General features: G+C 41.9%; 1 long non-coding RNA gene across 2 annotated transcripts; it reads right to left on the reverse strand.

Moving 5' to 3' along the window:
• Positions 1–41,604: 41,604 nt before the first annotated feature.
• Positions 41,605–48,068, reverse strand: LOC118561831. 2 transcript variants are annotated; one of them, XR_004930301.1, is made up of 3 exons: positions 47,835–48,068; positions 43,068–43,205; positions 41,605–42,487 (listed from the first exon to the last, which is right to left on the reverse strand). It is a non-coding gene; the product is annotated as an uncharacterized LOC118561831 (long non-coding RNA). The 2 variants fall into 2 exon arrangements; XR_004930302.1 differs by lacking the exon at positions 41,605–42,487 and adding an exon at positions 42,762–42,989.
• Positions 48,069–72,089: the final 24,021 nt, after the last annotated feature.

The following is a 72,089-nucleotide window of genomic DNA, read 5'->3' on the forward strand; positions in this document are numbered from 1 at the left end:
TTTATTGCTGTTAACATATTGGCCCAGGAACGGATGGTCTATTTTTTATTTATTTATTGTTTTTTTCTTCTTCATATATTACCCCATTTAAAAAGTCTGTCTCTGTCCGTTTATTTTAATTTGCAGTAACTCCTGCCACCAGTCATGCAAGAAGGCAACAGAAGAAGTCCAGTCTCATTAGCCTACGTTCATCATTCCTGAGATTCCAACGAGACATCGCCAGAATAATCACCAAAGCATGTGCTGCTAGACAAGGTTGAAGGTATATCTTAATTTCAAAGCTTTCAAAGAATTAGTTTGTGATTTAATAAATATTTTTTTATTCAATTCTGATTATATACATTAATAATCTAATTATTAATTTATATTATAAATATTTTGTTGTATTACAGAAACGTCGAAAGTTGTCGATCGAATTCCATTCTCAGTCCGCAGAGCAGCGTTCTACCGCCTGCAAGCTGTTCGACTTGTGAGATCCTGCCAGTTTCTAATGGACGAACTCTTCCAGCCATCGACACTACACTGACTGTTAACCAAGTAAATTGTGACCTCTGTAAAAATGAGCTGCCAGCAAATGAGAGATGCTTTAAATTAAATGTTAGGAGCTGTGAACGACCTTCAAAATATAGCTGTTCAGCATGGGGTGGGGATTGTGAATTTACATCAAGGAAATTCACCGGATAGACATCAGGGTCAGACGGACCTGGGTTCGAATTATGAGCGTTTATTATCACTAGAACAAGCCATCCTTTAATTAAACGCTTCATTCTCTCAACCACTCTTGCCTAAAAAATTATTCGTTACACTTTTAGCAGCAAGGGGGTCATTTAAATCAAAGTGTTGTAGAAAGCGGTAAACATAATCGGTGTGGTTCTTCGAATACTGTTTTGCAAAATCCCACATCCAGCTCGCGTCAACTCAGCAGACTGGTACACCATTCAGCGTGAACGTTTCAATGTTACAGAAATAAGACATCCTTTCAGCGTGATTCCCTCGTGACCCGGTAATATCCCTAACCCCGCCAAATTGTACACACAGGTTTATCATCTTCTCATCGAGCTTGCGGGGTCTGTTGCACGTTTAACGTCACGTAACAATATTATACAGTTAGAATTAGGCAGGGAAGGGTCTTCTCGTCATGCGATCGTTCAAGTGAATAATGAAGGTGATTAAATTCTGCCTGCATTTATAGAATTTTTTGGCGAGTTAACACAGTCTAAATGCCGAAATTCCAGGACCTGAAAACGTAGAAATAGTTCTTCAGGTTGTAAGAACCCCACGCGGGGTTGTTAGGCGTAAGGCCATTAAAACATTAGACTGTGAGCTGATTCATAAAAAGCGTCGACATTTGTACGTTGTGGCAAATAGTTCCAATCAGCTCTGTTTTTCAATCAGTCTAGCACATCTCTGTAACTCTGCTTTTACAGATGCTCAAGCATTACAACTTGCAATGCTTTGGCAACGCTCAGCAGGCCTCAGTAATCACACCCCTGTGACTTTCAGCGATGTGCAAAAATTTTAAAAGATAATGAACAGGAAAATCGTCGTTTTCTATAAAGACAGCAAGGAGGCACAGCTTCATAAATTCCAGACCGACTTTTCAGGTCATTCAAATCCTCTTTTTCTGTTTAAAAAAACATTACTATGGAATAAAATACTTTGCAGGTTTCACTGGTTCTAAGTACATTTGCAGCTACTGCTTTAACGGTTTCGGAGAGATCAACAGGCATAACTGTGAGGGTCGTTGTTCCGTTTGCCTCGATCCGAAGTGTACTCTACAGCAATACAGCTCTGCATATTGCAGATTGTAACCAAATCTGTTGTAATTCATTCTGTTTTGATAAGCACAAGCAGCCCAGGGTGAGACCTAAACTCGGGAAGCATGTAAGTAACTGTGAGACGACTAGATTCTGTCCTTTATGTAAAAAACTGGCAGCAGGCAGAGAGAGCAAGCCTCACGACTGTTCGATAAAATGCACAGTCTGTTGTGAGAAAGTGCCTCGCGGTGCTGATGTAACATAAAACGGCCATGGATGCTACATTTGACCCAGCATCAATGATCGTGGACTCGGCAATGAACTGTTTTTTTCCGAAACCTTTACAGATCAAACCGGTGTGCACATTCCATTTTTGGTATGCACAAAAACTTTGACAGGGGATGTTTGGCACTCTTACGGGCTGAACTGTGTGAGGGATCTTCTGCTCCATTTCAGGAAACCCTGTTACCGAGGTCGCACATTTTTAGCCCACAACAGTCACAGATTTGACTCTTACTTGGTTCTGAGTGTGATGGTTCAGCTGGATATTGAACCGTTCCTGGTCACACAGGAGAGTAAAATCCTGTTTTACTAAACCTGATTACGGTCTGAAATTCATTGACAGTCTTTCATTCCTTACTATAACACTCAGTCAAATGCCAAAAGCATTAGACTTTACTGGTCACTGTAAAGGGTTTCCCCCCCACTTGTTCTCCTCTGAGTACACTTTAAACTACGTGGGCCTGCTTGCTCCCCCCAGCTTCTAAGCGGTGGAGCACATGAATCCCGCCGAACAGGAACGGTTTTCCATTTGGTACAGGCTTGTAAGCAGCCCTTTGACTTTCAGAAAGAAGCTCTTTATTATTATCAAAATGATGTGGAGATTCTTTTCAGGGGTTGTGTGAAATTCAGAGAAGAGTTCTTTAAAGAGACAAACGTGGATCCTTTAAAGCAGGGGTTTTCAAATTCATTATATGTGAGCCTCCCCTTGGAATAGGTAAAGATAACCACGCTCCCCCCCAACCACAAACCTACCACACACAGGTTCCTGCAGTAAATGCATCTTTCTTTTGTGTTCCTAGTATGCTGTGTTTCAAAAACAACTAATAGCCCAACACATTTTTTAATTGTATTTCTTTTTATAAAGTACATTCATAAAAAAGGCCTATTCATAAAATATACATCCAAATATTTCCATCTTACATGCTACTTTTACTGAAACATCACGGACAGAGGAGCAAATTCATAAACAATTGTTTTCAACAGCAGACAAACTGAACTAAACAGATGCCAGTCAAACTGAACTCACGTCAACAGGAGACGTCAACTGAAATAATAATAAAAATGATAACCTGAATTTAACAGACGTCAACATATTCCATATTCCAATCTACTTTTTAGGCTAATTATACACAATTTAGACCTAGTGCTATTTTAACAAACAAGCATTTTATTAGATCTTATCTCTTATCTGATGTATTTCTGATGTTTGGCACTTTGTTTTACCTCGTGTTAAAATGCTCTTTAAATAATGACATTGATGATGATTATGATCAGAATAAACTTTTGCATCACCAACCATAAGCTGGAAAGTCTAAATACTTTAGCCTAAATATTTTAGGCTAAATTATGACACTTTTTATTTGTTTTTCTGCAATCCCTTGGTGATGTTTAGTAATTTCTACCAAAGGCTGCAGCATTTTGATTTAATTCATCTGAATGCAGTATTTGCAAGCCATACATTCCCCGCTGTCACCAGAGAACTTCTCCGGACAAGGTGACGCGCTCTCAGGAGGTGGAGTCTGGTCATGACTCTCAGCACTCTAAGCGGCGGGAGGCGGGGTACTAAGGTCTTGAGTGACAGGCGGAGTCATCGCGGAAGTGACTGCGTTCATCAGCTGGCTAAACTGAGCGGCTAATCTCTGAAGCTGTTCCTGTGTTGAATTTACAGCTAACCCAAGCGACTGCATCTGTTCCTGCTGTGCGGCAAGCTGCCGCCCGAACGTATCCGCTGGACTTTGGACGCCAGAGCCTTCTTCTGTCATGGTTTTCAGATGACGAGCCCACATGCAGATACGATCGGGAAGCAAAGCACAGTTTAAAGATGTTTATTTAGGAAACAGGCAGATCTAACGGACGGGACTACAGGCAACCCGGCAGGGTCAGAACGTCACGGCTGAAGAGACTGCAAAGAGAAGTAAAGTAAGTGACTCTGAAAGGTGAACCAGGAGAACTACTAGAAGTTGCGCTGCTTACCATAAAGCTGGGCGGACCTAACCGGGAAGAAGTAGCACCGAGGGAACTCTGTGATCCTACTCTGTTGGTGATGGGCGGCTAGTGGCTGAGGGCGGCAGATGTTACTGGTGAGGGATCCAGAGCGAGCCTCCTCGGCAGTGGTGACAGATGGATTGACCAGAGTGAGGGAAGAACCAGCAGAATCCGGGAGGGGGAATCTCAGGCCTTGCTGGGTAACATCCAGGAAGTATGAGGGGAGAGCCAGAGCAAAATCTGAGCAGACGGATTCTGCAGGTCTGTTTCTTCGGACAAGACGTCAAGTCAGGTGAGTGCATCCGAGCACCGAAACTGTGACAAAAACAGGTAGATCCAAAATTAGCCAAAGTCTAAAGACGAAAAAACTCACAAGCAGGTTTCCAAGAGTTGGGTCAGAGGCCACGTCGTACCACAACTGGTCTTCCATCTGTCAGCGCTCTGCTTAAGAAGCCAGAGGAAGCCGCCTGCAACGAGCTGCAGGTGTGGGCCACGCCCCCTCAGCCAACTAGACACACCTGAGGAGTAGAGTTAGAGCAGGAAAACACAGAGAACCCTGACAATACTCTGATCGGATGGGAAAAAAACTGTCTGTGATTGGCTTTAACAGCCGAGCGAGCGCACAGCTGGTGTTGACCGTGGAATGAGCAGGTGCGCGCAAGCAAAGTAGCGCGCGAGCAGAGATGGAACTCACCGCGAGGACAGTGGGTTGAGAAGAGTTTTTCAGACCGTGCCAGCCCAGTTTTGAGCGTTGAGAGTTGTCTCACTGCGCGAAAACCAGAAAAAGTTGTGATGAGGTTCAAAGGTATCAGTCAGACTCACAAATGTAGTGAGAGGGTGAATTTTGACAGCATGAAAGACCTGGTAGGTTATTTGCAAGGGTCTGCAGGGGATGTTATACAAGCTCTGAAACGTGCCATCAGGAGGGATAATAGAAGCTTCCAGCTTCAAAATGCCATATTTCGCAGAATACATACTGAAAAAGTTATCCGAAATTGGCAGGAGTTGGAGGTCCAAAGGCGAATTTGTTTACCGGGATCATGTGAAGGGAGGCTTACATTTGGTCGATTTGCTGAAAAACCTTCTGCTTCCGTTTAAGAGGAAAACACAGACCTAAGAATCTGTAGGTCGGAACCCATTCATGGCCACCCTGAAGGAGCTAAACATTCCTGTGTCGTCAGTCAGTAATCCGCAAGCCCGCGACCAATACAGACGCATGACAGAAACAAGAGTTTTGGAGAAGAATGATAAACCTCTCATGAAACAAAAAGGGGAAATTGTGTTGTCCCCTAAATTCCCAGGAATAGGGTTTGAGGATCCAAGCACCGACAATGGACGCGCCCGAAGCAAAAGACTCAAAAACCCCACATGGTTGAAATAGGCGGGGCCTCTGTACATGCATTTGAGTAGCGGCAGCTGATCGGATCCCCAAACGCCATAAAATAAGTCCCCCAACAGGTGATGCATCAGACTTTCGAGCTTGTGGTTATTCATGTCTTAATAAAAATCCACCAGGACCTGCCTTTTTGAGTCGATTTCCATATATGAGTTGTAACACGCTTACACAATCAGGGTGGTCGTGTGAGGCAAAGGAACTCTGAATCTCATTTCCAGTCTCAAATTTCCATTACACACTGGTGACAGAGCGTCAGCATCTTCGCTCGGATAGAGATTAAACACAAACAAGGAATAGCCATTGTTAAATTCCTCGCGAGCGATGCTTAAAGAAGGTCTTTTAAATGACGACCTGTAGTGGTGAACATATTGTAATATTCCCTGACGGAAATACCGTCATTGAATTGAGGTTGAAACGCTTTGGCAGGGACCTGTCTGCCGTCTTTGCAGTGTGCTAAATATTCCACATCCATTTGCTTAAAGTTGAAAGGTGGTTTACCATACCTAAAACAACATATTTAGGCATGGTTCTTCGATAGATAGTTGAGTCATGGGGACAGTGAACAGGTCGAGTTCAGCAAGGGTGCATTCTGATGATTTCTGATGTAAAAGAGCCATGATTGATTTTTAATGAAAAATACTAATTCAGCTAAATATATCCTTGCTCGCAGCAGACGTCCTCCTTCTAGCTTTGCTCCTGCTGACTGATTTCCCCTTTTTACATGGCATGAGTATTTGTGAATACCAAGCACGTTGCTCCGGAGGTCTCTCTCTAAACCACAACCCCGGACCCCTCCTGGTTATTAACACCCCGTGCGAGCCGGTTATTTTCGTCATAGCTTTACTTATGACGTCCGAGGCGACGTTTGTGGCTGCCTTTTTCAGATGCGGTTTTGCTATGGCGAAGCCAGATTTAACTAGGTGTGATACGAAACAAAATAATTTTGAAAATATGGATCCTATCCCCTGACCATATAGAACAGGTGCGCCATAGAAACCGGGTAAAGTGCCCCCACCTGGCTTTGGTAATAGGACACAAAACGGTGTGGGTCCTCTCTCAGGAAAACCATGTTTTCTTGATTCTTGCTACTTTTTTCTTCTTCTCATGTTTTAACACATAGCAACGTTGCTGGTGCGACTGGTTGGACAGCTATGAATGATTCCAGCCACAGTTGTGTGTTTTTATATGCACAATCTGTTTCACCACATTCGCTGTGAGGCCGCAGGTCTGAAATGCAGCTTCACGATGCACTTTCCGTATGTAAATTTCACCGGGGTGTTCTGACCCGTTTTTATTTCAACTTGTATATTTTCAATGTGTTCCTTGGCAACCGGGAGATAATAAGGGTTATGAAAGGTTTCCGTGATAATATCTCCAAACACATCCTTGACCTGAACCGTTCGCAATAGCGGTGCGTGAGTGTCGCCCACAATCTGTGAGGCATATGTCACATTCTGTTAAAATTAACACAATTTAGCCATGGTGTGATGGCAAAATCATTATGGGGTGGTGGCCTAGTGGTTAGAGCAGTGGGCTTGTGCTCTGAGAAGGTCCCCACAGTCTGCACTCTGTGTCCCTGATCAAGACCCTTAACCCCCCATTGCTCCCCAGGCGCTGCACAGTGGCAGCCCACTGCTCCCCAAGGGGATGGGTTAAGATGCAGAAGTGAAATTTCTCCTTTGTGAGATCAATAAAGTTCAATTATTATTATATATAATGTATTATTATACCACTTATATTTGTAATTTGTCTGTCCAAAGTGGCAAATGTCCATAGAAAAGTAAATTAGCAAAAGTAATCACGATATTTAAAAATGGTGATAGACATAGTTTTGACAATTATAGAACGATCTCTAGGCTCTCCCAATTTTCTAAAGTGCCTGAAAAATGGTTTGTTCAGAAATTGGATAACTACATTGAAAAAAATGTTGAGTAAGAGTCAGTTCAGATAACATAAATCTACATCCTTTGCATTACAACAGCAATAGAAAGGAAACAATATACGGTTGAGACATTTATCGATTTAAGAGAAGCATTTGATACTACTGACCACACATTACTACTTTCCAAATTACAGGATTACGGGATAAAAAGTATAGTTCATAACTGTCGTGGTTTTGAGGTGTTTAACCCACATGCAGAATACACTCAAGAGGCGCGGAGCAGTTTAAGATGTTTATTAAACACAAGGGTGTACGAGGTGATCATAGTTGAGCAACAATAACGAAGCCAGAGAGAGAACACAGGGCCAGGCCCGGGCGGTCTGCGGATAAGAGAGAGGGTGTTAGATTTCTTCACGGTGAATGGGGAAAGTGATGTTGTTAGACCCGTTTACCGCTGAGCACCGCGATCTAGCTGGGGGGAGTGGAGCGGAGAGACGGACCCGATCAGTGACCCTCTTAGATGGTAGCAGGTGGTGGAGTGACTGGTGGGCGGGCAGGAGGAATCCGTGAGGGGCCCGAGCAGCAGTGGAGTGGATGGGACACGGAGACAGCTGGAGGAACCAGGGCAGTTTAGTTGGAGTCCTCAGCCTGGCTTGGTAACACCAAGTGAGCATCAGCGAATGAGTTGAGCACGGAGGAACGTCAGAGCCCAGAGGAACACTCGAAATGAGAGGTGACCTGAGGAACAGGAGACAGGAATTAACGCAGGGAAAAAAAAGCTTGTTGACGAGACAGGGGCGGGCCACTGAGGCATACCAAACAAGGTTAACACTCTGGCATCCTCCAGCAGTCCGAGCACGGTCTTTATAGTGCAGCCACACACTGCTGAACAAGCCGCAGGTGTGTACCACGCCCACCTGTCAACTCCGGCCACCTGTGGAGAAAGCAGATCAGGCGGGGCCGGCAGAAAACTGCACGGCGCCACCTGCTGGGTCCTGACAATAACTGGTTAAATAATTCAATAGTTCATGCTAGAAACTAAGGTTTTTATTTTGGATATTAATGACATTTGTTCGCAGATGACACAAATTAATTTTCTTCTGTGAATGATTTAAAAAACATCATAGAACATATGGAATGTGAGATGTCCAGACTTAAAGGGTGGTTTAATTACAATACATTATCAATAAACTGGAATAAAACAAAATTAATTATTTTTGGTAACCAATAAATAGATGATTATATTATAATGAGCATAGATGACAGTCTAAGGGAACAAGTAAATTAAGTGAAATGTTTAGGTGTTTGTTCTGGATTACAAATTTAACTGGAAATCCCATTTAAAATCCATAAAACAAAAACTATGTAAATGTATTGGACTTCTAAATGAAGTAAAAACATGTTAGAGTTTTCAACACTCCACACATTATATTATTAATTTGTCATTCCATATCTGACTTATTGCATAGAGGTATGGAGCAACACTTCATCAATCCTCAGTTTGTGACACAAACAGCAGATTGTTTTACTATGTAAAACTATGTAAATGCACTGCTTGTTGAATACAAGGCTGAGGTACAAATTCACAAAGCAATGAAACTTGCTCTATGTTTTTAACTTAGATGGAGGCATGTTAACACCTATCAGGACCAGCGGATCTTAGGAACAAGCACCCGTTTAGAGCTGGGCGAAAAGGACAAAATGCTTATCCCACCATGTTACTGCATTGAAGGATTTGGATAATCATCTCAATTTCTCTTTAACAATCCAGTTTCTAAATTAAAGAATAACTCACCCCTGTACCGTGTGTGTGTGTGAGTGTGTGTGTGTGTGTGTGTGTGTGTGTGTGTGTGTGTGTGTGTGTAATTTGATTTTGATTCCTCTTTACTCTCATGAGGACAGACAAAAAAAATCAACAGTGATTTTTAAAAAGACGTATTTTCAAATAATATCAAACACGCAATTACTGTAAACATTGTGGGACATTTTACAATGCACAAAGAAAATGAAAAAAAGTACAAACCTGGTGACCAGTCCAGGGTGTACCCAACCACTTATCCAATGACCGCTGGAGATAGGTCCCGTGTTACTCTGGACGGACAAATTATAAATGAACAATATATTGATGTACAGGAGTCAAATATGCTCCAGTGTAAGTAGGAATGGGCAATATGGCTGTCATGATTTAGGTTTTTGTTTATTTGTTTTGGACTTTTTTGGACTAATTAGTTTTCACTCCCCTCAGCCAACAGTCATCTGTCCCGATCCAATCAGCTCAGTCCACTCCCCAGCCATCATCCAATCAGCTCAGTCCACTCACCAGTCACCACTCTCCAGTCAATCAGCGCAGATCAGCTCCACCTGCTGCCACTAATTACAGTCAACTCTGCTCACCTGCCTACTTATACCTGCCTCAGTCATTCACTCTCTGTCAGAATGTCTCATAATATTGGATGTGCGCCGCTTCTACCAGTTCCTGTGTGCTCAGCCAGTTGAACTCTTCCGCTTAACTTGTGTTTTCAGTTCCCGCTTTTGTAACCTGTCAGTGTCTGCATGCTGCATGAGTCTGCCCAGAACTGCCCACTGAGTTTCAGCCACTGAGCTATATTATACACTGGAGTGCTAATAGCCCGCTGTTAGAACGAGTCGCTTTGAAGCCACCACCATATTGGTACTCCCTATTTTCCCCCAGTAACTAGGGAATATGTGCACTACAGCATCGAATAACAAGGATTTTCTCATGTTCGGGGGGGCTTAAAACTTTTAAAATCTCTAATGCCATATACTTTTATGTTATGTTCTAAAACTATCAAGTACTGAGAAAGTCATGTGCTGAAATATTTTGCATTTTATTTATTTAAATATATATATATATATATATATATATATATATATATATATATATATATATATATATATATATATATATATATATTAATAAATAACAATATACAAAAACATATTTACATATATGTATACATATACACATATTGTCAGGGTTGAGTTTTGGTTTTGTTTCTTGTTGCCTGAGTTTAGTTCCTGTCACTTTGCTTACCCTCTAGTAATCAGTCACACCCGTTAGGTCTGCAATCAGACAGAATCCACTCCACCTGTTAGTTTCTCTATTTAAGCCTCACTCTGCCTTCAGTTCCTTGCTGGTTTGTCTTCGTTCTCCTGATGCACAGAAAGAGATCCTCTCACGTCTTCCTGGGTGTCGACCTCCTGTTCCTCATCAGCCAAAGATTGTCCCACGTTTGGCTGAGCTCCCGAGTTCCCCGTGTCTGCCTGCTACCTTCCAGCATCAAGTAAGACCATCTTCCCTTTGTTGGACTAATCCTGTCTCCCCTGTGCCAGGATTCTCAAGTCTGCTCTGGAGGTACCCGTGTCTGCTACGCATTGTCCGCAGCATTCCAGCGACCTGTTCCCCCCCGCAATAAACATTACTGAACTGAGCTCCGTGTGTGTGGTCTGAGTCTGGGTTCATCATGACAAAAACATGATATATATATATATATATATATATATATATATATATATATATATATATATAATATGAATAACATGTAAAATATTTCAGCACCTAATTTCCTAGTAGTTGATAGTCTTAGTACATCCCTTGACTGTAGAATTACCTGTGAAACGTTTCACAGCCAGAAAACTGGTTGTTGTTGCAACCAAATCCAATGGGATTCTGTGAGAGTAGAGAGTAGCAAGATGGCGGCCAGTGACTTCAGTTTTTTGGCAAAATCAGCACTCCAGTGTATTATATAGCTCAGTGGTTCCGGCTACTTGCTCTTCTTCTTCTTCTTTAACTGGCGTCTTGCAACCAAACAGAGCATGATCGCCACCTACTTGATCCTAGTTACTTTTCCTTAAATCCTTAGGTTTAGTCCAGTTTGTTATAGATAAGATGACATGATTTTAAGCACCATCTTTCCGGATTTATTTGAGAAGATATTTGTAATGTTCAGTTGTTTGATTCCTTCTTGTTCCAGTCCATTCCTTAGATCCATTCTTTGATTTGAGTATTTAATACACTCAAACAACACATGTTCCACAGTTTCTGGTTGACTGCACATCTCACACTTTCCCGTTGGATGCTTCCCAATAATATGTAGTGACGCATTTAGCATCGTTTGGCCGAGCCTGATTTTGCTAAACATCCCCTGTTCTCTCCTGCTCTTCCCCAGGGGTCCTTTATCCCCCACTTTTTGCTGTATCTTATATAAATGTCTTCCTTTATTTCCATTATCCCATATTTTTTGCCACTGTACCTTAATTTTGCTTCGTATGTCACTGATTCTTGGGAATTTGGATAAAACAGGTTTTAATTTGAAAATAAAGTTAAATTACAAAATCTGAAGGTATATTGTTATAGACCAAGGTCTACATCATACAACGTTTACTTTAAGCCTAAATAGAAATAGTCATGGTTTTTTATTTAATAAACATATTTTTTGTATTAACAGAGACTATTACTTTAATGACAGAACAGCACTGAAGAAACATATTGTAAGCATATTAATTTAAAACAAATAAAAAGCCCTCTGACGGTGGTGATACTAATCTGACGGTGATGACAGTGGGCCTCATTACAACATACAATTCCAAGCTGTATACAACTAAAGTCAATGGCTTCTTGCTTATTAACTTTATTTAACTATTTGGTCCAAAAAATATCATGAGCACTGTGACAAACACTTTTCAAGGTATATAAGGTACAAGTAAGCAATATCATTATTAAAAGTACCCCATTCCCATATCATAATAGTAAAAAATAAAATTATTACCAGTAGGAATAATGTACAATGCATCACTGACATCATCTTAAACTGTCATCTAGTGTCCCCTACTCATAAAATAATACATTATATTCTTCTGTAAACTGGACTGTGAATTTTATATTGGATGTGAAGAACAGATAACGAATAACAATTATGAGCACTATGGCAAACATTCAATAAGACTCTGACTTCTCTTTTCCCTTTCATTCAAGTCATTGATATTTTTTATCTTCCCTTCCTTCATCCTCTTCTTGTCAGGAATTAGAGAGACAGAGAGACCCAGTATTCAAACCAAAGAAGGGAGATAAATTAAAAGGCTTTAATAAAGCTCAAAAATAGATAAAACAGAGATAAGCAGGCTCGGTGGTCAAAAAACAGTTCAAGGTCGATACACAAAATGGCAGTCCAAAACAGGCAGGAATACAGACAGGGATCAGGCAAGCTCAGATACTCCAAAGGCAGAATCAGGTCGGCAAAACAAGTAAGCTGTCGGACAGGGCAAGAAAAACAGGTTCAGGGATCAGGCTGGCTCAGAAATCAAAAAGGCAAATTGGGTCAATACTCACAGGACTATCAGAAAAGAACTCTGGATAAGACTCACCAAAACGCTCGAAATAATCTGGCACTGCTGTCTTGTCTAGAGGGTGAATATATACAGCCAAACACAGGTGGAATAGGTGAGCAGAAATGAGATCAGGGTGGAGCTAACAGGTGTGTGAAATTAGTGATGGTCCAGACACAAGTACCGAGATCATGAGAGAACCCCTCCCTTAAGGGCAGATTCCACACGCCCTCTTGGGCTGCTCGGGATGTCCCTTGTGGAAATCCCTAATCAAAGTCTTGTCTAGAATGAACCGGTACGGGATCCAGGAACGTTCCCCTGGTCCGTATCCCTACCAGTCCACCAGGTATTGCACACCCCTGCCTCTACACCTGGACCTAAGGATACGCCGTACAGTGTACACAGGGTCATCGTTGATCAGTCGGGTGGGTGGAACTAATCAGGGCAAAGGAGCTGACGGATTGCTGAGGGGAGACCAAACAGAGCTGATAATGTGACAGGAGGAAAACAGGTAACCTAAACAGAACAACACGTCTAAATCAAAGCCAAACAAGAAAGAACCCCAAAGCAGAAACTGAACTAATAAATCAGATAACATTAACCAAGACAAAACCCAAATCGTGACACTTCTTCCATCTTTGCCTTTCCGTTCTGAGGTATTCCTCCTTTAACTCTGCATCACTATATTTTTTCTCTCTATGCTTCTTTTGATATTCCCTGTTTCTTCTCCTTCTCTCCTCCACAGATAGCTGCTGCCTAGCCACAACTTCCTAAAATACATAAAGTCAAAGTTGAGTGTAATGACAATGAAATTGGGGGGAATTACAGTAAATGTTATATTTGGTTAAATGTTGCCGCCATTTTTACTTGGCTTTAGTCATAGGAGATGCATAGCTTACAAGGGATATTGAATACTATGTGCTATGTAGGTAGTTAGTAGGTGCACCATGTGCATCTCAAATGACGTAAGCCAAATGAACATGGCATAATAGTGAATTGAGAGAGAGGGTAGGTACACCTCATCCCCTAGGGTTGTACGATATGGAAGAAATATATGGGGAATTACATAAATAAAAATATAAAAGAGGTTAATAAAACATTACAGATCAACAATTATATTCTAGCCTCCGTTGAGGACCATTTGTAGGTTTTTGTCACCACCATCAGACTGTACGTCACCACCGTCAGACAGAAAACCTGACGGTGGTGACGTCTGACGGTGGTGACAAAAACCTACTCTTTCACATCACTGCAAAAAAGGGTTGTCTGAAATCTAAAAAAAAACTAAATTCAAGGGAAATATGCTCAAAACAAGTGAAATTATCTGTCCATGCAGCAAGATAATTTTGACAAGATTTCTTGATTTAAGATTTTTAAATCTAGAAATATGCATGTGTTCAGAGGTCTTAAAATAAGCTGAAAATGCTGATTTTAAGATAACATTTCTTTAGAAGTAAATTGTCAGTGTCCCAGACTAACTGTAAAATAAGCATAAAATGCTTGTTTTAAGCTGAAATTATATAAAAAAGATGTATTCTTTGCGTCTCAAAATAAGTGAAGTACACTCAGTTTAAGCAATTATGCATTTTTTGTTCTTACTTTAAGCAAATTAAGCTGAATGTTAGTAACATTAAATCTGTAAATTAGAGAAAAATACTTAGTATTAGAGATGACTAAACTTTATTCAAGCTGGTCTAGCTTGTAACAAGCTCACTTAACTTTAAAATAAAATCCACTTGTTTTATATCTTACCATTTTCTACAGAGATCAGAACAAGAATGGGTGTTAAAGCGTTAACATTTATTAAACCTGCATCAACTGCAGTGACTCGCGTTACATTCAGTCTTTACAATTAACATATGAATCATTTTCTTAAAAATCCAGAAAAGAATTTAAAAAACAAAATGTTCTCAGTCCTCACTTATTTTGCTGCATTTTTCAAATGCACAAATCAGGTTTGAATGGCAGAAGTAACTTTGAACTTAAAATTTCCTGGATCTCCCACGAGTCACTTAAAAAAATAAAAATGGCAGAATGCACAGAACTACAGTAAGGCCCAGCCTAGATAACAATAAAAATGGAACTTACAGTACTGCTCAACATTACTTCTCAGTGAAAGTTTTCCATTCAACTATTGCTTTTTTGTATGAACTATTGGCATCTTGACCATGGATTGTGTCGCCAATTACCTCTGTTTGAATAACAGAGAGGAGGGTTGCAACACATTTAGGGTATGTAAAATGCAAGGTGTTGTAGTATGCCATTAAGACCAACATCCCATCTCCGAAATCTTCCAGCGGCAGAGTGGTCACAGGCATGTTACCCACAACCACGATGGTGGTTGTTCCGTCAAAAAGCAGAACCGGTGAGGATAGAGGACGCTTCGCCAGGTACAGGGCAGGGTCTTCACCTGACTGCAACAGCAGGATCTTCACCTGGCTGCAACAGACAGGCAGAAAAAGAGCAATGTAAAAATACTGACAAGTCATTAGTGTATGATCATTATGAAAGTCATCTTTAGTTTAAAAGGTTGTCCTGCAACCTGTAACTTGAGCACAGTTAAATTAACCATGAATAAAAATACTCATACTTATTAAAATACTATTATCTCGTTAAAATTCCCCTCTATATCTTGTCAAAGGTAATAATTTATTCTATTTTGGACTACTGGTGGGTTTAAAATTTGTGAAAACAGCATGACATTGCTCCTTTAAAATATCAGGTACACTTCTAACAAAAGGTCACAATAGTAAACACTATTTGGATGAATGTTTGAAGTTTGAATGTTTTATTTTAAGCTCATCATTCTTTATAGTCAGAACTTGACTGGATTTTTAATAATAGGGCATCAATGTTCAAAAAAACATTTTGACTGATCAAGGCCTTAAGATTTTGGATACCTTAGAAACTGATAAAATCTGATGAAAGATGGTATTTATTTTTTATTTTTTGGGTATTAATCATTGAAAGGTTTTGCAGCTTTTTTGCTATTCCTTTCAATGTATTTGAGAGACCCTTGAGGCAATTCAGTCTTTAACTTCTTGCATAAATTAGGTAACTGTAAATATGAATAAGCACAACAGTAAGGAATAAAAAAAGGCTTTTACCTTGAGGACATGCAGAAGTGCCTCGCAGCTGTTTCCAAGCTTCTTTGGTGGTAAAGTTGTTGAGGGGAAAAGGGAGGGGAGTGCATTGAAGAGGGTGAGATTGAAGTCCACTAAAAAATAAAAAGATCAAGAGAATGGTGTTAATATGAATTAAATAATCACATATGTGCATAAGGGACAGCAACTTACCACCACGGACATCCAGGGGATCAGGATTTTCCTCCACACACCATAGAACTGCGCCTTTGCACAAAAGTCTGCCCATCCTCCTTTCATTTCCTCAATGTCTCTGCTGTTGGTGCCATCCACTATGCATCATAGCTCATCCATTGCCTTAGACAGGATTACGCAGTCAATCAACCATTGAAAATGCTACTACAACAAACATCCCACCAAAAGATAAATTAATAAATACAAACATACATTACGAACATCTTTGAAGCATGGATATGCATCAAAGATTTTTGCAGCATCAATGAAAGTCCGTCTCGCCTCAAACTCAAGGTCCAAAATTTGAGCAACATTGTTTGATTGGGTTTTGCATTGGGCTTATTGTACATGTTGCTCAAAGTTTTGTAGTGCCTAGCCTGCATCTTCAGACTATCTTGGGCCACTAAAATTACAAAAATAAAAAATAGAGTAGTTGAGTACCTACTCATCGTCCTCCCTGCACCATCTGCTCTTGGCAAACTTTGCACATATTAGATGTGGGCAGAGTAGCAGTGTTAAGTACTACATGAAAATGTTTCTCCAATAGTATGAGCTCTGACACTCATTATGATGGATAACAGGCTGAGAAGTATGCTAAGGTGAGCTTACCTGCAACATCATTTGCAGGTGTAGATAGTGAAGTGATCACAAGCTTTGGTGAGGAGCCAGAGGGGGATTCTGATGGCAGCAGTGGAGTTTTGGTGCCACTCCTTGGCTTCCTTGGCACAAGGGGAGTTTTTTTGGAAATAAAATAACTATTTCATTTACAAGTAGAATCATAAGCAAAACCAGTAGATATAAACCAACAGTATGTCTTGCCGTGACTCTTGGATCAAATAATGTGGACATCTAAAGTTTCATTACATTTTAAACAAAAACAAGTTTAATTACAGCACACGTTTCATCACCTTCACTGGAGCTTTCTTGGCTTATGATATCATTACTCTCAAGAAGTATGGTATTATCACTTGAGCTGCTTGTCTCTGTCCAATCTGTGTTCTCTTCTTGGTGGTCTAAATTGAAGTTAACCCTCTTGGACACTCCTCTTTGTGGTGTGGAGCCCTGTCTTATCCTTGGGGATTTCTTATTTTGGAGTCTCTTGTACATTTTAGTGTAGATGTCCAGCTGTGGTTAAAATGTTAGATAAGTTGATTATCACGTTTTGTTTTAGAAAAGATAAATAAAGAAATGACTTACATATGGCATATTTGGATCAGCATCACGTAACATAGGATAATAGTCGACAATCTTCTGTGACATGCTTTTAATTTCCAGTTTGGAGGGTATCTTGCTTCTTTCCCCATGGGACTAGCACGCAAAACTGTCACCATGCTGGTGATTGTGTTCCTTACAAGTCTGCAACAGAGCTCGTTTCACATGTTGCAGTTCTTTTCTTTTCCATTGCGGAGCAATGAAAAGTACTGACTGCGCACCATGTCTAACTCAGTATCTATGTACAACACATATTCTGGTGGGTCTGGCAGTTTCATGGTTTTTTCAGCATTTTGGGATATGAGGGTGGAGGCTTGAGGTTGTAATGGTGACATGGTACTAGCTGAGGTCATAGTTTCAGTACCAGGGCAAATGCTGGCACCTTAGTCCGATGTATTTTCACACTATTAGGATTATGAATGATAAAAACAAAGTGGCAAACATTGCCATATTATGGTAAGATTGGGACTAAAAAAATAATACTTATTCCAAATTGTGTTTACATTTTGACTGATCAAATCCCAGAGTTTCTTTCTTCTGTTGAAGTTTTCAGGGCCAGGAAAAAGATCCCTTAGTTCATCCCGGCTAAGGCTTTTCAAAGCATCTTCATCAACATTGGCAGCTGTAATAAATATCTTTCATTAAAAATAAGTAAAAGGAAGCTGATTTACAAAGCAACATATAAAGATGTTATCTGTGAGGAAAAGAGCTGGAAACAAAGGCAGGGGTAGATTGGTTAATTACACACACACTGTAAAATTTTTTTGTAAAAAAACGGTAATTTTCTGGCAGCTGGGGTGCCAGAAAAATATTACTTTCTCATAAGATAATTACTTTCTCATAAAAATACGGTTATTTTCCATAATTAAAATACAGTTTGTAGTTGTAATTTTAAGTTTTTGTCTTATTTCCATCCTATTTTTAATGTTTAATTAGAAACAGTCACATTTTAAAACAATGAAATTACCTAGAAATATGGTATATACATGTTGTCTTACGAATAATACTGCTTAAATTCACAGAAATATGCTGTTCTTAGCTGTTTTTTTAATGGAAAAAGGTTGTATAATAATTTATATTTGATGTAATATAACAGTATATGGACACAAAATAATGTGATTCATCTTTCAAAACATGTTAAAAAAAATTTGAAAAACATGATCTTGGGTTTACAATTGCAATAATTTACTGTTATTTTTAGATCACATCAAATGCATATTTAGTTTTATATTTGTTTTTAACATTTACTTAAACATTATGTTTTAAAACAATGAAATTGCCCATAAAGATGGTAAATTAACATTATAATATGAATAATAATGCTTAAATTTATAGAAATGTGCTATTAGTTGGTTTTAATGGCATTATTTTATGTAAAAAAGCTGTTTATTACTTTATATTAGATGTAAAGTAACGGTATACAACAATATTTTTATTAATCTTTCAAAACTGTAAATTAATTTTTTTGTTTTCTTTTACATTGATTTCCTGAATATTTAAAAGACTTTCAAATAAAACTATAACCACCTAATAACACCAGAATTATTTAAATTTTAAATGGTTTAAACCGGTTTTTGGCTAGTGGGAAAATGGGCTTAAATGAACTGTTGTGCTTGATTGAGACTAGGCTGAACAACAATAGCCATAATTTCCCATTCTCTATATTTTTATTTAACAGAAACCATTATTACAGCAATATTCAAAAAATAAAAACAATTAAAACCGCAAGCGGTGATGATCGAGCCTCGCAGCCAAGCGCTGCTCTGGCCTATTGGCCACCGCCGGGATACGCCCACCGCTGGCCGCCCGCCACCGCAGATGCTGTCACGCATTTTTTCTGCCCGTCCACTGGGCGATTCACACGAACATGTTCGGCAGCGCTTCCCCACGACTCACAAAAGATCTGGTGCAGATCGCTCAATGCAGTGAGGTGATACAGCCGTTGAATAATGATAATGCATTTGGCCACCGGACAAATGCATTATCATCGTTCGGCGGACCAGATTCGGCCCGCATGGCGTAGGTTTGACACCCCTGGCTAAAACATTAGTATACCAATTTAATCAAAGGTATCTTACTAACTGTTAATCCAGCTTCATGTGAAAAGTTAACAAAACCATTTTAGTTATTTAAAGTTAATTATTTCATGTGTTTTAAGGGTTTTGTTTCTTGCATTACGACAGCTTTTATGAAAGTTTGACATCTAAATTGGTGGATACACACCAAAAAGTAATAATGTAAAAGTAACACTTTAGCAATTGGAATATTGCCAAAGTAACACTTTAGCAATATTCCACATGTGTATGTTGTGTACCAACTTTACTCTCAGACTGCAGGTCTTCTGGTGTTTCCTAAAGTCTCTATAAGCAGAATGGGAGGCAGATCTTTTGTTCCATGAGGCAGACACCCTGTCTACTTTTAAGACTAATCTTAAAACTTTCCTTTTTCCATCCATCTATCCATTGTCTTCCGCTTATCCTGGGTCGGGTCGCGGGGGTAGCAGCTTCAGTAGGGAGGCCCAGACATCCCTCTCCCCAGCCACTTGGGCCAGCTCCTCCGGGGGAATCCCAAGGCGTTCCCAAGCAAGCCGAGAAACATAGTCTCTCCAGTGTGTCCTGGGTCTTCCCCTGGGCCTCCTCCTGGTGGGACGTGCCCAGAACACCTCACCAGGGAGGCGTCCAGGAGGCATCCTGACCAGATGCCCGAGCCACCTCAACTGGCTTCTCTCGACGTGAAGGAGCAGCGGCTCTACTCTGAGTCCTCCCCGAATGACTGAGCTCCTCACCTTATCTCAGAGGGAGAGCTCAGACATACTATGGAGAAAACTCATTTTCGCCGCTTGCGTCCGGGATCTCGTTCTTTCGGTCACGACCCAAAGCTCATGACCATAGATGAGGGTAGGAATGTAGATCGACCGGTAAATCGAGAGCTTGGCCTTTTGGCTCAGCTCTCTCTTCTCCACAACGGACCGGTACAGCGCCCACTTCAGAGCAGACGCCGCACCAATCCGCCTGTCGATCTCCCGCTCCATCTTCCCCTCATTCGTGAACAAGTCCCCAAGATACTTGAACTCCTCCACTAGAAGTTGGCTCTTAGGACTTTCGTTTTTGACAAAGCTTATAGTTAGAGTGGCTCATGTTACCCTGAGCTACCTCTATAGTTATGCTGCTATAGGCTTAGGCTACTGGAGGACATTAGGGTCTATTGTTCTTCAATTTTGCATGACTGTTGTCATTTCAGCTTTTAACTTTTTGTTTTTTCTCTTTTTTCTTCATAGTAGGTACACCTGGTCTGGCGTTCTGTTAGCTGTGGCATCATCCAGGGAAGACAGATCACCCGCTACTACCATCTAACATAGAATAGATTACTGGATCAATGTGTGCTTCTGTGCTTTTTTATCTGTCTTGTTGTGTCTCTTCTCTGTCTTTTGTAACCCCCCAGTCGGTCAAGGCAGATGACTGTTCATACTGAGCCCCGTTCTGCTGGAGGTTTTTCGTTCCTGTTACTGGGGAGTTTTTCTTTTTGCTGTCACTTCATGCTTGCTCAGTATGAGGGATTGCTGCAAAGCCATGTACAATGCAGACGACTCTCCCTGTGGCTCTACGCTTCTTCAGGAGGGAATGCTGCTTGTTACGACTTTGATGCAATCAAGTGGTTCCCTTTTATAGGAATCTGTATAATCTGATCCAATGGGTATAATCTGATTGATTTTAACTTTGTAAAGTGCCTTGAGATGACATGTTTCATGAATTGGTGCCATATAAATAAAATTGAATTGAATTGAATAGCTTAAAGCATGTCTTGGGGCTGATCATTTAAAATATTCTAGGGGGCGCTATAGAGAAATCAGGTCACGCCCACCAAAGTTTGTTATGGATTCCTGTCGGGGGTGGATAAGGATGCATCGAAGTGAGTTTTAAGCAGCTCGGTCCAAAACTGTGGCGTTTGAGGTGACTTCGCCATGCCGCCACGCCGCCCTACTCCATCGAATCCACTTGGGTCTGGAATCCACAACACACCAACATGTCTTCTGTCTCTGGACACAGTTTCATGTTGATTAGCTCAGAGGGGTAACATAGCGACCGTGTACAGCAAAACATGACACTTCCTGTTGTCAGGGGGCGTGACCTAAATTATGTCATCATTTGATCATTGGGTTTTGTAGGACACCCAATGATGATCAATCACGGAAAGTTTGGTCCCCCTGCGTGTTTCTGTGTAGGAGATATAACACTTTTATTTTTTGTGGCGAAAAGGTGAACTTTGATCTCTGCTAACGCCCCTTTAGCATGCTCAAAAACTCACCGTTTTGATAACTATTAATTGGCCATGCCTTTTGATCACACTGCCTGAGTTTCAAGCCGCTCGCTCAAAATCTCTAGGACGAGTTTGATCAAATACCAATGCTGTAAACATCAAAAATGAAGTCAAATTACGACCTTCAATCTAAAATGGCCAACTTCCTGTGATACTTGCACCATGACATTAATTGTAAATTCTGAGTGTCTTGTTGAGCTCTGCAACTGTACCAAATTTCATGTCTCTACGATGAAGTAAGTGAATAGCAAAGGGTCCTTTGAAAATTCCTAGGTGGCGCCGTTGAGGCATTTTTCTTTAGATTTTTGTGACGACCTTAAAATACAAAATTTGTAAATAGTCACCATGCATCTGCAAAGTTTGGTGAGTTTTTGAAAATGATAAAGCCCCCAAAAAAAGGCCCCTCTTTAGGGGGCAGAATAATAATAACTAGAAAATTTCTGAAGAAATTTAGCAAGGCGCCTGCCTCGTGGTACCGTTGAAAATACTAACAGGAAGTAACACTGCGAATTTCAGCTTCCTACGGTCTTCACAGCCCTCACAGCGGCCGTTGAAAGGTGCCATGTTAAGTCAATGGACCTCCTAGGAGCCTCTTGCTAGCAGCTTTGTCATGGAGACTCACTGACAGCTGCAGCCCTCTCTCTCTGTAAAGGCAGAAGAACCCTGGCTAAGCAGAAGTTGGTAGGACCTTCCTAAAGCTACTTCTGGTTAGGATGCCTCCCCGACGCCTCCCTGGTGAGGTGTTCCGGGCACATCCCACCAGGAGGAGGCCCAGGGGAAGACCCAGGTCACGCTGGAGGGACTATGTCCCCGGGCTGGCCTGGGAACGCCTTGGGATTCCCTCGGAGGAGCTGGCCCAAGTGGCTGGGGAGAGGGACGTCTGGGCCTCCCTACTGAAGCTGATACCCCCGCGACCCGACCCCGGATAAGCGGAAGAAAACGGACGGACGGACCTCCCCATGTCTGATAAATTCGTTTCAACAGTAGGGTTCTTGGGAATAAGACAGCTAATACAAATGACAGCTCCTGTACGACTGGCAACTGATGAGGATGAAATAAAAATACCAATCCTTGTCTCTGACCAAACACCAATTAACCTGCTGGGAAGAGATGCATTGTGCAGGATGAAATAAAAAATTTGGTGTTCTCCTCAGGGTTTGTATGTTGATAAAACAGGTCTGGATCTTCAAATGTACATGCAAATACATGAAGCTGTGGACCAGGCTGTGGACGTCCAGGCTGTCGTCCACAGCCTGGACGACAGCCTGGACGGCTCTGAAACGCAGTCTTTACAACAGAAAAAAATGTTTATTGGCAAGGAGACATTTCGGGCCCAGTTGAAGATGTAGTCACCAACTGGGGCCGGTACATTAAAGCTCAAATTCCAGAAGCCCGAAAACCTTTTCCAGATCACCATGTTCTATGACATTTCAAAGAGTTTGAAGAAAAATGGGACGTTTTTACAAATAACAGAACTGTTACTCTTGAAACACAATGCATTGTTATTGGAAACCAAGGTGCAGCTTTAAATGTGAAACAAAATGATTTCATTTCAGAGTGGTACAATGTTCCAGAATCAGTCCCACACATTATATTGTTTGTAAATAAAGGATTTCATGCAAAAGATCTGGGACCAATGATGAAACGTAAAACTGAAACAACATGGGAAGAAACAGATAACCTATTAATTTCACAATTATGTGATGGAACAATGATCAAGATCCTATGTGAAGCGACAATGACAGCAAAACCACAAGTTGTGACAGTGCCTGTTGATCTTGAAGATCAGTCTGAGGAAGATGGTTCCTCCGAAGATCAACCATTAATGCAGGACATGCTAAAAAATGTCTCTGAGGACTTATGGTCTAAACATGACACAGATGTGGGCTTAGTAAAATCTGCAGAGCCAGTCTCAGTTCAAATAAAACCAAATGCAAGGTTTCCTTTTTGCCAGCAATACCCATTAAAACCAGAAGCCGAACAAGGCGTTCAGAAAACCATTGATGGATTGATGCAAGCAGGTGTGCTGGTGGAAGTAGAAAGTCAATGTAACACTCCAATTTTTCCAGTTCTGAAAGCAGACAAAAACAAATACCGTCTTGTTCATGACTTAAGAGAAATAAACAAGATAATAGTGGACGCAGAATCGGATGTGCCAAATCCAAACACTCTTTTAAATTCAGTACCAACTGAAGCTCGTTTTTTCACAGTGATTGATCTCTGTTCAGCATTTTTCAGCATTCCGCTAGCGGAAGAGTCACAACATTTATTCGCATTTACCTACAGAGGTAAAAAACTCAGCTATACCCGATTGCCTCAAAGGTAACTTACATAGTAAGCTGATGTTAATCAGGTGCTAAAAAATAATTTGGAAGGACTCGATTTAACCGGAACTGTGTTACAGTATGTGGATGATTTGTTAATCTGCGGAAACACACTAAATGACTGTCATCAAGACTGAATCAAAGTTCTACAAAGATTAGCAGAGGGAGGACACAAGGTCTCCAAACAAAAACTACAGTATTGTCAACCACAGGTAGATTACCTAGGAAGACAAATATCACAAGGAACAGTTGGCATTTCAGCTTCTCAACTGGAAGGTGTTGGCAAAGCTCCAAGTTTACGGACAGTCGGCGAAATGTTGACATTTTTGGGAATGACAGGTTTCAATGCAGACTGGATTGAAAACTATGCGGAAAAAACAGCACCACTTAGAGAACTCATAAAAGAAACATGAAACCAGTCGTTGAAAGCAGTGTTAAAATGGACAACTGAAGCCAAAATAGCTTTTGAAACACTAAAACAGGAAATGCAAGTGGCACCAACTTTGGCATTGCCAAACTATGACAAACAATTTTACCTGTATGTAGCCAACAGAAAAAAACATGTATGTGTCAGCTGTACTAATGCAGGAAACTTGTGTAGGACAACTGAAGCAAGCAATTGCTTATTACAACACTAAACTAGACAATGTGGCCCAAGGCTGGCCACCATGTTATCAAGGTCTAGCAGCAGTCTACTACGCTTATGAAAAAGCATCAACCATAACAATGGGTTACCCAGTAACAATACGGACCCACAAACAAAATCACAGAACTGATAAATCATGGAAAGTTTGTGATGTCTCAGGCAAGATGCTTACAGTACATGCAACTTTTAACATATCCAGACGTAACTGTGCAAAGGTGTACAACGAACAACCCTGCTGACATGGTGCCTCTGGACTGTGAAGGAGAACCACATGAGTGTCTTGCAGAAACAATGAAATACACAAGACTAAGACCCAATTTAGAGTCAACTCCGATAATGAACGCGGAAGTCACTTATTTTGTTGACGGGTCATGTTTCAGAGATCATCTTGGAAACCTTGCAGGTTATGCCGTGGTAGAACAAGTAGGGGACAATTTTGTAACAGTCAAAGTAGAAAAATGTGAGCAACCGTGCTTAGCTCAAAAGGCAGAACTAAAAGCACTGACAGAAGCATGCAAACTAGCAAAATGAAAAATAGCAAACATATTCACAGACTTGGCTCATGCTCATGGGGTGTGTTATCTGTTTGCTGCTGTTTGGAAACAGAGAGGGTTCAAAAGAGCAGACGGCAGTCCAGTACTACATCAATAACAGTTAAAAGAACTGATTGAATCGATGATGCTGCCATCAAGGCTGGCAATAATTAAATGCAACGGCCATCGTAAAGGTAATGATTTAATAATTATGGGGAACAACGCCGCAGATGAGGCAGCAAAACTAGCATCTAAGTACCAGATGGCTATTTTGGCACCAGTGGTCACCTTGGAACCAATGGTGACACCAGAAGACATAATTTTGAGGCAGGTGCGAGTGAGTACGCTCTAGGCGCAGAGAGGTGTGACAATGAGTGAAAGTGGTTTGTGGAGATCACAAAGTGGACATTTAGTTGCACCAGTAGCATTATTGACAATGTTGATCTCAGAAGCCCATGGTTTGGATCACTGTGGGAGAGGAAAAGTGATGGAGAAGTTGAAAAGGCAAGGTTATTGGTCACCTTACATGCAAGCAATGGTGGATGAAATCTTGAGCCAATGTGAAATATGTGCAGAAAACAATGTTCGTAAAGCATAAAATCACCGATTGGACACATTCCAATCCCTGAGGGACCCTTTAAACATCTTGTGATAGATTATGTTGACATGATAATGCCAGTACAAGGAAAAAGATACATGTTGGTGGTGATCAATCGGTTCACCCGATGGGTTGAAGCAGTCCCATCAAAGACATTCGGAGCAGATACAGTGATTAAGTTTCTGACAAGAGAGGTGATTCTGAGATTTGGCATCCCATCAGAAATCAGTTCAGACAATGGTTTAGCATTTATCCAAAAGGTGTTGAAATGGGTTTTGTCAAAGCTAGGAATTAAACAACATTTTGGAGCAATTTACCACCCACAGAGTCAGGGTATTGTAGAGAGGATCAATGGAACTTTGAAAGCTAAGCTGAACAAAATCTGTGCTTCTACTAAACTAAACTGGATTGACGCTTTACCGCTTGCACTAATGAGCTACCGCATGCAGTTGCACCGAAGCACACATTTAACCCTGCATGAAATGCTAACAGGCAGAACAATGCCAGTGCCTGAATGGAGGCTTCCATTCAAAGGCCCTGCACTTGAACAGCTACAAACAGAGTTGAAAGCATATATGGATCAACTAACTGCTATCCATAGAGCTATCTATCTGCAGAAAAAAGCAAGATGTTCCTGTCCAGAGTTGGTGGTGAAGAGACCGGTCGAACCAGGAGACCTGGTGAAGGTGTTCAGACGTAAATGTAACGTTTCTGGCACTGGAGCTGATCTAATCTTTATTCAGCACACCTGTTTACTCTCCACCCCGTCTGCAATTAGCTTTCAGTGTTTTCACCTGTCATCATCTCTATTTATACTCCGTTCTGATCAGTCTCCAGTGCCAGAACGTCACTCCTCTCCCGTGTACTCTCATGCCAGGGGTAAGAGCATTGCAGCCTGTGTTTTGATTTTTCTGTCTGTTAGCCCAACATAATCTGTCCTGTTTTCGAGTCTGTCTCAGCTTTTTGCCCTTTGTCTGCGTCTGGAGGACCCATCATCTGTGCAATAAATCTTCTAGCATCAGCTCCATGTCCGGCTTATATTGAGTTCTTCTAAATCATCACAGTACGTTCTGGCCACATGAACTCTCTGCCGAGACGTTTTTTCATTTCTGGAGGAGCCATGCTCGCTCAAACCGGCGCTTCACTCACCTCCCACGTTCTAATCAGTCGCTCTCCAGACTTCTGTCAGTCCTCCTCACCGCCGTTCCGCCCGGATCCGGATTTTTTTCTGGAGATCGAAGAGGAGGTGGTGCGGGACCTTCGTCCGGATCTTTTTCCGGAACCAACTCAGCCTCCCTCTCTTAATATGGAGACGTCAGGGTCGCCACCAGCTTCAGCGGGTCCGTCCTGTCAGGAGGCATCCGCCTCCCTGCATTGTCCGCCGTCTCGCCGCCGAAGGAGGAGACGTTTACCCGCTGTTCCTTCGTCCACTATTACCGCGCAGCGGGCCGAGGAGCCAGCTCGGACGTTGTCTGCGGCCGAATCTCTACCACAGGCCACTTCCTGTTCGACAGACCCCGCTCTGTCTCCTCCTGCGTTGGATTTGCCCACAGCTCCCCCTGGCGGTGTAAATAACTCAGAGTTTGTGCTTCTGGAGAACAAAATAAGGACGTTTGCCCCCATTATTAAACGCCTCAGGGAGGCTCTCCTCTGTCATTATTCAGAGGAGTTGGAGAAAAAATTAAAGGAGGTTGAGGGACATTACAGGTCAGCCCTCCGGTCATTTTACAGCCGACCAAAGTCTGTCCCCGAGGGTCTGGAAGACGCCTCGGCCCCTGAGTCTGTCCCCGAGGGTCTGGAAGACGCCTCGGCCCCTGAGTCTGTCCCCGAGGGTCTGGAAGACGCCTCGGCCCCTGAGTCTGTCCCCGAGGGTCTGGAAGACGCCTCGGCCCCTGAGTCTGTCCCCGAGGGTCCGGAAGACGCCTCGGCCCCTGAGTCTGTCCCCGAGGGTCTGGAAGACGCCTCGGCCCCTGAGTCTGTCCCCGAGGGTCCGGAAGACGCCTCGGCCCCTGAGTCTGTCCCCGAGGGTCCGGAAGACGCCTCGGCCCCTGAGTCTGTCCCCGAGGGTCTGGAAGACGCCTCGGCCCCTGACTCAGCCCCCGAGGGTCCGGAAGACGCCTCGGCCCCTGACTCAGCCCCCGAGGGTCCGGCGGACGTCTCGGTCCCTGAACCTGTTCCCCAGGGCCAGGACGGGGCTCTGGAGGATCCGCCTCTGCTCAAGTCTCGTGACGCGTCGACCCAGGAGGGTCTGTCGCTGACGTCCGACGTGGGAACCCAGGAGGGTCCGTCGCTGACGTCCGACGTGGGAGCCCAGAGGGGTCCGTCGCCGACTTGTGACTTGGGAACACAGATGGATCCATCGCTGACCTGTGAGGTAGGAACCCAGAGGGGTCCGTCGCTGACGTCCGACGTGGGAACCCAGAGGGGTCCGTCGCCGACATGCGACGTGGGAACCCAGGGGGGTCCGTCGCCGACATGCGACGTTGGAACCCAGAGGGGTCCGTCATTACCCAGTGAGGCGGGAACCCAGGGGGATCCTTCATTCTTCGGGCACCCAGGACCTCCGAAGAGGATGCAACAACTGTGGCCCCCTGGAGAATTTGAGCCTCTCGATGTTGTGTTTAAGCCCAGACCCCTTTTTGCCCTCATGGACAGCCAACTTTGGGAGAGACTTTATTGGATGTCTCTTTCTGAGACCCTCCAGGAGTTGATTCTGAGACTCCTGGTGGCAAAGGGTCTGACTTTGGCTCCTGAAGCCTGTAGCCCGGGGCCTCCTGAAGCCTGTAGCCCGGGGCCTCCTGAAGCCTGTAGCCCGGGGCCTCCTGAAGCCTGTAGCCCGGGGCCCCCTGAAGCCTGTAGCCCGGGGCCCCCTGAAGCCTGTAGCCCGGGGCCCCTTGAAGCCTGTAGCCCGGGGCCTCCTGAAGCCTGTAGCTCTGTGGCCTCTGTAGTCTGTAGCCCTGTGGCCTCTGTAGTCTGTAGCCCGGTGGCCTCTGTAGTCTGTAGCCCTGTGGCCTCTGTAGTCTGTAGCCCTGTGGCCTCTGTAGTCTGTAGCTCTGTGGCCCCTGTAGTCTGTAGCTCTGTGGCCTCTGTAGTCTGTAGCCCTGTGGCCTCTGTAATCTGTAGTCCTGTGGCCTCCTTAGCAGCCTGTAGCCAGGCTCCCACTTTAGCAGCCTGTAGCCAGGCTCCCACCTTAGCGGCCTGTAGCCAGGCCCCCACCTTAGCGGCCTGTAGCCAGGCCCCCACTTTAGCAGCCTGTAGCCAGGCTCCCACTTTAGCAGCCTATTGCCAGGCTCCCACCTTAGCTGCCTGTAGCCAGGCTCCCCCTTCAGTCGCCTGTAGCCAGGCATCCCCTTCAGTCGCCTGTAGCCAGGCATCCCCTTCAGTCGCCTGTAGCCAGGCTCCCCCTTCAGTCGCCTTTAGCCAGGCTCCCCCTTCAGTCGCCTGTAGCCAGGCTCCTTCGTTAGTCGCCTGTAGCCAGGCTCCTTCGTCAGTCGCCTGTAGCCAGGCTCCTTCGTCAGTCGCCTGTAGCCAGGCTCCTTCGTCAGTCGCCTGTAGCCAGGCTCCTTCGTCAGTCGCCTGTAGCCAGGCTCCTTCGTCAGTCGCCTGTAGCCAGGCTCCTTCGTCAGTCGCCTGTAGCCAGGCTCCTTCGTCAGTCGCCTGTAGCCAGGCTCCCTCTTCCGTAGCTGTTAACCAGGCGCCGCCGCCAGTAGCTGTTAACCAGGCGCCGCCGCCTGTAGCTGTTAACCAGGCGCCGCCGCCTGTAGCTGTTAACCAGGCGCCGCCGCCTGTAGCTGTTAACCAGGCGCCGCCGCCTGTAGCTGTTAACTAGGTGCCGCCGCCTGTAGCTGTTAACCAGGCGCCGCCGCCTGTAGCCTGTAGTCCGGCGCCCTCCTCAGCCTGTAGTCCGGCGCCCTCCTCAGCCTGTAGTCCGGCGCCTGCCTTAGCCCGTAGCCCGGCGCCTGCCTTAGCCCGTAGCCCGGCGCCTGCCTTAGCCCGTAGCCCGGCGCCTGCCTTAGCCCGTAGTCCGGCGCCTGCCTTAGCCTGTAGTTCGGCGTCCCCCGTAGTCTGTAGTCCGACGCCTCCCCTAGCCTGTAGTCCGGAACCCGGTTCTGTCTTCTCTCCCTTCAGGAGTCGGGGTCCGAGGCTCTTGCTCCGCCGACGGTCTATGAGGTTCCTGCTCCGCCGGCGGCCTCCTGAGGTCCTGACTCGCCTGGGCCGTCCGCCGGAGAACCTGTCCCGCCGGGGCCGCCCGCCGGAGAACCTGTCCCGCCGGGGCCGTCCGCCGGAGAACCTGTCCCGCCGGGGCCGTCCGCCGGAGAACCTGTCCCGCCGGGGCCGTCCGCCGGAGAACCTGTCTCGCCGGGGCCGTCCGCCGGAGAATCTGTCACGTCTGGGCCGTCCGCCGGGACGACCGCCAGAGAATCTGTCACGTCTGGGCCGTCCGCCGGGACGACCGCCGGAGAGTCTGTCACGTCTGAGCCGTCCGCCGGGACGACCGCCGGAGAATCTGTTACATCTGGGCCGTCCGCCGGGACGACCGCCAGAGAACCTGTCACGTCTGGGCCGTCCGCCGGGACGCCCGCCGGAGAACCTGTCACGCCGGGGCCGCCCGCCGGAGAACCTGTCACGCCGGGGCCGCCCGCCGGAGATCCTGTCACGCCGGGACCGCCCGCCGGAGATCCTATCACGCCGGGACCGCCCGCCGGAGATCCGGTCACTTAGACTGTTTGGACTCTTTATTTTTTGGGATTCGCCCTTTGAGGGTTGTTTTTTTTTCTTGACTTATGTGTTTGGTTGTGTGTTATTTTTCTGACTCTGGCCCTCCGACCTGGAGCCCCCTCCACCCGCCCGGTCTGATTTTTGTTTTGTTTTTCCTTAGACTTTGGAGGGCGTCTGGTATCCGCCCTTGAGGGGGGGGCTCTGTAACGTTTCTGGCACTGGAGCTGATCTAATCTTTATTCAGCACACCTGTTTACTCTCCACCCCGTCTGCAATTAGCTTTCAGTGTTTTCACCTGTCATCATCTCTATTTATACTCCGTTCTGATCAGTCTCCAGTGCCAGAACGTCACTCCTCTCCCGTGTACTCTCATGCCAGGGGTAAGAGCATTGCAGCCTGTGTTTTGATTTTTCTGTCTGTTAGCCCAACATAATCTGTCCTGTTTTCGAGTCTGTCTCAGCTTTTTGCCCTTTGTCTGCGTCTGGAGGACCCATCATCTGTGCAATAAATCTTCTAGCATCAGCTCCATGTCCGGCTTATATTGAGTTCTTCTAAATCATCACAGTAAATGGAACGGCTTGAGATGGCATGGACCCTTTGAGGTCAAACAAGCGACCGCGACTGCCGTCCAAGTACAGGGGAGTGATAAGTGGTATCATTTGACTCATTGTACTAAAGTACATGCCAGAGACACTGTAAAGACAGACACTGTGAAGCCAGACATTGGAAAAGAGTGTGAACTGACAGGTTGCAGCAGTGAGACTGGTATTAATGACATTTCACCTGTGGATGTTGGCATAAGTGGTGAACCTAACAACAGCGAGGCCGGAGATAAACTCTCACAGCCTGCAGCCGGCACCACAGCATCAGCCAGCATCAGCTCAACCACAAGTGGAGAGAGCAACGAGTAGTGTGGGTCAAGATGATCGACATCCAACCATGAAATGTGGGACTTCTGTCTATAAAGGGAAATCCACCCTTGTAGAACAAGATAAGGACAACACAACGTTAATGGGTTTGAACAAGTACACACTAGTTTTTGTCAGCTGAACTAAGGTTAATGACTCATCTAGGTCTTAGAGAACAATTAAGAGAAAAAACAAAAGGATGCGTAAGAAAAGAACAACCCATGCTAAATTCAAATGGAAAGCAACGGTAACCGATACAGAGTCTCGTATACAACTAGATACGGAGTTTGAGGTAAACATTTATTACAATACCAGGAAATTTTGTGGGAAAAGTGTGAAACAGGAATATAAGGTTTATGGGCAGACCAGTGTTTAGTTTTTTACACATTAAGGACGATGGTTTTGATGTAGAAACAAAAATAGCATCCTATTGGGATTCCGAGGATAATTACAAATATGACTTAACAAAAAAGAATCTAGGAAATGGTGATTTAGAATGAACAGGAAACAAGGAGTTAACTGCTACAGTTCAAATGGTTAATGACCGAATTAGGATACATGTGGAGCCAGACAGTCATAAATATGACTTAGTTGAAAGAAACGTGATTATCTCTAGATTACCGCAAAAAGGTGACAGACGAAGGATGTGTTATTCGCATGCTAATGTAAGCCATAAATTAGCAAGTCAAAATCAAGAAAACATTAATTGTAAAATTACTGTTTGGAATGCAGATTGCGAATGGGTTATTGAAGCAGATGTAATAGCTTTCCAGATTGACAAAACATACGAGATGAAATTCGAAGACATTACTTCTAGTGGAAAAGTAGATTCAATAATGTTATGAAACTTACCGAAAAAAGAGGCTTTACCAGAAGAAGTAAATTGTTTTCCCCCAACAACTATGGCTACTAGAACTGCAGTAGAAGTGAAGAAAATGACCGTCCTTAGTGGACATGTGACTTTACCAACTTCAGTCACCAAATCAGGACTTAATAAACTGACAACCTTAACAGAAAGGACATTAACAGTCACATCAGCATCTAACATCTTAAATAGCACAATTTCGACCAATAATGGTAAAATTAGAAAGGTAAAAACAAGTAAAAAGGAAGTGCAAGTTACGGAGGTTGATAGCAATTTAGAAAACGCAAAACCTACGGTGATTCAACCTGAAAACAGCACAACTGAACCTCCAACAACCGTCACAACTAAAACAAATCCACGGACAGTAGTGTCAAATACAGTTAAACCCAAAATAGCAGTAGTTTCAAATACAATTAAATCCACGAAGGAAGTTTTAAAAACTACTAAACCCTCACTAATAAGATTTATTACAACAGTAATGCCTAATGTGAGTAAACACCAGATTTCAAGCTGTGTTACAACAGTACCTTCTTTGATTGAGGTAACATCAAACCAGGACAACAACCTAATATTAGAATTCACAGAACTGGATCCAAAACAGTATGGATGCTCTGATAAGGAAGGAAGTGAAGATTTATCTGAAGGTTAAGATCAGTTTTATGATAAACGCCATCCAAAAGTAGCTACACCAAGAGCAATAGATATATTACAGGATATTAAATGGCATGGAACCAGACCAAGGGGTGATTCTTTATGGCAAAGAGACATACGTAATACATGGTACACATGGTTATGGTACACGACAAGAGAGTTAAAAATTATTGCCTTATCTGTACTGTTGCTCCGGGAGCAGTACCGATGGTTATTCCAGAAAAATACACGTCAAAAAAATTTGCATTTGTACAACGTGAAAAATGTAGGAATGGTGAGTTCACTTCAAGAGAAGACGCAGTGTAATTTTTTTAAATTACCTATGTGTGGTTTGAGTTGCAGACTCTTATATGCTTCAATAAACTCTCATCAATGCTTTGAAAAAATGGAAAGGGTATAAATTAGAATCATTGTGCGCATAATTTAACATTAGTACTACAGATAATGTTCCACCCACTGATTATGAAATAGACTATGAATGTTTTGTCAGTGGAGGTTTTGAGGACAATGAGGGTAGGAAACACCACTGTAAAATGTAATGTAACCTGGGTATTATCTTGGTTTAAGCATGCAAATCTAACACCAGTGTTTGCTACAAAGCCCGTTTGGTTTGAAAACCCAGATTTTTTAGAAGAGGACTGTAAAAATATAACTATGACTATTCCCAAACTTTTCTTTTTAGGAGATCAGACGTATCCAATGGCAGACATTTACTGGATGTGTGGTGACGACATGCTAATGAACACCTTACCTCTTAAGTGTGTAGGGCTCTGTGCATTAGTACGAATGAAAGTACCGATAACTTTAGTGTATGAAGGGGTAAAAGAATTAGCTCAAATTGAAATAGGTAAAACTAGGTCTCGTCGGAGTCTAGGCGATTACGGATTAAATGAAGGGGTTTATTTAAATCTTATTGGTGTCATGATTTTGTCTTGGATGAACCCTGACACAGCACGCACACACAGACTAGGTTTTAAGAGAGTTTATTGCAGGTAGTGGATGATGATGACATGGAGTAGCAGAGACCACACAGCTTCTCAGAGACGGCTAGCAGAATTAACAGCTTCTTAGAGATGGCTAGCAGAGTCCACAGCTTCTCAGAGACGGCTAGCAGAGTTAACAGCTATTCAGAGACACCTAGCAGAGTCCACAGCTTCTCAGAGACACCTAGCAGAGTTAATAGCTTCTCAGAGACGGCTATCAGAGTCCACAGCTTCTCAGAGACGGCTAGCAGAGTTAACAGCTTATCAGAGATAGCTAGCAGAGTTAACAGCTTATCAGAGATAGCTAGCAGGACTAACCTTGACTAACCTACTCGCTACAAAAAATTTAACTGTTAAATCTCCTACACAGAAACACACAGAGGCAACAAACTTTCCGTGATTGATCATCATTGGGTCTTCTACAATATCCAATGGTCAAATGATGACATCACTTAAGCCACGCCCCCTGACAACAGGAATTGTCATGTTTTGCTGTAAGCGGTCTCTATGTTACCCCTCTGAGCTAATCAACATGAAACTGTGTCCAGAGACAGAAGACATGATGGTGTGTTGTGGATTTCAGCCCCAAGTGGATTCGATGAAGCAGGGGGGCGTGGCAGTGTGGCGAAGTCACCTCAAACGCAGCTGCCATACATTTGGCTCTGAATTCCACAGTTTTGGGCCGGGCTGCTTAAAACTCACTTGGATGCATCCTTATCTACCCCTCTTTTTGGTTTCTACATTTTATTTCTACTTGCTTTTATTCTGTTTTATTTTCCTATATTTTAATCATGTAAAGCATTTTGCATTGTCTCTGTACTAAATTGTGTGATATAAATAAATTTGCCTTGCCTTGCCTTGGAATGTGAACCTTCACCTCAGTCCCAAGTATTGTAAGGCTCTAACTCTTCTTCCATGATTGTTTTATATTTAGCTCCTTTTATCTTCCCATCAACTCTGAGCTGCTTCCCTGTCCCTACTGGAGAAAAGCATCCACACAGCATGATATTGCCAGGTTGATTTTGCGGTGGTATGCAGTGGTAGTTCTTAGAGACACAGATTGTTTTGAATGTAAGTCAGAATGTTCAGTTTTGAACTCCTACTAAAGGACTACCTTTTTTATACTTTTGCACATAAGTACTATACGTTTTCACTTCATGGCTCCTGGTTAACTGCGAACAAAAGTATTTAAAGTTTTTTCCCCAACAAGTGTTCTTCTCGCCATTCTTTCATCAACACCAAGGGTCTCATTTATAAAGCATTGTATAGAATCCATACTTAAAGAAGAACAAAACCAAAATTACTGTATAGCAAAAAAAAAATTCTGATTTATAAAACCATGCACTTGCACACCAAAATGCAATTTTCCTTAATTTTTCACAGCTGCCCCTGAATGGTTGCGTACAAGGTTCCGCCTCATTTTAAACATCCAGATTCAACCATAAATGGTCGATGCAAAGCACCTCATGAATACCAATATGCATTAAAGTAGAGACCAAAGAGAAAAAGCAAAGAAACTGTGAAATAATTTCATAGAGAGGAGTTTATATGGAAAAAAACAGTCTCATTGGAATCTGCCTTTTTTTTAACACAGAATTTAAAACATTGAATTTTTTTAGACATTGAATTCTTTACATTGAATTTTTATCTGGTAAAAATTCGCCTGCAAAAAATACGTTGCAAAAGATTTGCTTGCAATACATTTACCTGCAAAAAATTCGGCAGTAAAAAATTCAGCTGCAAAAAATTCCAACAAGGCCTAGCTCAATTTGTGGCAGCAGCATCTCAAACTGGCACTTCCAGTGGCAGCTGTGGCACTTCCGGTGGCACTTTCACTGGCATGCGTCTGCCAAACCCGGACACAGCACGCACACACAGAGCTAGTTCTTAGGAGTGAGTTTATTGAAAAGTGTGGAAGATGGATGATGATGGAACCAGAGTCTTTCTACAGACGGAGGTGTAGGGTGCAGAAGCTGGCTGGCAGGAGGCGTGTGGAGAGACTGACCGGGAGGAAACTCTGGAGCCGAAGACTAGCGACCAGGACGGAACATCTAAGCTGAGGACTTGAGACCAGAACATCTGAGCCGTGGACTTGAGAGCAGAACATCTGAGCCGTGGACTTGAGAGCAGAACATCTGAGCCGTGGACTTGAGAGCAGAACATCTGAGCCGTGGACTTGAGACCAGATCATCTGAACCGTGGACTTGAGACCGGAACAGCTCACCAGGAGATGAGAACAGGAGTGGGAACAGAGCTGAGCTGGATCTAGGCTGGAACAAAACAAAGCTGACGGAAAGTCTATTGGCTGACTGTAACAAAAAACTGAGCTGACAAGGATTCTGGCAGAGACTGAGCGGGAGTGAACGCTATGGACCGGCGACGAGAACAGGATGAGGTGAGTCTTATAAAGAGGTGAACACAGGTGGCAACAGATCAGGGGTAATTGCAGCCTGACAGGTGACGGGAATGAAAACTAATTAGTGTCCAGAGGTGTGATTAAAGCTGAGCGAGGGAGAGCTAAGTGAACTACAAAATAACAAAGAAGCCAGACAAAACTTAAACAATGACACTAACAGTCATTAGCTCATAAATAACCTGACATCCCGTTTGCCAATAATCAGCATTGCTTTCATGAAAACAGCGGCAGCTGGCGTGGGATGTTGGAGGCTTTCACAACCGGTCTGGCATCTTGGTAGTATCCTGGTATCCTCTGGCATTATCGTGACATCTTCGTGGCACCCAACGGCCACAGACTTCCTAAGTGTGCCAGCGTGTTTTCACGTGATGTTTTTATATCACCACATTTGTTTTTCTTATCAAGAGTCAAACCACTGATAGTCACCTTATAACTTTTTTATTAAATTGTTTAAAAATGTTTAATAAAGTATGTGCATTCAGCACATAATTAATTGAAAGTAAATATAGAATAGGTATTGAATAACCCCAAAATCAAAGCATTTGCCCATAAACAGCATAAACAGAAGTGCGGCAGGCGGCCTGTCGGCTTAGTGACACCTTGTGGCGTCACTAAGCATGCAGCTGGAATGCAGCTGCCGCAAGGTGTCAGAGGACCTGCCATTAGTTATGGCAGCTGGACTGCCAGCGTTGTGACACCTTGTGGCAGGTGGATGATGAAAGTTCCACAAGCTTTTATTGGAAATAATATCAATAAAACATGATTATTTGGAAGCAGTTATAGACTAATAGCCATCTATAACAAATTGTTTGCCCACACACAGCAATAGAAATGCGGCAACAGCCCTGACACCTTCTTGGCAGTCGCATGCCAGTGAAAATGCCACCGGAATTGCCACTACTAGGTGCCGCTGCCATCAGACGTGCCACTATTAGCTGGAGCTGCCACAGCAAGTGTCACTAGTAGCTGGTGCTGCCACAGTAAGATCCACTAGTAGTTGGAGCTGCCACAGGAAGTGCCACTAGTAGCTGCCACTGCTACAAATTGAGCCTGCTGTCTCTCAAAAATTCAGCTGCAAAAAATTCGGCTGCAAATAATTTGCCTGCAAATGTGTTGAGCTTTTGGTGAACTCCAGCTAAAGCAATCTACACTTGATGGACTCGAGTAGCATCTAGCCAATTAAATTATTTAATTTGATCACGTGAAACAACAGTTGGGAACAGCTTTGGTCTGGGCTGAATAGAGCTGAATGAGTAGTTTTTTCCAGTTAAATAGATATGAGGTAGCGAATAAACAGCAATTTGAGTTTTCCACCTAACTGGACTGGGTGAAACAACAGAGCCGATCATAGCTAGAAGAAGCGGCCGGGGTGCAGCACTAGCTGTGATTGGCTCTGTTATTTCATCCAGTCCGATTAGATGAAAAACTCAAATGGCTGTCTATCGATAGCTACCTGATGTTTTGCAATCATATCTATTTAACAAGAAAAAGTTCTCATTCCACCTTATTTTCAACGGAAATACGGAGACTGTGAGTTGACGGTTTTTGGTGCGAGCTTTCCGGTTGACCACTTCCTAGCTAAAAAGCAACTCATGCAGCTAAATGGTACCAAATTACTCGTCATTATGACTTCAAGGAAGACCGGGATCATTTGTCCAGTTAGAGGTTGTCATAATAACTGGTGTTAAAGAAAGGTTTACGTGGAGCAGGAGTGTTTTAATCATTGACCGTGTACAAGAGCTGCGGATGCGAGGCGCCCTACTTCCTTCACCCCCAGCTGAACAATGAGGAATTCCTTTGCTTGTGGTTAAAAGCTTTACATTTGAAGATACCAGCTAAGTGACCGCATTCGTTTAATTTTGTGGACAAAAGACCGACAGATGACCACATGATGCCAGATAAGTGGCTGGGCTACGAAGTTGCATTAAAAACTCCAAGGAGACAATGAGGAGAGCAGACCCAGGTAAGCTAAGGGATGTTTATGTTAGCCAACTTTAACTAATTCCTTAGTTTGTGTCATTCTTGATAAAACACATGCTTCCACATGAAGCCAGCAACCTTCTAGCTTTGTTCTCTCTGTAAATTATTATCTGGATATTTTTACATCCCTGCTATAAGGCTTTTGGTGTTCTGTTTATAAAGTAATACAGTGAAAGATTTACAGCAAAATATATTTAGCCTCATAAATCTATAAATAAGTCACAGATCCAAGTTAAATATTTAATTAACAAACTAAATATTTAGCTACAAGGTAAACGTTTAGTTTGTAAACTAAACGTTTTATTTGGAGTTAAATATTTAATTTGAAAACTAAATGCTTGGTTTGCATCTTAAAATATATTTTACAAACTAAACATGTAGCTTTTGTAATTAAATATTTAGTTTGGAACTATGACATTTACAATTGTATAATGTGGTGAAATTCTGACTTTAAAAATTAAAACCCATTTATTTTCTTATTATGACAGTAAATAACCCAAAATATAGATGTCAGAGTTTGGCTGTGTAACCTTACAAATGGCCTCCCAGATACTAGCACAGGGTGTTTGTAAAAACTGAAAGGAATGTATGTGATATGAGTATGTGAATGAGTAATGATACAGGTGTTGCTCTATTAGCTTGGTGTTAACATGGTTTAAGTAGTCTTGATTTGTTTTATGCTGTTTGCTAAACTGATTGTGGCTTTATGTGGTCTTGTGTTTGACAGATGACAGCCGCTGTGATGCAGAGGCTGACCAAACCGCTCCATAGTCAGGGTCACCTATGAATAAAGATGCTGACACCTAAGGCACTGATGATCACACCTAGGAGAAAAGAAGAAGAAAAAGAATGCATGTGGCAGGGAAAACGCTGGCTTCCTGGAGTATCTTCGTCTTAGTGATGAAGTGACGGCAGAAAGAGACTTTACCATTGCAGAGCTGCTGTTTAAGAGTAGATTTAACCTTGTTCTACCAGCATTCACTCATAAAGGAGAGCAGTTGTCTGATGAGGATGTAGCTGCCACAAGGATTGCAGATGTCCACATACATGTGGAAAGAGTTATCATAAGACTCAAAGTTTTTTATAATAAACTCCCAGAGTGTACCCATCAACTTGGTATATAAAATGGACAAAATCTTAAGAATCTGTGCAGCCCATGTGAACCTGCAGGGGGAAATCATCCACGAGGATGCTGATTGAGCAGAGAAGATTACATGTCAAAAAGATCCTGATTAGTTATATTTTACTGTAAACCTTAACCCCCACAGCATCAATGAACAAGAGATCAGACTTTTACTTATCTTGAAAAGATGCACAATCTTTTCATATACCAAATTTTATTTCACAAATGCTTTAAAGCCAATGTTTGCATTAGCTCTTTAACACTGATACCTTAACGAATAAACTAGAAATAAAGTTGCAGCTTCATTCTAAAGCTAACTTACATTTTAATGTGACAAGCTTGCATCAAGAGTTTTGAGACCACATCAGACTTGTACAATTTCAAACTTTCCAGTTGTTTGAACGTTTTGATATCCAATTATAACATCAGTTCAATCCCAAACACTTAGCACTGCTATCTTTGTTAAATTAACTGACCTGCAGTCTAATCACAACAAGGCAACAGCCAGTATGTTTTTGACTCAGACCATTCATTAACCTACCGTCCATAAGATCACCACTGCATGACAGAAATACTTCCCCTTGAGCCGCAACACAAGAGCACTCCGGTAGTGCCAGGTGATGTAGTCAGGATCCAGCAGAGTGAACGTTGGACTTGCTTTGGCTTGAATGGCCATCAGCCTTCATGAATACCATGTTATCCATCTTGCTATTTCTCAACACTGTACCAACTTTTCCTCTGTGGAGGTACGGCCTCGGTACATTGGCATTGCAAAGCCATCCGCACCAAGTGACAACATAAAGTGGTTAAAAATGTCCTCATAAGTTATATGAGGCCACGTCTTTATGTCATCCTCTCATTAATGAATAGTTTGAGGCTGTGGCACTGACCAGCCACTTCGATTGCTCTGCAATTTTTGTAAATGTTGCTGCGACAGTTTATCATTTTAGTCAAGCTAATGTTATTTTGTCTAGGGAAGTGCTGAAATGGAAGTTGCCCGGCTGTTGTGTCACGTGACCAAATGAGCTAATTTCATTGGCTAGAAGCTGCTCAATTCCATCGAGTGCAGATTGCTTTGGCTTGAGTTCACCAATAGGTCAACACATTTGCTGGTGAATTTTTTTAATTTTTTTGCAGGTGAATTTTTACCACATAAAAATTCAGTTTAAGGAATGCAATATCTAAAAAAATTCAGTGTTGGTGTTAAAAAAAAATCTGTGTTTTAAATTTGGTGTTAAAAAAGGCAGATTCCAATGGGACATAGATCAAAGCACAGATGTCCACAATATAAAAACGTGTTACAAAGTTAACCTGATTGCCGTTGATGAAGATAGGGTTTGACCGGCCTGCTGTTACATGTCTATTGAAAACCCATCTTTCCCAGTTCCGGATTTGGTTGCAAGTGAGAAGATCGAGAGGTAGAACAGTTTAAATGCATATTTAATTCATAGAAATTAAATATGGAGACAGAGAACATTACCATACTAGATGATTTTTCACCGCGCGGTGGAGAAGTCTGTCTAAATTAAGTTTGGAAGAACATCCTTTTTACTACAGTGTCTGCCCTCCTCTAAGTTAGGGAGGGAGGGGTAATCTGGTTCGAACAAAGAAACTGTTCTGGCCTGACCACCTCCATCGGGGGCCATAAAACTCTATGTTTATTTTACGCTGGATCAGGGGGAGACAGACACCACTCTGCTTTCCTCAGTAACCCCAACTAAGATATATTTTTTAATTCTTAACACCGTTTCAAATGTCAGATGACAGCCTAATGGAGGCTATGTGTTGAAATCCCTCTATAGCTGTGCGTTCAGATTGACATTCTGAGGGAGAGGGACCAGGAGGAATGAGTGATAAAGATCACTTTTGGGACGGACACCAAAACTGAAGCAATTCAATTTTTTCAATTCAATTTTATTTATATAGCGCCAATCCATGAAACATGTCATCTCGAGGCACTTTACAAAGTCAAAATCAATCATATTATACAGAACATTCAAGCAATCTGCTAGGGTTATTAAAGATAACCCCTTTCATCCTAGAATGAAAACCACACAACAGAAGTTTTAGACTGTTCTATAGAATAGGACAGAGGATACCCAAACGGAGAACTTCACTCCCTCAAAGTTTAGGATCGTCTGCGTCGGGTCATTTCTGTCCTCTTGTCTTTATTGTCACACATCAAAGAGGGGGTCAGAAGCGTTGGGTCAGAAGGATTCAGGAATTTACAACATGGGGGTTGAAAGAAACAAGGGAGCAAGCTTTGTTGCGGCCTTATCTGGAAGAACCATTTGTTCTCCCCGTCTAAGGTTAAATACAACAGAACCTTCCTGAAAGCAAACTCTTAAAACAAACCAAATACATGTAACTTGATAGAAATAAAATTATTACATTCACATTTTCTAACATTTCCCCCCTTTTAATCATTTTATTGAAAGCCTAACTTAACCTACTTCAAGTATCCTTTTCTTGCATTCTGCATTTTCAATGAGACTGTCATTTTTTTAAGCATTTAACAAGGGAAAAGGTAAACTACCGGGTGTATTTCTTCAAGAGAGATTTGTGAAAGCATTTGATATTGAAACATTACATTTCCTATAGTTTTAGCAATCATAGACTTTAGGCATGGGATTACACAAGCAGTAAAAACCCAAAGAATAATAAAAACAATAATAATAGGTGTCATTATTTTCAGTAAAAGGTGCAACCACGATCTGTTTGTTCTGTCCTTTATTAATGTCCATCGTCATGTTCACTATGGTCTTCATTCTGTAGTCCAGTGTCTCAATTATCAGCATAGATTTACCAACTCCAAGGTCCTGGAAAAGTGAAAGTCCTATTTTATTCGCTGTACTCCAGTGTTTATGTTCAGAGGGAACATTGGAACCCCATATGGGATCATGGGGCTGGAAAACTGAGCTGGAGCTGAGTTCTCTTCTCCTCCTATTAGAAGGATGATTTTCCTTCACAGCTTGAGCTTAGATGATGACAGTGTGGTCAGAAACAAACACAGGTGCACATGTACCTGACCAGCTGAGGGGCAGTGATGGGTAAATGTTGTCTCCTCCACACAGGAACCAGCCACCTTCTGTAGAAAAGTTAACTTGTGGTTTCCAAATAGAACAGCTGGTGTACGATCCATTAGCCTTCACCGTATCATTCCCTCTAGGTGAGTGAATACACACTGGATGTTTCATTCCTTTAGACATAACAGCCTTCATCTTGGTGGGATAGCCTGTAACTTTGCTGTAAGAGAACAGTGACGACTTTACTTCTTTGCACACTTGTTCCATCATAATCTCCCCAGTCGTGGCGTTCATCAATTGAGCAGGCATAAACTGGAATGCACATGATGCAAAACAAATAGCCTGTGAGGTGTTCATGGGAGTTATGTACAAGGTAGGCTGCTTGGTAGATTTAGACATGACAGAACACACGTAGCAATCAGTCTTGTTATGCTGCTGCACTACAGTTCTTGTACAGTTCAGTTTCCCATAGGTTGTCAACATGGCGGTTTGGGATATCACCCAGCCAAATCTTCATGGCAGCGGAGTGGATGAACCTCTTTCCTCTCTCATTTACCGGATCTGGACTCAAACAGATGAGGCACGGAACAGCCACAGCGCAAAATAAGTCCCATCTGCATGGGAACCCCATTTTTGCTAGGTTAGCAGAGATGTTAATTTTACCCAGGACTCTGAAGAACAGGGATCAGCTGATCTCTTCACTGATGTTGAGACGAGTCGTCCTAAAAAACCAAACCCCTTTGTAAATCGGACTTCCCCACTGTTCCAACCATAGGCGTTTAACACTCTCTGTAACTTACAGTGGCTGAGGTGAATCCAGGAAGGTCTTTCAGCAATCTTCACAGCTGTTGGCGTGGTCAGGAGCACTTGGAATGGTCCTTCCCACCTTTGTCTCACCCAGTTAACACCCAGTCTCCTGGTCTCACTGCTTGTGGATCCTGTGGAGACAAAGGTTCTCCTGGCAGTAAATTTGCATTGGACACTTCTTTAGACTGCAACATTTCTCTCATATAGTCTGCTAGAGTTTTTTCCTTCCTCCTTAGGTGGTGTCTGTATTATGAACAGCGGTAATTTATATGGTCTGCCATATATTATTTCAAACGGAGTCAAACCACTGCTCGTTGGAGTTATTCTCATGTACAGTTTTACTAGGTCCAGACATTCTGGCCATAGCCTCTTTGTTTCTTCCATGCACTTTTTAAGCCTGGATTTAAATGTCCCATTTGTCCTTTTCACAAGTTCTGCACTTTGTGGCACGGTGTGTTTCTTTAAGGTTATCTGTAACCTGCTTGGCATTTGCTGAATCACCTGATTCAGAAAATGTGGACCATTTTCACTGTAAATTTTCTGTGGGATGCCAAACCTTTGCATATAGCTTTAGCTACTGTTAGTGCATCTGTGTGCTTTGCTGGAACTATTTCAACCCATTTTGAAAATGCATCAATATCAATCGTTACCAAACAGTATTTGTAAGGGCCACTTTGTCAGTTCAATAAAATCCATATGCATCACTTTAAAAGGTTCCTTTAGTTCTGGAAACCTTCACTGTTCTGATCTAAAATTAACCTGAGGGTAATTTTTAACACAGATCTTACAGGCTTTACAAAAAAATATTTTTTTGTATGAATTAAATCCATATGTTGCTGTATTATAGTTATCCCTCCCTTTTTGAGACATGGCAATTGCCCATGGCTCAAAATAGCTGCTGCTTGGAATAAGCTTTTAGGGAGAACTGCTTTGTCACAAACTATAGAATCCTTCTGATTCATTGTTGCTACATTTTTTACCCACATTTGTTTTTCTACAGTTGGCTCTGTTTGTCTAATTAACAACACTTCTAGAACAATGATTTGCTCTGTTTTTTGCTCTAGGTAAATATCAAAAAGACCAAATTGTAATACATCTACTACATGGGGGTCTAGTGGTTGAATGAAACCAGACCACTTCAGCTGAACTTTCTACAGCCATGGTAGTTGCACAAACTGCTTGCAGACATGGGGGTAGTGCTGCTGCTACAGGTTTGAGCTTATCACCATGGGGCTGTAAACAACACAGAAGTCGTAAAACTAGAGCTAAGACCATTGCTGAGATAAGTTTTGCTTTTAGCTCTGTGAATTGCTGCTCTACTTTTAAGGTCCACTGGATTGTCTCCGACATGGCCATCAGCATGTCATGAATAAGATTTAAGAGAAGCTAAGTTTTCTCTACATAATGTGGAATTCAAGCTCTTCAGTAATCCTAAAAACACAATCCTAAAAAAGACATCACTTGTTTTTTAGTGACTGGTTTGGGCGCATTTACTATAGCAATTCTTCACTTCCTGTATCTTTTTACCTTCTTCTGAGATAACATGGCCTGTAACAGACTCATTTCTGCACCCACTGTAGTTTATCTTTGCTAACTTTGTTTCACATTTTAGCCAAAATGATGTAGCAGCTGTTTTGAATGCAATTAGAAGGCCATCTATGTACATTAATACTTTACTTCCATGCTTTGGATTAAAGCATGTTAAAATAGCCTGGATAAAAATTGTAGAACGGTCTACAAATCCCTGTGGTAGGCATGTGTACATGCTTGAAAGTAAAATTAAACCAAAACTGGGAATCTAGACATAGTCTAATTATTCCTGCATCCAATGAAATGTTTATAACTGCCATTATACCCTCCTGTTCTTCATATTTTAGCCCGTACTGTTTTATCTGGAGCCTGTACTTTAATTTAGGAACTATTTTAACTGGTTCTACAGTTGTCAATAATCCTACATCAGTTGGCCCTGTAGACCACAAAGCATTTGGAATACCTTTTAAATAATTTTCCTTGGATTCTGATAGCAAAGAATGCTGGATTATTTTGTCTCATGCCAAATCTTTGACACGGGGTTCTGCATCGAACAGAACTTTGTAAGGCTGTTTCCCATAGTTCTGTACTAGGGCTATAAAGCCAGCCTGTCTTGTGTGGACACAGCTGAAAATCAGACGGTCTTTCTGCAGCTTTTAAACGCAGGCCTGTGTCTTTCCACTGCTCTTTACTGTTCTTAAACAATGACAAAAAAGGTTCCCATGGTAAGGCATACAATTTTTGCACCTGTGTAGAAAGTATAACAGTAACTGCTGCAAATTAACTCCTATCTGTGTACATATTTTGTGTAGCCACACTTGTAGTTTCCTGTTTTTCTAACTTTTCATCTGATATTAAGCACACATTCATGGTAGTTTGTAGAAACAGCTAACCGAGTTTCATCCCCTGGATTTGACAATGTGCTTCTAGCATTATGCATAAGTTTGCTTTTCTCTTTTATTTGGAGCAGAGACGGTAAGCATAGTGCATAAAACACAGGAGGATTTTGTTGCAATGACATTACATGTTCCACACGGACAGCTTTCATTCCATCCTGCGTTGGGAAAACTGCAATGCCTAATTTTTCCATTAAATCCTGTCCTAACAGATTAACGGGGCAAGTTGGTGACATTACTACAGGAACATGCAACCTTTCTTCCTGTTTGAGGGTCTTTTATTTCTATTGCTTTTAACATCCATTCTAGGGATGTTTAACCATTTGCTGATTTTACAAAAATTGACATTTTAGATGCTTTTACCCCTAGATTATCTTTTATACATGTTTTATAGGCTCATGAATCACATAAAAGAGTAACTGGCTGTCCATTAATTGTAAGCACTATGTATGGTTTTTATTTTTATGCATTTAATAGCTCCCATGCTCCATACACATCAACTGTTTTTAATGGCTCTGGATCCTCATTTGCTCTCGCCCCTAGTCACATTTTATATGAAGAACCGCCCCTGCGGTCTCTTCCTTGTCCCCGCAGATGAGGGGACAAGGAATGTATCTGATTGGGACATTCCCTGGACCAATGGTCGGGTGACACGCAATTCCAGCACCCCCCATCTGTTTTTACTGATTTGGGCTGAAAGCCCCCTCGATCGCTAGGACCGCCCCTGCCACCTCGGAAACCTCCTCGACGCTGTCGAGGGGTCCAGTGGCTTGGAAAGACAATATTTCGTCTGGGTCACATGAAGGATCTGCCCAGAAAATGTGTCACCCCCCCACTCCAGACGCACCACCTCCCTTTTTAGCGTGTTTCTCGGCGTGACGCACATAGGCCTATTCCATAACCGTGGTTACGTTAGACGTTATCAGTGTAACTGTTTTTTAACTCACGCGGATATATGCGGCTGGAAACCTTCCATTAACAAATATATGTATTTTTATTGTTTTGTGGATCCCAAATTTCCAATTATCCGCCCTCCTGCGAAAACTGCTCCCACGGCGTCTGCTGCTGTTCCCTATTTACGCTTGATGTTCAAATATTCCGCCTTGTGGGCTTGTGCCTGTATAATTCGCCCTTATTTTACCCCAATGTTTTTTTCCCACTGACGACTGTAAGGCTTGTCCGAACTCATGTCCATTTAAACCATATGAGTTATAAATTCCCTCCATGTCTTGGATCAATAATTCTGGATCTTCCTGTGGAGAAATTACACCTTCTACAGCCTTTTTGGTTTCTTCTAACAACCAAGGATAGAAAACTGGGATTGTTTGAGGCTGCTGTGTTCCTACATTAGCTTTTGCGACCTGCACCATAGGATACAATCCTTTGGACTGGTCTGTAGATAACGAATGATCTGATTTACTCAGTCCATCCAGGTCTGCATACAGATCTAAAATATCCCTGGGGGGATTTAAGAGATTACACGGTGGTGGTCTGCCTTCTTCAGTTGCTACCATAGTTTGCGTTACTTTAGTATTGTTCTGGCGAGTTCTTTTTTATTTAGAGCCTAATTTTGTGGGAGATCAACAGGTGTTGGGGGAAGGTTGTCAGCCGGAAGCGGCGGCGACTGTAGCGCCGCCGTTCCATCAGCCAACCCAACCCCTCCTGCTGCACGGGGCTGTCTCTCATCCTGCCTATTTTGTGCTTGAATTAACTTACAGCGCGCAACGTCAAGCCCTTATATAGCTATAAATATATTTATATACATACATACACACATACACATATACATACACACACACATTTTTTATTTCCCCCTTTTTTTCTTTCTTAGCGCTTATTTTTAGCCGGCACACAATGTTTTTCCATTGATTCACCTTCAACACACCATCTATTTTATACTTCTCCTTCCACTTCTCCAAGTATTTTTTAATATTAAGAAATATATATATTTATATTTATTGTAATAACATTTTAAATTTACTTGGATACACAAACTTTTCATCCCCTCTGGGATTTCCCTTTCTACTTTGTCCTGAACCCATCCAAATTACTTTTGCGTTGTGTTTATCTACCTTCCAGGACCTTAATCCTGTTTTTTTCTTTTAAGGTACCGTTCAGAATTTTAACCAGAGTTTTTTAGCTACCTTTAATTTTACGACGGACTGAAAACCGGTCGTATTGCTTTGAGGGACTCAAACCTCTCGATTTAACTTTTCGGGGATTTTTTTAATCACCCGTTACAAGGGACTAAAACCGCTTGCACAACTGTTCGGGGAACTTTTAATCACCCGAAACCCTGAACGACGGACTTTAACCGATTGCTTTAAAACTTACTTGCTGTGGTGTGCTTTTCTCCCGGTCGGATCCCGTCAATCCCTCGTTGGCGAAAGGAGTTAACCTATGACGCTGGCCCAGTGAGGAAATTACCTCCCGGGACTTTAGACAGGTCCTTGACTCAGACCACCGGTGGGTTTCAGCATGTCCGCTCCTCTCGTCAGCGAGCTGATATGTTGGGATCCGGGTCACGGCACCAGGCTGATAGGGTTATTAAAGATAACCCCTTTTTTTCCTAGAACGAAAACCACACAACACAGGTTTTAGACTGTTCTATAGAAAAGGACAGAGGATACCCAAACGGAGAACTACACTCCCTGAAAGTTTAGGATCGTCTGCATTGGGTCATTTCTGTCCTGCCTTTATTATCACACATCAAAGAGGGGGTCAGGAGGATTGGGTCAGGAGGTTTCAGGAATTTACAACATGGGGGTTGAAAGAAACAAGGGAGCAAGCTTTGTTGTGGCTTTATCTGGGAGAACCATTTGTTCTCCCTGTCTAAGGTTAAATACAACAGAACCTTCCTGAAAGCAAACTCTTAAAACAAACCAAATACATGTACCTTAATAGAAATAAAATGATTACATTCACATTTATCTAACACAATCACTTGAATGTTCAATGCATCAAGTAAAAACCTAGCTTCAGGGCCCAGCACCTGGGTGGGGGGTGTAGCCATTGTCTCCTGTAGGTTTTAGCAGAATGCAATGCTCGGTGTCTAAAGCGGCATATTGGCTAGTCATCATCATTGGAAAGGAAATCTCATCCCTGAAACTGCGCTCCCTCCTAATTCTTCCTTTTACAAGGTCTTCCAGGAGTACCAATGCATCCACCGCCGAATTACGCACCAGTATATTTTACTGTTTACAGCAATTAAAGTAACTCTCTCACACCCTACCACAGTAACTGTTGATCTGTGGTACACTTTACCTTGGTGATCATTGGCGAGAGGAATGTGATGGTAGAAAACTCTGATAAAACAAACTTTTATTGAAGATTTAAGTTGGCTTTTTTGCATTTGTTATTTATTTGATAGGTCCTTGAAAGGTCCTGTGATCAAAGTCAAGTATGGAATTAAATTCAACATCTGAGAGGAATTCTTATGCAATTTGGCTGCAATTCCCCACTTTACCATCTGATTCGACAATTTCCCCTGTCTCAACAATGAGCATATTAATGGTTCAGAGTTGCTGTGAAGACCGCACATTTTCCCGTCAAGTTTTTTTAATATACTGATCTGTGGAGTGTATGACCAATAATTTTTCTGTAAAAGGATGCACATATAGCTTCAGTTATGTTTCTTTAAGAAAATGAATTCATCTGAATTAATTAATTCATCTGAATCCCTTTCTAGGATTAAAGGACTAATGTCTCAGCAGGATCTGGAAAAACTAATCCATGCGTTTATTTTTAGTCGAATTGATTACTGCAACAGTGTTTTTACAGGTCTGCCTAAAAAGTGGATCAGGCAGCTACAGCTGATCCAGAACGCTGCTGCCCGTTTCCTCACTAAGACTAAGAAAGTAGAGCACATAACCCCAGTTCTAAAGTCATTACACTGGCTCCCTGTATCTCAGAGAATAGACTTTAAAATCCATCTGTTAGTCTATAAATCCCTAAATGGCTTAGCACCTAAATACATCACAGACTTGTTATCAGTGTATCAACCCTCCAGACCACTCAGGTCTTCTGGCTCCAGAAAATTGTAAAGGTGCGGAAAGCCTGAGTTCCTTTAAATCAAGATTAAAAACACATTTGTTTAAGATTGCCTTCAACTGTTCCAGTTAACTGAATCACCACTTTTTTGTTCATTTTTCTATCTACATTTTATTCCTACTTGCTTTTATTCTGTTTTATTTTGCTATATTTTAATCATGTAAAGCACTTTGCATTGTCTTTGTACTGAATTGTGCTATATAAATAAATTTGCCTTGCCTTTCCCTGGTTCAGTTCTGATAATTAATTATGTTTTGTTGTAATTGCCTTTAAAATAGATTACATGTCTTTATATACAGTGGATGGAAGTATGTTGTTTCAACTGTAATCCATTGCAATTAACCGTGAAATATTGGATTTAAGATTCAGTCAGATGAAATAACAGTGAGCCAAAATTACGAGCCCACTAGCAGATATTAGATTTGGGGGAGGTAATTAGGTGTCAACTACTTAGTCAGTTCAGCAGCTAACAAGACCTGCCACCTGCTGCCTTGCCCATGGGGTGTTACTGCTGTAAAAAATTAGTGACCTCAAACCTTAATGCTGTGATAGGCCTAGGCTGCTGGAGGACATCAGGGTCTAATTTTCTCACTCTACTGATTTCTACTGTTCTTCAGTCTACTGTTCTCCAGTTTTGCATTGTATTACATTGAAATGACTGTCGTCATTTCAGCTTTTAACTTTTTGCTCTCTCTCTTTTTCTTCATAGTAGGTACACCTGGTCTGGCGTTCTGTTAACTGTGACATCATCCAGAGAAGACGGCTCACCCGCTACTACCATCTAATGTAGAACAGATTACTAGATCAATGTGTGCTTCTGTGCTTTTTTTGTCTCTCTTGTTGTGTCTCTGCTCTGTCTTCTGTAACCCCAGTCGGTCGAGGCAGATGACCGTTCATACTGAGCCCGGTTCTGCCGGAGGTTTTCCTTCCCGTTAATGCAGAGTTTTTCTTCCCACTGTCGCTTCATGCTTGCTCCGTATGAGGGATTGCAGCAAAGCCATGTACAATGCAGACGACTCTCCCTGTGGCTCTACGGTTCCCCAGGAGTGAATGCTGCTTGTCGGGACTTTGATGCAATCAACTGGTTCCCAATAAATGCAAGCTTTTAAAATCTGTCTCCTGTTATGAAACATCTTTCAAAAAATCAATGTTAGCTGAACCACCATATGTCACTAGTACTTGTCCTGATCCAATCTTTGAACAGCACGCAGACTGCAATTAATGATGGTTTGCAAGTGCACAGCACATGTAGGTCCCGTGGATGAGAGTTGGTCAAAGTGAACAGCCCCAGTCTGTACTAAATACTCTGTTGGCTTGTCCTACACAGCTGTACATTATTTTTTCATAGATTCCCGACCTAAGGACTCAGCAACTTAGACTTATGAATATTGTGTCAAAACACATTGGTATTGGCAGTCTGAGCTGTTTACAGCAAACAGAACAAATTTCATTAAGAAGATATTACTTATAAACAAGCTACACATTACTAATGTGGTTACAGGGAGTCGAGGAAACGTCTCCGAGCTTGGAAACAAAAGAAGCTCATGACAACCCTGACAATGCAATTCCCCTTCTTCTATTTAATTGTGTCTTTCAGTTTCACTGTCTGAATTGCTGTTTGGCTTACTGCAGATATATAAGGTAATTAATGTTCATTTATTTCATATGGAAGAGATGCCATGAGTCCTGATCAAATAAATGCATCCCATTGTAAAAGAAAAGTGTCAAAAAGCCTAGGAAATGAACAAGGTGTGTCAGAGGGCTATAATTTCCCTAACAAATTGTTAATATATACACAATTGGCACCATCAGCTGAGGTATGCACAGTGAAAGCAAAATATTTCTGAACACCAGGAGAGCTCAAGATGATAAAGTCGGTACCTGGTTTGGATTTCATAATTCAATACCAAATAAAACAGCATTTTTTGGTGTTTTGTAAGGAATCTGTAATACATTTAACCATCCCTAGTGCAAAAAAATAAGATATAGACAGCTGAGATCACAACCTTGTTGTGCAATTATACACTGTTTAAAGTTATTTAATGTTTAATAAATAACTCTCTGTCTGTTAAGTATTGTTTGGAGGATATCAGCTCTAAAGCTCATATCAGGACAATAGTTGAAAGGGAGCACTAGCAATCTTTTAACAACAAACTCTGCACACATAGAATAAAGGAGGGACAAGTTCTCTTTAAGTTCAATAATTTAATAACATAAATAAAATTTCTATATTGAGATAAACAGCATTACTATATAATGCTGTTTATCTGAATTAACACTATATTTCAATTAACAAATCCTCTCTACTAGGCTACTGAAACTTAAGTAAACTACTAAGCAAAATGAAGACAAAAAGAAGCTAAGCTAAGGAACTATTTACAACATGCAAAAAACAAAAACAAGACAAAACAGTCAGACAAAAAAGTGGTTGATCATAATCAGAATAATCCAGTGAATCCTGGTTCACTGCAGATCTGATTTAAGAAAAACATGGAATGGAGTTAAATTATAATAATAACTAATTTAGAACAACATTTGGCATGTGTTTAATTTCATTCACAATACGAATCCTGACTTAAACAAAACTTTATTTGATGAAATAACATTTTGTCTGATTTAAAGAACCAAGGTTCACCTTAAAGAACAGGGAATGAGCTTAAATTAGCTTTACTAATTCAGAACAACATTTGGCATGTGTTTTAACCCATTCACAAAGCAAATCCTGAATTACACAAAACATTATTTTAGGAAATAACATTTTAAAGAATAATTTTCTCGGTAAGAATCTGGGAACTTTATGAACGCTCGATTGTATTAATGTGATTCTACCTCCGGGAGCTAGGGGTTGCTGCAGTGATCGGTCGCTAAAATCGGTTACTCTAAAGTTATACAAAACGTCTTTAAATCGACATTAATATTCAATATTAATGTGGGAATAAGGCTCATAGCACCATGGAACGATGGCGGAGTGAAACGAACAAGCCTTATGCTTTAAAACAAGCCCTTTTTGAATGTCCGGAACCCGAAGTTACCAGAAGCTAATAGCCGTTTTGGCTAGTGGACTTTTGGCACTAACTTTAAAGACTTCAGCTTTAATTTGTCATGGTGCAGCCTTGCCTGCTGCACCATGGACATTTCAGGGCACTCTCAGCCTCCCATACAGCTCCAGATCCCATGCTCCACTAATCACCTACACCTGTCAGCCACTAATCAGCCAGCTCTCAGCACACCTGTCAGCCTCCCTATTTAAGCTCCCTGCATTCAGTCCTCCCATGTCGGTTCGTTCTGTTTATCCTGTTCACTTCTGCCAACTTCTGTTTCTGCCGCTCACCTCATCCAGTCTTGTCCAGCCCGAAGTCTCTTCATCTCTGCCCGCCTGCTGTGGTTCTGGTTCAGTTCTTCCTCCGGTCCTGCAAGTATTCACCAAGTCGTGCTGCTTTATACTGCTGGTCAAGTCTGTTTCCAATTCTCCATTCTGCCGTGCTGCTGGTCAAGCCTGGTTCCAAGTCTCCATTCTGCTGTGCTCTGGTTCTGTGCTGCTCGCCAGTTCCTGCCTTCACCATCCTCCTGCTTCAGCTCAGTACTGGCTCTTGGTTCCTGCCTCCACTATCCACAAGCTTCAATAAACTGTTCAAACCTACTCTGTTGTGGTTGTGTTCGGGTTCAGAAAACAAAACATGACATAATTTTAGTCATAATGAGTGAGCCGGATAACATAAACATTAATATATCATCAATGTATGAAACCCTTGTGGAGATAATGTTTGTTATAACCATAAAAACACACTCGGATCACATCAGCAATCACAGGGTACCAAATGCTAGCAAAGAGCTACCTCCATTAGCTCTTTTTTTAAACACCATGTGGACGCATTACACAAACATTTCCAAATGACCATGTAACCTTTCCCTGTGGTTTCTCTGCCGAACCTGTCGGTGTCTCGTTAGAGTTCGGTTCATTTAGGCCATCCAAGGAAAAGCAGCGGTCCAGAGAAAGCGCTGATCCCTTCAGCAGCAGACTAGCCTGCGGCTCTACGGCCTAGCAGCAGCAGACATGTGGCCATGCCAGCCGACACGTGGTTGGGATCGGAGGCCTGGTCAGGCTTCATGCAGTCCCTGATCTCTCAGCTTGTCTGGTGAGGAAAGGTGACCGATCCGCGTCATCTCGAGTCTGCTTTCCTGCAACAGCTGACAATTCAATTCAATTCAATTTTATTTATATAGCGCCAAATCATGAAACATGTCATCTCAAGGCACTTTACAAAGTCAAGTTCAATCATATTATACAGATTGGGTCAGATTATACAGATTGGTCAAAAATGTCCTATATAAGGAAACCAGTTGATTGCATCAAAGTCCCGACAAGCAGCATTCACTCCTGGGGAAGCGTAGAGCCACAGGAAGAGTCATCTGCATTGTACATGGCTTTGCTGCAATCCCTCATACTGAGCAAGCATGAAGCGACAGTGGGAAGAAAAACCACCCATTAACGGGAAGGAAAAACCTCCGGCAGAACCGGGCTCAGTATGAACGGTCATCTGCCTCGACCGACTGGGGTTACAGAAGACAGAACAGAGACACAACAAGAGAAACAAAAAAGCACAGAAGCACACATTGATCTAGTAATCTGTTCTACATTAGATGGAAGTAGCGGGTGAGCCGTCTTCTCTGGATGATGTCACAGTTAACAGAACGCCAGACCAGGTGTACCTACTATGAAGAAAAAGAGAGAGAGCAAAAAGTTAAAAGCTGAAATGACGACAGTCATTTCAATGTAATACAATGCAAAACTGGAGAACAGTAGACTGAAGAACAGTAGAAATCAGTAGAGTGAGAAAATTAGACCCTGATGTCCTCCAGCAGCCTAGGCCTATCACAGCACAACTATAGAGATAGCTCAGGGTATGAGCCACTCTAACTATAAGCTTTGTCAAAAAGGAAAGTTTTAACATTAGTCTTAAAAATAGATAGGGTGTCTGCCTCACGGACCAAAACTGGGAGTTGGTTCCACAGGAGAGGAGCCTGATAGCTAAAGGATCTGCCTCCCATTCTACTTTTAGAGACTCTAGGAACCACCAGCAGACCTGCAGTCTGAGAGCGAAGTGCTCTGTTAGGAACGTACGGGGTAATCAGAGCTCTGATATATGATGGAGCTTGATTATTAAGGGCTTTATACGTTAGAAGGAGAATTTTAAATTCTATTCTTGATTTAACAGGAAGCCAATGAAGGGAAGCTAAAATTGGAGACATATGATCCCTCTTGTTGATTTTCATCAGAACTCTTGCCGCAGCATTTTGAATCAGCTGAAGACTTCGAACTGCATTTTGTGGACTTCCTGATAGTAAAGAATTACAATAGTCCAGCCTTGAAGTAACAAATGCATGGACTAGTTTTTCAGCATCACTCCTGGACAGAATGTTTCTAATTTTGGCGATATTCCGGAGGTGAAAAAAGGAAACTCTGGAAACCTGTTTAACATGGGATTTAAATGACATGTCTTGGTCGAAAACAACACCAAGATTTTTAACTTTATTACCAGAGGCCAAGTTAATGCCATCCAGATTAAGTGATTGATTAAGAACTTTATTTTTTGAAGACTCTGGCCCAAAGATTACAACTTCTGTCTTGTCAGAATTTAAATGCAGGAAATTTAAAGTCATCCAGCTTTTGATGTCATCAAGACATGACTGCAGACGAAGTAACTGATTGGATTCATCAGGATTTATGGATAAATATAGCTGAGTGTCATCAGCATAACAGTGGAAATTAATCCCATGCTGTCTGATAATTTTGCCAATCGGAAGCATATATATAGTAAATAGAATTGATCCAAGGACTGAACCCTGTGGTACTCCACAAGTGACCCTAAAGTTTGAGGAAGATTTATTATTAACATGAACAAACTGGAATCTGTCCGACAGATAAGATTTAAACCAGCCTAATGCTTTTCCCTTAATCCCTACAGTATGCTCAAGTCTTTGTAGGAGAATATTGTGATCAACTGTATCAAATGCAGCACTGAGATCTAACAGGACAAGTATAGACACAAGTCCATTATCTGAGGCCATGAGAATATCATTGGTGACCTTCACCAGAGCTGTTTCAGTGCTATGATGAGCTCTGAAGCCTGACTGAAACTCCTCAAGTAGGTCATTACTTTGTAAATGTTCACATAGTTGATTAGCAACTACTTTCTCAAGAATTTTAGATAAGAAAAGAAGATTAGATATAGGTCTGTAATTTACTAACTCATCTTGATCAAGAGATGGTTTCTTAAGTAAAGGTTTAATAACAGCTACTTTAAAAGCCTGTGGTACATATCCATTCACCAAGGATAGATTAATCATGTCTAAAATAGGACCACTGATCAGAGGGAATACCTCCTTAAACAACTTGGTTGGGATTGGGTCTATCATACAGGTAGAAGGTTTAGATGAAGCTAAAATTTTAGATAGCTCAAAAAGCTCTACTGCTTTTAAACAGTTCAGACACTGCGCAGGTTCTAAGGATTCCTCCAATGCTGCCTCACTTACTGAGGATGAGGTAATCATGTTTGGGAGGATGCCAATTATTTTATTTTTAATGGAATCAATTTTATTTATGAAGAATCCCATAAAATCATTACTGCTGAGAGCTAAGGGAATGGATGGATCAACAGAGCTGTGGCTCTGGGTAAGTTTGGCAACTGTACTGAAGAGAAATCTAGGATTATTCTTATTCTCCTCAATTAATGATGAAAAATATGCTGCTCTAACTCTGCGAAGGGTCTTGTTATACAACAATAGACTGTTCTTCCAGATTAAGTACGATTCCTCTTGGTGTGTAGAGCGCCATTTTCTCTCCAATTTCCTAACATTGTGCTTCAAGGAACGCAGCTCTGAATTAAACCAAGGAGCCAGCTTCCTGTGAATAATCACCTTCTTTTTCAAGGGAGCTACATTGTCTAATGCAGAACGCAATGACGAAGTCATACCGTTTACAAAAACATCTATTTGTGAATTGGAAGAAACAACATTGCTGCCATCTACAGGGCATTTCTGCAATACGGAGGATATTAAAAAGGGGACAGACTCTTTAAGTTTTGATACAGCATTATCCGATAAAGATCTACTATAATGGAACCCTCTTTTGGGGGTGGAGAACTCAGTTAGATTAAACTCAAATGTTATTAAAAAATGATCAGATAGGACAGGGTTGTGAGGAAATACTGTTAATTCTTCACAATCAATGCCATATGTCAGCACAAGGTCTAAAGTATGGAGCCAAGAGTGCGTCGGTTTATGCACATTTTGAGCAAAACCAATTGAATCTAGGATAGTTTTAAAGGCTACACTAAGGTTATCACATTCTGTGTCAACATGGATGTTAAAATCACCCACTATAATAGCCTTATCAGTATTTAACACCAAATCAGATAAGAAATCTGACAACTCATCTAAAAACTGAGTGTAAGGGCCTGGTGGACGATACAAACAAAAATAAACAAAACTGTTTCGGGTTCTGTAATTCGCGGATGGTTTGCGCAAATGTCAGAGTGCAACATAGCTTCGATCTGGTCGATGAATCTCCAGATTCAGTCGGGTCCTCTGCTCCACAGAGGATGAGAATTTCCTTCCCCTTTTGGTCACTCCATCGAAGCAGGCAAATGAGTTTCACAGAACTTTCTGTGCGGTTTGTGGGCTAGCTGTTCTCAAGCCAACCCCTCTTTCGTCTCAGGCAGGAAGAAGAATACTGCTGTTCCATGTAGCTTGCAGGGGTAGAATGGAAGGAGCTTAGAGGTGCAGTCTGAAAGGATCCTCTGTGGGGAGGGGTTTGGTTCAACACCGGGGGTACCCCTGCTGAGAAACTGTCTTTGCAGCAGGGTGGTGAAATTCCTTCTGGTACCTTCCCCATGGTACATGTTCAGAATTCAATCTAACTTAATTCATTCTCTCATCATGGCTTTAATATTCTGGCACAACAATCTCAAAATTCTGCAGTGAACGCAGATTCTTTAAACAGCAATCCGAAATTTCTGAAAAACTTAGTTATTCCTGTGAAAACAGAAAAAGAAACATGTTTGTTAGATTTTATTTGCTAAACCTTGATTCTACGTAAAAAGATGTATATTTCATTATAAGAAGGAATGGAAAAAGGGCTTGCCAGGACAAACATTTATACAACCACCACTGGATCTTTGGCACAGCTATGATGCTCACATTATGACTCTTTCAGCAATGGGCAAGGGTGAGCATGTGCACCAAGACTGGTCTGCAGCTATGCAGCCCTATAAGCAACAAACTGTAATGCATTGTATTCTGTCATCATTCTCTTGGAACCAGCATTAACTTCTTCAATAATCTGAGCAACAGCCTGTTGGATCGGAGAAAAGGGGCCAGTGTCTTTGAACACCCATGATTCTCTTAATGATTCAGCAACATTGGGCCACTTTTATAGATACTAACCACCCCAGACTGGAAACACCACCCATGAGGTGCACTTTTTGGAGATGCTATGATAAGTCGTTTAACGACAATTTTTACTTCATCAGACTTGCTCAAAATCTTGACCTTGCCAATTTTTCTTGCTTCTAATACATTAAATTGCAGAAAAAAAATCATTGCTGAATCACATATTCCACCCTCTACCAAGCTCCATAATAAAAGAATAATCAGTGTTATTTAGGCCAACTATCAATGGTCATAATATTAGGCTTAATATAGGCTTTCTGTTCTGTCTCTCTTCGAGGTCGGTCGCATTTTTCTCTCTTCTACAGTTCTTCACCCACCCTTCCCCCTCTTCTGCTATGTCTTGTCTTTCTGAGCACTTTCTTCATTTCACCCGAACTCTGAAAACCATGGATCTGGTAAGATGGTCTCTCAATGCTAATCAAATTTTTTTGATGGGTAGGCAGCGTAAGGGGGACCCTTCCTGTCCCGATTTGACTCTTTTTGTGAGATACACCCTATATTCTTGGATGGAAAATGGTGTGTCTTTCGACTTTGTCAGTCCTGGACGTGGAGACGTATACATGTTTGGATTCATGATACTTGGATTTCTACTTATTGGATTTGGTGAATTTTTGATGTATCGGCAAATACAGCGGATGTCGGTAGCCATTTGGACTTGATCAGGCTACCGGCTGCATATGACACTATCACTAAGATGATAAACGAACAGACTAGGAAGTTGGAGGAGCAGAGCCGAAAAGCGGGATGTGCTGGAACGAAGACTGGCTTTGGTGGTTGAACTCAAAGGGGAGATGGGATAAAATCTGGAAGTGGAAAAGCCCAACTAATTTGGAATATTGGATTTCGCCATTTGGAGCCAGCGGTGACTTAAAGCTGACGGGAAAGTCAGTGTAGCGGAAAAGGGGCTACTGATTATCACTGATGAGGAAGAGCAATCTTTACTCTTGGTGCCACCAAGATGACACAGTTCTTCACCATGTCTCTAAAGGTGTGTTTACATCGAACGTAAATGTGGCAGGCCAAGCGACAGATTTACATGATATCCCTATACACAGGTGCAACACAGGAGCGATTTTAGCGGTTAAGCAAAGTCAGAGCGACACGACAACTGCGAGAGATGCGAAGCGGCAGTTGTTGGAGTGTAAAAAGCTAAAATTCTTCTTGTCTTGTCATGCTGCGACAACCAATCAGGAACTGAATGTGACTGTGATATGGAGTGAAGGACAGCAGTGGAGACAAAGCAGTTTTCATTCAACATCAAATTAAAGCTGATAATGGCGCTTTGCCTGAGTTGTATGGCTCAACCAATCCTTACTACCAAGATAAGTCCAGAATGGACCAAGCCTGGGGAAGAGTGAGTAAGGATGATGAAGTGGCAGTTCAGTGCGGCTGTCCAAATGCTGTCGCCTGGTATGCGAACAGCAGGCAATATTGTCAGGCGAACGAGAGCAAACAAAAATGGTGACATTGTGCCGCAATTCACCTTCGATGTGAATGCACTTCAGTACTGAACATATTACTATTATTATTACATTACTAAACCTCCTTGTACAACTGTGCGCTTTGATAAACATCTTAAGCTGCTCTTTGCCTCCTGAGTGCGATCTGCATGTGGGAGAAACACCTTAAAAAAACCATGACAGAGACCAAATGTCCACACATCTTCCACATGCAATTTATACGCCACAGTCTTCTATCTGGCTGGTGAATAGAGATCATAGGATCACCTTGTGACATGTAAATGAGGGTTCTTCAGTGTCACAGGACAGGCAGGGCTAAATGAGCTTTATGATTTCCCATCATTGTCTCTGACGCTCCCTGTAGAAAACATATTGGCTCTGCTCCTGGATTCTCATTCTGTTCCCCACACATCCAATAAACTATTGATCTCCTATCTCAGGGTTGGCTTATTTATTTTTTTATTACAACATTTCAATCATACTCCACTCATACACACATTAAAAACCAATGATTATTTGTTTAAAGGTTGTGTAACATCTAAGAATATATGTATGGATTATTGTATTTAAAAACAACCAGGTGAAAGGATACCAATTATTCTAAGTGCAATTTATGTTTTAACCATGAAAGGAAGCTGCCATTTGCTTTAAATAACATTGGGTGTAAAAGGAAGGTGACAACCCTGGGAGGTTAAGTAGGTTGTAGTCAAAGTGTGATTTGTTTGATCCGCTCGATGGGTTATGTCTATGATTGTACTTGTTATTTAGCCTCTTTTGTTAAACTAAAACCAATTTTGACTGTCTTCCCCTATTTTGGAACTTCTTCTTCTGTGTATATGTACTGCTAGAAAAAGGGAAAACTTAAACAACACTCCAAGTCAGTCACACTTCTGTGAAAATAAATTGTCCACTTAGGAAGCAGAACTGATTGACAATCAATTTCACCTGCTGTTGTGTAAATGGAAAGACAACAGGTGAAAACTCTAGGCAATTAGCAAGACAACCCCAATAAAGGAGTGGTGCTGCAGGTGGTGACCACAGACCACTTCTCAGTTCCTATGCTGGAAGAGGGATTGCTGCAAAGCTGAGAGGATGCTGGCGTTGTCTGTTCGCCGCTTCTCAGACCAAAATCTTGTGTACGTTTATCAACCAGTATTACGTCCAAAAAAATATATCAAGGATTTTATGCGCTCTGTGTGGATTCTGCCGACCCAGCGAATGTCTACATACCAGTTCACCATTGCTCGGAGTTTCTCGCGTCCATCCATCACGGCCTACCACCAGGAGATTTTCGCCCGAAGTCGGTCGGATCACGACATTCCGTCCCTCTGGTCCAGCGCACGCCGCGTCGCATCTTCAACACGTCATCAGGGCGCTGCCACTGCAAGGACTAATAACGCTGGAGTTTCCACAGCAACACTGCGCACCGAGCGGGATGGAAAACAAGGAGTGGATTTCAGTGTGCTCCGGCCAATACAGAGACACACTGCTCCACCTTCCATCAACATTGAACTGTTTAATGCGCAATCCATTACAAACAAATCTTGCATCTTACACGACCACATTCTGGATAAATGTGTGGACCTGATGTGCCTTATAGAAACCTGGCACCAACCAAATGTTTTTGCTGCATTAAATGAGACCTGCCCTCCTGGCTACTGCTACCTACAGAAAGCACACAGCACAGGGTGCGGTGGTGGTCTGGCTGTCATCCACCGCAGGGATCTTGGTTTGTCCCCTATAACCCTGCCTGAGCTGACGTCTTTTGAATGCCTTGGATTTAAATGTAAGCCTCCTCTCTCTACAACAATACTCCTCATCTACCGGCCACCTAAACCAAACTCTTCTTTCATCCAAGAGATGTCTCAATATTCTGTACTATGTCTGCCAGTATAATTGTCCTTGGAGATATAAATATTCACATAAACTCCCCCACCTGCCGTTTTGCTGCAGAATTCCTTTAACTACTCGACTGTTTTAATTTGACACAAATTGTTGATGTCCCCACTCACACCAGGGGGCACACACTTGACCTAGTCATTAAAAACTCTACACATCTCAGTAATCTTCTGGTCTATGATCTGGGTGTTTCCGACCACAAGGCCATTTCCATGAAGATGTCTTCACCCTCCGCCTCATCAAGCCCAAAAGACAAATCTGCTTCAGAAACCTTAAAAACATTGACCCAGAATCTATGGCATCCGACCTTCAAAATCTTTGTTCGGTAAACTGTTTACCACCCACAGACTCTGTGGATTTCTATAATAACACCCTGAAGAGTATACTGGATGTCCATGCCCCATTCAAAACTAGAACAGTCACTTTCTCCCGATCAGCCCCCAGGTACACCATGAAGCTACGTAAAATAAAGGCAATTGGGCGTGCTATCGAGCGGAGATTCAAAGCAACAGGTCTTACTGTGCACAAACAAGCTTTCCGAGAACACCAAAAACACTACTCAAAGTCACTCACAAGGGCACAGTCACAATTTTATGGAAACATCATTAGAAACAGTCCTGGAAACTCCAAGCAGCTGTTCTCCACCATAAACCAACTTCTCAAACCAATAACCCCCTCACTTACAGAAACTACAGAAGAGCACTGTAATAATTTCCTGGACTTTTTCATGACAAAAATAGACTCAATCCACTTTTCCTTTTCTGGTTCTTAGCACCACCCATCCCAATTGAACACTCACAGCTTGTAATCACACAGCCACTACAATGCCTTCCAGAAGTCTCCCAGCATGAGGTTGAAAAGATCATCAAGAGGATGAAACCCACAACCTGTGCCCTTGACCCCTTTCCTACAACTCTAGTAAAAGCAAACGCCCCGGCCCTAAGCCCTCTGATTACCAACGTGATAAACCACTCCCTCCATTCCGGCAATGTTCCACCTGCCCTTAAAACAGCCACAATCACACCACTCCTGAAAAAAACCTACCCTCGACCCAGATACACTTTCAAATTACAGGCCTATTTCCAATCTCCTATTCCTCTCTAAAGAACTGGAAAAAGTTGTTGCCACCCATCTCCAGGTTCATCTCAAACAAAACAATCTTTTTGAGAAATTCCAGTCTGGTTTTCGCTCTGGTCATAGCACTGAAACAGCCCTGGTTAGAGTCATGAACGACTTACGAATGGCAGCAGATAAAGGCTCACCTTCACTCCTCGTACTCCTTGATCTGTCTGCTGCTTTTGACACTGTGGATCATCAAATTCTTCTCAACCGGCTACACAAAACCACTGGACTCTCTGACACTGCTCTGAACTGGTTTTAATCATACCTCGCTGACAGAACAGAGTACATCTCAATTGGCAATACAAGTTCACGGTATCACAAAGTCACCTGCGGAGTCCCCCAGGGATCAGTACTGGGGCCCATTCTCTTCATCATCTACATCCTCCCCCTTGGTCATGTCATCAGCCATCATGGAGTCTCATTTCACTTGTATGCTGATGATACACAAATGTACATAAAATCTCATCCTACTGCTGCTTCAACAACAGCATCATCATCTTCAAAACTCACTGCCTGCCTGGAGGAGATAAAGATGTGGATGAAACACAATTTTCTTCAGTTGAACAGCTCCAAAACCGAGGCAATCCTTGTTGGCACATCACACCAAGTCCAGTCATCCTCCATTACTGGTATAACCATCTCTGGCCAGGACATTCCCCTCTCCACAACAGTCACCAATCTCGGTGTAAGATTTGATCCACAACTAACCTTTGAACCCCATATCAAACAACTCTGCAAAATCTCCTTCTATCATCTAAGAAATATTTTAAAACTCCGTTCTACACCCACCTTGGCTGATGCAGAAAAACTGGTCCATGCCTTTGTCTCCTCCAGGCTGGACTACTGTAATGCACTTCTCATCGGGATGCCTAACAAGAGTTTGCAGAAACTACAGTACATTCAGAACAGTGCTGCAAGGATCCTGATGAGAGTCCAAAAGTATGACCACATCACACCCATTCTCCACTCCCCTCACTGGCTTCCTGTTTCTGCAAGGATTGAATACAAGATCTCAATTCTCACCCACCAGTGCATCTATGGAAATGCCCCACTATACCTGAAGGAACTGCTCACCCCTCTCACTACAACACGATCCCGCCGCTCAAAACACTTAAATCACCTCCTCCTCCCCAAGACTAAGCTAAGCACCATGGGCGACCGTGCCTTCCAGTGTTGCCAACTCCTCAGTAAGGAAAGTAGCTATTGGCTCTGCTAAAAGTCGCTAGAAGTCGCCAAATGACGTCATCGCCTAATTTGCATAATCTGCCACGTGACGTGATGTGCACGGTATACAGGGTTAAATAGCACATTATTTAAAATGGGGATTCATGATACAGGAAAGTGTGATTTTTGTTTTGTTGAAGAAACAGTGGAGCACGTTATATTATTTTGTAGTAAATATCATATTGAGAGAAATGAATTGGTAAATAGATTACAAAAGAGTAAATTAAAGTTAAACATAAAATATCTTTTAGATATGAACACCAAATCAGAGGGTTATTCTTTATTATTAAGATATCTTAAAAAGACTAATTTGATAAAACGGATTTAGTTATTTATTTATTTATTTTTATTATTTATAGTAGTAGGATATTAGAGTAGGTCATCCCGATTCACACTCCATTTCAGTTGGTGGCGGTAATGCACCAAAAGTTGTTTGCCAACCGCCATAAAACAATAGAAGAAGAAGAAGAAGGATGTGCATGGTTTTGGTGCTGTGGGAGACATAACGTTGTTAGAGAAAGACAAAAAGTGAGTGAAAACTCTCAGGATATATAGAGCTACTTTTTTTCTGTCCATTAATGTTTGTTTGTTTATTTATTTATTTATTTAAATTAATATGTATTTTATTACTATACTAACCCTCCTCCTTTACCCGGGCTTGGGACCGGCAAAGTGAAACATAGAGAGACACTATGGCGGAGTTACAATTTTTTTTTTTTTTTACTTTTTTTTTTTTTTTTTTACTTTTTTTTTTATAACTTTTTGTTTTTTTTTCCCCTTGTGGTCCACTAAGGAGCCTACAAATCATGGTAAAACATGAACATTTGGAACCATAACATTAACATTAGCAATCTAAATGGAACAAAAAACACAACAAAGAATCAATGAGCAAATAATGGTACTTTTTTTTTAATAAGACTTTCTTTCACACACAGGCAGTGCTTGCCAACTCACAGAAAGAGTGGGTCATCGTCCTGTTGGTCAAGGCTCTCTATGGCAGGCTCAGCAACTGAGGGAGCTGACTTAAAGGAGTAAGCAGCTGATGTGCCAAATAGCTGCAAAACATGCTCAGGCAGCTGGTGCTCATAACAAGCCTCACCAGACAGCTTCAGTCCATATCGGATGTACAGGATGGAGTTAAGTGTCTGCAAAGACATCCGATTTCTAAGTTTGCTTTTTACCACACTCATTTGACTGAACACCCTTTCAACATCAGCATTTGAGTGTGGCAAGGACAATGCAGACACAGCAGCCATGGCAAGTTCTTGAAACGGGTTCATACCAGTTGCATCGCGGAACTTCCAAACCTCACTCCAGAATCCAAGTGTGTTTTTTGTCTCGTTCCATTTACTGAGATGGATGACACGCCATTGCTGGACAATTTTGTCAATGTCAATAGAGGAGTAGCCAAGGAGCTTGGTTACATTTTCTATTTCTCCAAGGCTTTTATTGTGGTTTAGAGTTACCTCCACACTGAAAACTGACATGTACTGCAATGCCTCGATGTTGTCTGGAAGTCTCATCCTCAGCTCATTAGTGAGGGAGATGGTGAAGGCTACACACCGCTTTCGAACATTATTTTCATCTTCAGGCGCAAGGTGGAACTCAGCTGCCTTTGACTCAAAAAGATAACCAAGGTATGGTTTGGGACTAATATAACCATCTATTGGCCCTTTCAGTACATCAACTTTTGCCAGTGGATTCAGCACCCTGATGCTCACAGACTTGATCAGGCTAACCAAGCTGTCCAGTAGCTTAAGAGGATCTACATGCTCTCCCTCAAAAGCCTTGATGGCCAGCTGTACCTCACCCAGCACTGATTTCAGAAATGTGAGATACAACCTGTTTTGAGGATCATTGTACATGGAGTATAAAACCTCAGCCATGTAGCAGTGCTCACTGGACTTGGTGACTTCAAAATGCAGTCTGAGCTCCTCCCACTGGTTTAAAATGCGTGAAACCGCCGGTTCAATAGAGAGCCAACGTGTGGCACACACCTTGGTGATCTGTAAAGGTTTCTCCCCACAGTTGATGGTCTCATAAATTGCTTTGTAGGCCTCCCTGCGCTTTGGAGACACTGAAAACCAATTATAAGTCTCTCGTATTAAGTACTCTATGCTACGGGGGATGGTGTCATTAGAAGCATGACTTACAGCAAGCTGCAGAGAGTGGCACACACAGCGAATGAGGACCAAATCTTTGAGGCCATACTCCTCCTTCAGCACTTTATGGACTCCATTGTTAATCCCTGTCATAACAGAGGCATTGTCAGTTCCTATCCCCAGCAGTTTCTCTTTTATGAGACCACACTTCTCGAGAAAAGCCACAACAGCACAGGCTATAGATCTGGCATCTCCTCCCTCCAACTCAACCAGTCCCAGAAACGTTGACACCATTGTCTGCTTGGTGACACTAAAGTACCTCATGACAACCCCCAGATACTTGGAAACACTAATATCCGTGGACTCATCGAGAAGGAGGCTAAAACGCTGGTCACCCACATCTGTAACTAATTTTTTTTGAAAATAAGGTGCTAAAACACCATTTATCATCTCCGTACACTTTGTCCTGTGCATTTTGAAGTGGGTAGCAGCAGTGGAGTCTGAGAATGCTGCTCTACATGCTTCTCCAATATGATCACATGCCAGCATGGAGCAGTGCTCAGCAATAGCTAATGCCATGGTGGCCTCAGCCTTCTTTGCAGAGTCTGCTTGTTTAATCATGAATGGCAGCTTGGTTTGTGTTGAACTGAAAGGCTTTGCCTTTTGAGTATGTTTTTGAGTTGCCATGTGTTTTTTTATGTCACTAAGTTTGGCGTAGAAGTCATTCTTACAGTACAAGCAGTAAGCCCGTGTATCATCTCCAATAAACGGCTTCAACCAGCCTTTGAATTCAGGGTTTGATTCCCACTCTTTTCTATATTTTTGAGTGTACAGTTTAGACTGAGACATAATGATTCTCACAGATCGACGTTTATCAGAGGAAAACACAACGGACACAGTGACTCGGTGACTGACTGTGGCTGTGTGAATCAAATGCCGTTATTTATTTAAGTTAAAACATTTTAAATTCAGTTATTTATTTCGGACCAAATAACATTTTACATTTACATCCCGCTCGCTCCCGCCTTGAATGTAAGCAGGGGCGGAGCGGCACCGCGTGATCATTTCGGCCGTCAATCCCGGCGCATGCGCGCTTCATTTGCAGTCTGGACGCTGAGGGTAAACATGCTGTGGCTCTGACTGCAGCGCTGAGAGGGACTCCTGCGGGAGCGGGAGAACGGGGTTGGGAGGGGGAGGCGCCCCACGGCAGCAGCTGCCGCTGGAAGACAAGAGTATGAACGATACGTGCTTTCACGTAAGAGTCTCCAAAAGCCGCCAGTGACACCGGAAAAGTCGCCAGATTTGTCGCTAGTCGCTTTTTCGAAAAAGAGTCGCTGGAGGGGTCTGAAAAGTCGCTAAATATAGCGACAAAGTCGCTGAGTTGGCAACACTGGTGCCTTCTGCTCTGCCGCTCCTCGGACCTGGAATGCCCTACCTGATCATCTGAGGGAACCACAGAGTATTCAGACTTTTAAAAAAGGATTTCTTTTTAGCAGGACGGATGACTTTAAACATTTTACAATTATGCTATTCATTTTATTCATACGTGTTTTAAAGCGATGCTTAGTTTTAAATTTTGATTTTACCCTTCTATGATGATTTTACCTGTAGCACTTTGAGATTTTTCTTAAATGTAAAGTGCATTACAAATAAAATGTATTATTATTATTATTATTATTATTATTATTATTATTATTATTATTATTATTATTTCTGGCTGATGTTTTGGTCATTTTTGAATGCTGGCGGTGCTTTCACTCTAGTTGTAGCAGTCTACAACCCACACAAGTGGCACAGGTAGTGCAGCTCATCCGGAATGGCATATCAATGCGAGCTGTGGCAAGAAGGTAGTGTTCAGAGCATGGAGGCGCTACCAGGAGACAAGCCAGTACATCAGGAGATGTGGAGGAGGCCGTAGGAGGGCAACGACCCTGCACCAGGACTGCTACCTCCGCCTTTGTACAAGGAGAAACAGGAGGAGCACTGCCAGAGCCCATTAGGGCTCTGGCAGCAAGGGTGCACTTAGCTTTTCCACCCAAGGCTTTTCCATGTACCATGTTATTTACATGTACTCAAGCTTTATTCTGTCTGTTTGGGAACTTGATGCCAGATTGAAATTACTGAATTGTAATGATAAGATCAAGAACACTGTAAACCCTTCTGCACCCAAACTCAACCCTGATCAGAGTATCAATAATAAAACTCAGTCTGACAAAGAGGCTCTACCCAATACTTTCTGCTTCAACATGTGGAAATTGATGGAGGAAGTGGATTAAGGCATATTACACAGTGTGATGAAAAAGAGACAAAGAAGAAGACAAGCTACCAAAGCTCAGGTCGGTTAAGATTACCTTCAGCTCTACCAGCACATCTGCTCCTGATCCAATAAATCGGATTTTTAATTAGGCTTGAAGGTGAGGATGTGCTTGACTCTGTGAGGAAAAATCTCTCAGCACCTGTGCAATATCAAGTGACAAGTGACCTGAAGAGAAGCCAAACAAAGAAAATACAACAACAACACAATCCTGTTTCTTTTGGATGATTAGACACATAGATTGTGTTTAGGCCCACTTCAAAAGAAAAATCACATCTCAGTGATACATTCTGCTGTGAAAATAGTTTGATGTCTCACCAAAGCCTCCACGGGATGCATCAGGAGCATCAGCAAGTAGAGAAGCCTTACTAAGTATGGATAACCAATAGTACAATTGTTTCACTAATTGATATATAAAAAACATACCCGTCTCCATAAATAAAATGTTCTCATCATATTACTAATGTAATTTTTATCCATCCAAAATATATAAAACAGGAAGCTTAAATTGCAAACCCCATAAAGAATGAGAGGAAAATATAAAATGCATTTATTCTCACAATATTAGGAGTTAAAAACAGATTATAATATTGTATCCAGTGAATAAATAAAGAAATGTAACACCAACATAAACAAACATTTAATCTCATCCGTTAAAAGGAATTCTAAAGAGTCAGAGACTGAACATTTGATCTAGCTGATAAATATTTATTAGATTTCTGAGAAGGTCTCTCTTCCCTCGCGGTTTATTTTCTTAATATGTGACTGAGTATGAGCAACAGTTTTGAAGAATTCAGAAGGTCTGGTGGGTCAGCTGCTTCTGCTCCATGGTTCTGTCAGGTATTTTAGCTTTGCCTGTTTTAGCCAGAAAGCTGTACTTTGGGTCAGAGCTGCTATCCACCAGGGGGTGTTACTTTAGGCAAGGCACATGTGTTCATATTGCATCTTTTACACATGAGACAATTGAAACATCGGTTACTTAGCTGTACAACGAGGGGTATGTGTAAAAAACTACTAGATTACGATAATGTCACCTGGACAGCTTTGTTTATTTTTGTCAGCTGTTGCAGGAAAGCTGACGTGAGGCGGCGAATTGGTTACCTTCCCTCACCAGACAAGCTGAGAGCTCATAGACATAGCATGCAGGACCTTGGACCGGCACCCCGACTACGTGTCGACTAGGCCGCAGAGCCGCAAGCAAGCCCGCTGCTGAAAGAACCAGCATATCTCCTACTTTCCACTGCTCTTTCTTGGATGGCCAAAGTGAACTGAACTCACACGAGGCACCGACAGGTTTGGCAGAGAAACCACAGGGAAAGTGGAAGGGCTTGTGTAGAAAGCTTGTGTGATGCGGATACATTGTGTTTTTAAACACATGGAGCTACCGAGTAGCTCCCTGCTAGCATTGGGATACCATGTCATCGCCAATGTGATTTGAGTGTGTTTTTATGGTTATAACAAGTGTTATCTCCACAAGGGTTTCATAAATTGATGGGATATTAATGTTTATGTTATCCGGCCCACTCATTATGACTAAAAATAAAGTTAAAGTTAAAGTTAGCACCGAAAATCCGCTAGCCAAAATGCTATTTAGCTCCCGGTAACTTCCTGTTTCTGAGTATTCATTTACGTTTGTTCAAGTATAAGGTTTGCTTCATTTCCCTCCACCATCGTTCAATAGTGCTATGAGTGTTCTTACCGCATTAATATGGAATATTAATGTCGATTTAAAGGCGTCTCATTCAACTTTAGGATTAGCTGATTTTAGCGACCGCTATAATCGCATTAATAAAATGGAGTATCCCAAAAGTTAAAATGTTTCCTCAAATAATGTTTTGTTTAACTCAGGATTTGTTAAACAAAACCAAGTTGAAACACATGCTAAATGTCGTTCTACGTTAGTTAAGCTAATTTAAAACCATTCTATGTTCTTTAAGTCAGATCTGCAGTGAACCAGGATTCACTGAATTATTCTGATGATGATCAACAACTTTGTTTTGTCTTCTGTGTTCTTCTGCATGTATATAGTTCCTTAGTTCAGCTTCTTTTTATCTTGATTTTGCTTAGTAGTTTAGTTAAGTTTCACTAGCCTAGTAGAGAGGATTTGTTGATTGAAATATAGTGTTGGTTCAGAAAAACAGCATTATATAGTGATGTTCTCTGGATGTTTATTTTATTTCACTTAATAAATTCTTGAACTTGAAGAAAACTTCTGGTCATTCCTTATTGTATGTGTGTGCAGAATTTGCTGTTAAAAGATCGCCAGTGCTTGAATCATCCTTTTCAATATTGTACTGATATCAGCTTAAGAGCTGATATCCACCGGACAATACCTGACATACACAGAGTTATTTATTTAACATAAATAACTTTAAAACAGTGTATAATTGCACAACAGCTACAATACAGTTAAAACCAGATGTTTACAGTCAACCAAAATAAGCTTATTTTGATTCCACTCTAAGTTGCTAATTGCCTTCCACCCTTTCATCTTCATACTTTTAGTTTCCTTGGCAACCCTTCTGCTTTGTCATACCAATAAAATATTGCCGTACAACCATTGATTCTGGAACATTATGAACATAAAATGTTCAACTTTTGCTGAATGACTGCCAATGGCATCTTTGTTCCAGCAGTCTTGTTAATCCGTAAATGTGAGGCTTGCCCGTGCATGTTTATTAGGAATCTCAGACCGTTTCCAGACAGTAACCAAACAGCAATGGTCACCTAATTAGATTGCAGGCTGTGAGGCTGGTGTTGGAGGTTGTGCAGTGGGTGAAGGACCCAGACTGTCACTGAGCTGTGATGAGAACAACATGGTGACTCCAAAGTTTCTCTAATGGGGTTGTTTGTAACTTCTGACCACTGACCTCTGATACTTAGGGGAAGTCATATTGATCTGCAGCTGCAATGCCACATTAACACATGTTAGACCCCACCCACATGCAATCTTTCACTTCCTCATCTGATGTCTGCATTGAAAACCAAGGTCACAGTAGCAGCACATTGTTACATGTACACAAATGTGATCAGTGCATCACCACAAATCCTGTTGTATTGTTAAAGTTCTAAAACAAAGTGAGATACCTTCAGCACACCTATATCTTTAATTATTGCAAAATATTAGATTTATGTCTCCATCCTGATTTAGGCTGTGAGGAAGAAGAGATGTTATATTTCGCAAGACCATCCTGGCTAATTGAAAGCTTTATTATCATCATTGGCGTAAAACCTTTGGTCAGTTTCATATGAATTCAACTTCAGTTTAACTCCGTTTATTTTATGATGCAAATGCACAACTCATTTGATCTCAGAACACTACAGATAGAATGGCAAAAACTTTAATGTCACTTCCAAATCTTGCTAGGCTACTGCAGTCAAGTTCACTGCATATAAAACAGTTTTATGTCATACATTTGAACAATAAGATCAGAACCATTTTTATTTACCAAGTTTGTGCACTCAAAGCATAAATTTGATATTGGTTCCACATTTTAACTATAAATATATGAGAACATTTTTGGTTTAAGTTGTTTTTTTTCTTGGAAATATGCATATATATGGAGGATCAAGTCTACCATATTTAAAAATAAATACAAAAATAAATAAATCCTCAATAAATAAATAAGCATACAATTAATTGCCACCAGAAATACAATGAACAAATAAATGTAGATAGAAATTAAATCATACAGTGAGACATAAATGTATATATCTCTTTTAATTAGCTTTTTTATTTATTTGCTTTTGCAATAATTACCTTATTTATTTATTGTCCGTTATAATCTTCAACTTTATTTATTAATTACTTATTTTTATATATTTATTTATGTGCATGTTATAATATTTTTGTCTGTTTCATTCTTCCTTTGTATTTTTTTACCCTATTTATTTATTCGATACTATTTATTTCTGTCTGTCCTTTTTACATTTCTGTATGCATTTCTGCCTCATTATACAAATGAGG

The sequence above is a fragment of the Fundulus heteroclitus genome, unplaced genomic scaffold, assembly GCF_011125445.2.
Source record: "Fundulus heteroclitus isolate FHET01 unplaced genomic scaffold, MU-UCD_Fhet_4.1 scaffold_73, whole genome shotgun sequence".
NCBI classification, from domain to species: Eukaryota; Metazoa; Chordata; class Actinopteri; order Cyprinodontiformes; family Fundulidae; genus Fundulus; species Fundulus heteroclitus.